The sequence below is a fragment of the Nicotiana sylvestris genome, chromosome 11 (assembly GCF_000393655.2).
Source record: "Nicotiana sylvestris chromosome 11, ASM39365v2, whole genome shotgun sequence".
In the NCBI taxonomy this organism is placed as follows: domain Eukaryota; kingdom Viridiplantae; phylum Streptophyta; class Magnoliopsida; order Solanales; family Solanaceae; genus Nicotiana; species Nicotiana sylvestris.
Window position 1 is genome coordinate 3,887,539 of NC_091067.1, and position 72,089 is coordinate 3,959,627.

General features: G+C 37.5%; 5 protein-coding genes across 6 annotated transcripts in view; 1 reads left to right on the top strand and 4 right to left on the bottom strand.

Moving 5' to 3' along the window:
* Positions 1-3,990, top strand: part of LOC104238355 (WAT1-related protein At4g30420) — a 4,381-nt gene extending 391 nt beyond the window's left edge. The window contains exons 2-7 of the mRNA XM_009792689.2: positions 498-566; positions 660-776; positions 897-1,143; positions 1,946-2,104; positions 2,837-2,985; positions 3,563-3,990. Of these exons, the coding sequence (XP_009790991.1) occupies positions 498-566; positions 660-776; positions 897-1,143; positions 1,946-2,104; positions 2,837-2,985; positions 3,563-3,773 (952 nt within the window). The 3' untranslated portion in view covers positions 3,774-3,990. The remainder of the gene's footprint in view (positions 1-497; positions 567-659; positions 777-896; positions 1,144-1,945; positions 2,105-2,836; positions 2,986-3,562) is intronic.
* Positions 3,991-13,555: 9,565 nt separating this feature from the next.
* On the bottom strand, positions 13,556-17,462 carry LOC104238356 (tetraspanin-8-like). The gene is made up of 2 exons (XM_009792690.2): positions 16,837-17,462; positions 13,556-14,157 (listed from the first exon to the last, which is right to left on the bottom strand). The coding sequence occupies exons 1-2, from the start codon at positions 17,332-17,334 to the stop codon at positions 13,855-13,857; spliced, it is 801 nt and encodes a 266-aa protein (XP_009790992.1). The 5' UTR covers positions 17,335-17,462; the 3' UTR covers positions 13,556-13,854.
* Positions 17,463-29,488: 12,026 nt separating this feature from the next.
* LOC104238358 (cytochrome c oxidase subunit 6b-3) lies at positions 29,489-35,908 on the bottom strand. Its single transcript, XM_009792692.2, has 4 exons — positions 35,668-35,908; positions 33,881-33,969; positions 32,407-32,488; positions 29,489-29,777 (listed from the first exon to the last, which is right to left on the bottom strand). The coding sequence occupies exons 1-4, from the start codon at positions 35,677-35,679 to the stop codon at positions 29,724-29,726; spliced, it is 237 nt and encodes a 78-aa protein (XP_009790994.1). The 5' UTR covers positions 35,680-35,908; the 3' UTR covers positions 29,489-29,723.
* Positions 35,909-37,537: 1,629 nt separating this feature from the next.
* Positions 37,538-42,990, bottom strand: LOC104238359 (protein FLX-like 4). 2 transcript variants are annotated; one of them, XM_009792693.2, is made up of 4 exons: positions 42,865-42,990; positions 39,069-39,676; positions 38,293-38,432; positions 37,538-38,187 (listed from the first exon to the last, which is right to left on the bottom strand). In XM_009792693.2, the coding sequence occupies exons 2-4, from the start codon at positions 39,602-39,604 to the stop codon at positions 37,940-37,942; spliced, it is 924 nt and encodes a 307-aa protein (XP_009790995.1). In that variant the 5' UTR covers positions 39,605-39,676; positions 42,865-42,990; the 3' UTR covers positions 37,538-37,939. The 2 variants fall into 2 exon arrangements, with proteins under 2 accessions (XP_009790995.1, XP_009790996.1); XM_009792694.2 differs by having other exon boundaries at positions 39,069-39,679; positions 42,865-42,972.
* Positions 42,991-48,366: 5,376 nt separating this feature from the next.
* Positions 48,367-49,392, bottom strand: LOC104238360 (uncharacterized). The gene has a single exon (XM_070160846.1). It carries the CDS (start codon positions 49,390-49,392, stop codon positions 48,367-48,369), a length of 1,026 nt encoding a protein of 341 aa, XP_070016947.1.
* Positions 49,393-72,089: the final 22,697 nt, after the last annotated feature.

A 72,089-nucleotide genomic window follows, 5' to 3' on the forward strand; every position in this document is an offset into this window, starting at 1 on the left:
TACAGAATTTGTTCATCGTTAATTCCTATTTTTTTAGTAGTGACCCCACCCTCCTCCCAACCAACCCGACCCCTAGTCAAATTTGGTGACATGTTTTTCAAAAAAAAAAAATATTTTCTTGAACCCTGAACCCTAAACCCCAAATAGTGAACTTGAGATCATACTTTATATAGCCTTGTACTATTTTTCTAAACCTTAAGGGCTAGTTTGGTATAAGGGATAAGGGATAATTAATCCCGGGATTAAATTTGAGATGAGTTTATTCCATGTTTGGTTGTGATAAAATCGATGTATAACTAATCTTAGGATTAGTTATCCCGGGATTGTAATGTTTTTTTTATCCTATGAAAGTGTGAGATAACTAATACCAGGATAACTAATCCCGAGATAATTAATTATGGGATAATTTATTTCCAACCAAACGACCCCTAAGGATAGAAATTATACTAAAAATTGTTAGTTATTTATATGGTTCTATTTTTTTATTTTTTTTATAGAAGAAAAACAGGAAGTAGTTGCTTGACATGGAAGAGTTTCTGGTTGATAAATTTAGCAGCTCTCACTGGGTAAGAAATTATAAATTTCTTTATTTTTTCCAACATAATTTTTTTTTACTAAATATACATATATAAATAACAAGATTCTTTATTTATTTTCAGTGTAACAATCAATCAGAATATCTATTTTTCTGGTTTATATTATGCTTCATCTTCTATTGCAAGTGCAACTGGCAATCTTGTTCCAGCATTCACTTTTCTCATGGCATGGGTCATGGGGTAAGTTTCAAAAACTCAATTTATTGTTCAATTTATTAAAAAAAAAGTCGTAAAATTATAGCGTATCGATGAATATTTTAATTAATATTTTTGTTAATTAATGTTTTTTTTTTTATTTAGAATGGAAAAAGTGCAAATCAAAAGCTTGAGAAGTATAGCTAAGGTGATTGGAACAATTTTATGTGTTGCTGGAGCTGTTGCAATGGCATTAATTAAAGGGCCAAAGTTACTAAATTCAGAATTTATTCCCACAAATGAATTGTTATTTCTTGGCAAAGAAAATAGTGAGAATTTGAATAATTGGATGCTAGGTGTTATCTTGCTCATTGCAAGTGCTTGTTGCTGGTCATTTTGGCTCATTTTGCAGGTATTTTAATATCTCTTCTAATTTCTGGTAAGGAGCGTTTTCCCACTTTAATGAGGTTTACGCAGCATAAATTCTGCTTAGTCGGGCTAATAAATTTCGAATATTGAATGCATAGAAAGTTCAAAGGAAGAAGGGAAGCCTTGGCGTAACAGGTAAAGTTGATGTCATGTGACCAGGAGGTCACGGGTTCGAGCCGTGGAAACAACCTCTTGCAAAAATGTAGGATAAAGCTGCCTACAATAGGCCCTTGTGGTCCGCCCTTCCCCGAACCCCGCGCATAGCGGGAGCTTAGTGCACCGAGCTGCCCTTTTATAAAGTTTAAAGGAAACATTCCTTATTTTTAACATAATGATAAATCAATTTAAAAGGAAGTTGAATGGTCACTTTAACCCTATCTGAAAATTGTTAAATAAAAAATTCTTTCAGTTTGAAAATATATTATTTTTCAAATTAGGATGTTTACTTATTTTGAAAAGGGAGTCAAAGTATACTTCCCCAAAACAAAACAAAAAAGAATGATTTTTTCAAGAATTCTTTAATATATTAAAACTAGAAATTTCACAATATATTCTTTAATATCTCTTTTACACTATAAAGTTACTTAAAACATAAAAAAAAAAAATAACCTCAGTTAACAGTTCATAATAAGTGAAATTAGTAACGTATAACATAAAGCTGGCAACCTGCTGCAATATATTAAATTACATTTATATTATAAAAAATTATTTATACTCACAGTGTATATAACTTAATCCCGAGTTTAATTTTCTAATTAAGATACTAATATTGATATTGTGAACAGGTAACATTGTCAGCAAATTGTCCTGATCATCTATCTTTAACAGCCTGGTTATGCCTCATGGCTGCAATCCAATCTGCAATTGTCACATTCTTCTTTGAACCTGATTTCAATAGCTGGAAAGTAACTTCATCACTGGAATTCATTTCTATCTTCTATACTGTAAGTATTCTTTCTTTCCTTTTTCTTTTGGATATTATAAATTTTATTTAAAGGGCATTCCGGTGTACGAAGTATCTCGCGTTCACGTAAGGTCCGAGAAATGGCTGCATTACAAGAGAGTGTGATGTAGGAAGTCTACTTAATGCAACAGTAATTATTGCACATTATGATAACTTATATGTTATGGATTCGAGACGTGGAATCAGTCATTTGACTCTTGAGTCAGGGTAGGTTGCCTACGTACATCACACCACTCTCGGTTGCCGGCCTTTCTCGAACCCTGCATGAATATAGAATATTTCGTGTACGAAGTATCTCGCGTTCACGTAAGGTTCGGAAAAAGGCTACACTACGAGAGGGTGCGATGTTGGAAGCCTACTTAGGGATCATTTGGTACATGGGATAAGAATACTAATTGTATCATTGTACCAAATGACCCCTTAATGTAAGCGTTAGTGGCTGATCTATCACTCGAAATTATGACCTATAGGTCCAATGGAAACAATTTTACTGTTGCTCCAGAGTCTCATTCATAGTACAAATTACTATTGAAAATAAATAACTAAAATTTTGTTAAATTGTTATTATCGAAAACAGCCCCTCTGCCCTTCCAGGGGCAGGGGTAAGGCTGCATACCCTCCCCAGACCCCATTCGTGAGAAACTATTGCATTTTTTTTTTTTTTTGTTAAATTGTTATTAATAAATTGGACATTTTGAATTTTTATAAACAGGGATTTTCATCAGCTGTTTCTTTCTTTGGGCAAGCTTGGTGTATTTCACGTAGAGGTCCATTATTTTCTGCTATGTTCAATCCTTTATGCACAGTTATAGTCACAATCTTTGCCTCAGCATTTATGCAAGAAGAAATGTACACTGGAAGGTAAACTACTAAAATCATCTTCACTTACTTTATTGGTTTTATCATTTAATTTCTTACTATTTCTTGAAAATCCCATATTGGGAAATTCAACTTTTAACATTTACTACCTCCGGTCCATATTATTCGCTTTAAAAAAAATTATATTTAATAGCCTTATCATAGAAGTAAAAAGGGAAAAAAAAAAAAAAAAGGCAGCCCGATGCGCAGGTAACCCACGTTCATGTAAGTTTCGGGAAAGGGCTGCACCCTAAGAGGTATGACGTGAATAGCCTACCTTAATGCAAGTATTAGTGATTGCTTGCACGACTCGAACCCGTGACCTATAGGCTGCTCCAAGCCTTACCCTAGAAGTACTTATGTAAATTACTATCATCTCCTTAAGTATTTGTCACTTAATTAACACTATACGAACTTAATAGTACGAGTAACTTCTTGATTTTTTAAAACGTCAAATATTTTAAAATAAATTCAATTTGTAGAATGATAAATAATATGGACCGGAGGTAGCACGATGCATTTTTTTTATTTTTTATTTTTTCAATTTTTGTGATTTTAAACTTTTAAAATTCAATTTCAGCTTGGTGGGATCACTTGCTGTGATTTTTGGACTATATGTGGTATTATGGGGAAAAGCCAAGGATAAAAAAGAGGAAAATATTATAGAGGAAGAGCCAGTGAAGCAACAAATTCAAGAAACAACAATTACAATTCAAGATTTTCCAGATTTCACAAGTTGTAAAGTTGATTTAGAGGAACCACTTTTAACTAACAAATCAACAACTAATTAACATTGCATATGAAAATAAATAGTTTAAAAAAGAATAAAAATTGTCATAAGTAGTCATAATTTCTCCTCAATTTATGAGAATTATTTATTGTGTTGTACGTAGTTAGTTTTTTCTTTTTTCTTCTCGATCTGTAAAATTTATTGAGGAATTTTGTTACTAATTTTTTTGTCTCTATCAATAAAAGTGATACATATTTTCCAGCTTTGGAAGTTTAGAACTATATTTTCTTCTAGATATTGTTGTTTCTTTGTACTTGATTTGACTTGTGAGTAGAGCTGTTAATATGGGCTGGCCCGGCCGGGTTAGCCCAGCCCAACTTACATGGCTTTAATGATTGACGGGCTGGGTTGGGCTAGCTCACTATTTTGATGGTCTTATAATGGTCAGTCTGCCTTAGTCCGATATGGGTCGCGGGCCCCCACAGGCTCGTCCACTATTTTTTAAAATATAATTTTATATTTTTCTTTAAGTTGTGACCTAAAAAAGATAATTATTTAAAAGTTAAAAAATATCTTATTAGAAAATTTTCGCAAAACTTAATAACTTTTTATACTGTTCCAATATATCACAATAAACACTAAAAAAGTAAAAGACAAGACTATATTTCATTTAGTAAAAATCAAAACTCAAAACAAACTATTCAAGGGAACGTCTGTGACGCTTATGGGATATCTAACACATCATTTTCATCAAACACAATTGAATCCGCTTGTGACAAGGTTGTCTTAATATATTCACTTTCATCTACATCTACAATTCATATGCAATATTAATTAGTTAAATATTAAGAATAATTAAATTTTAAAAACTAACAACATTCAAATTCACATAAAAAATATTACCATTTTAAATTTGGGAAAAGTCGTGCATCCAATTTCGAGTAGTAACAAGTGTTTGGACATTTTTATAATGGATGGAACTTCTGTACTTTGTAAGTACACGTCCACCAATGTTTAATGATTATTCCGATGCTACAGTGATAATAGGAATACTAAGTACATCACACGCCATCACTGAAAGATCGGGATATTTTCTAAAATGGTCCTTCTAATACATGACAACATCCATCTCTTGAAACTTCTCAAGATCAAGCTTTGGTTCCTCTAAATAAAGATCCATTTCTGACTTTCCATCGCTAGAGGCACTTTCTATATTTTATATACTTTAAATAAATATTTTTAGTAGACCCACGGGCCGGCCCAGCCCAACCTCAGTCAAGCCTCACAGGCCACGGGCTTACTCGGACCGGACTTAAAAACCTCGTTTTTAAATGGACTCCAAAAATGCCCATATTGGCAGCTCTTACTTGTGAGCCAAAAATTGCATAAATTATGTTATCATTTCACATGTCTATGTACTAAACATGCTTGATGACGTCTCAATTCAATAAAATTTATTCTAAACCTTATATTTATATTATGAAATTCACTATTCCTCGTTATAAAATTCAAAAATTATAAACAACCTGCACGTCAATACAAACAAATGAAGACCATAGTTTTTGGAGCTTTTGATCTAATACAAAGTTGTATTATTTTTTAACAAATAGCTAACAGTATGTGACATGAAAATGACACGACATACATGCATCTTTATCAACATATTCAGCATCAACATACTTTACGTCATAACACAGCTGTAATAAACAAATTATTTAACGAAACAAACACATAATACTACATAAATTTATTGGTTTATTTGTTTGTTTGTATTTTTAGATGTGAGAATACAAAACTCAGAAATTGCTAAGTGGGTTACCCCTAGGTATACGTATATTTAATGGTTCCACAATTTTTTTTGGTAAGTAAACAATTTTATTTATCAAATAAATATTCACAAAGCATAAAAACAAAACAAGCACCTCCTGGACAAATGACCCCATGGGCCATGGTTGCTCCAGTGGCGGACCCAAGTGGTGGCTAGCGGGTTCAACTGAACCTACTTCACAAAAAAATAATATTGTGTATATGTATAAATTATGATTAAAGCTGTGTAAATTTTGTATAATTATTTCTTTGAACCCACTTGACAATTACTATTTTACGACTAAAGTTATATACTTCTAAGATTGAACCCGCTTGCACAAAATCCTGGGTACGCCACTGAGTTGCTCTATCTCTATCCGTTAGAACTTTCAGTAGCTACAAATACACTTATTAACACTACTCCTGTGGACATATAAGTCAATCAGAATCCGTCAATTTTTTTTTACAAGTTCATGTTGCATGGCCACGAAACACCATAAAATAAAACCGAAAGTTGCCTAAAATTTTTTGGACCCATCAAAATTGACCTAATGAACAATAGCCATTATTTTTTCATGATCGTTCCTCGGTTTTAGGCGTTTTAAGGCTATAAAATAGGAATTCAGCCATTGTCATGAATTCGGACGACCGACACCGAATCGCCTAAAATTTTGTGGGACTATCAGGAACGACCTAATGAACAATAGTCATTGCTTCTCCATGATCGTTCCTCGTTTTTTGGCGTTTTAGGGCCATAAATCAGGAATTCGGCACGATTTTCGATTTTTCGTGTGCTAAATGTCCACGACACCTTCATGAATTCGAGCGACCGGCCCTTAATTGCCTAAAATTATGTGGGCCAGTCAGAAATGACCTAATAAACAGTAGTCATTACTTCTCCATGATCGTTCTCGTTTTTCAGCATTGTAGAGCCATAAAACAAGAATTCAGCACGATTTTCGATTTTTTCATGTGCTAATGTCCACGCCATCTTTATGAATCGGGCGCCCAGGCCCGAATTACCTAAAATTTTATGGGTCTATCAGAAATAACCTGATGAATAATAATTATTGCTTCTCCGTGACCGTTCCTCGTTTTTGACATTTTAGGACCATAAAACAGAAATTCAGCACGATTTTCGACTTTTCGTGTGCTAATGTTCACGCCAACTTCAAGAATTCAGGCGAACAACCCCGAATCGTTTAAAATTTTGTGGGTCCATCATAAATGGCCTAATGAACAATAGTTATTGCTTCTCCATATCCGTTCCTTGGTTATCGGCATTTTAGGATTATAAAACAAGAATTCAGCACGATTTTTTATTTTTCGTGTGCTAATGTCCACGCCATCTTCATGACTGCGGCCGACTGGCCCTGAATCCCCTAAAATTTGGAAGGCCCATTATAAATGACCTAATGAACAATAGTCATTGTTTCTCCATGATTGATCATCGTTTTTGGAATTTTAGGGCCATAAAACTTTAATTCATCCCGATTTTTAATTTTTCATGTGCTAATGTCCACGCCATCTTCATGAATTCGGGAGACAGGCTCCGAATTGTCAAAGATTTTGTGGGTCCATCACAAACGAACTAATGAGAAATAATCATTACTTCTCCAAGACGGTTCCTTATTTTTGTTGGCGTTTAAAGGACATAAAATATGAATTGGACGATTCCCAGATTTTCGTGTAATATAGTCCACAAGATCTTCATGAATTCGGTGAATGGCCTCGAATTACCTAAAATTTTAAGCTCCCATCAGAAACGAGCTAATGAACAATAATCATTGCTTCTCCATGATCGTTCCTCATTTGTAGCGTTTTAGGGCCATAAACAGGAATTCAACACAATTTTTTATTTTTCGTGTGCTAATGTCCACGCCATCTGCAAGAATTCGGGCGACCGACCCCAAATCTCCTAAAAATTTACGGGCCATAAAAAGGACCTATTGACTAGTCATTAGCTCACCACGATCGTTCATGTTTTTTTGGTGTTTAAGGGCTATAAAACTACAATTCCGCACGATTCCCAAATTTTCGTGTGCTATAGCACACATCATCTGCATGGGTCCCGGCGACCATACCCAAATTGCCTTAAATTTTTTCAGCTATCAAAAATGACATAAGAAATAATAGTCATCGCCTAAAATTTGCCGGCCTATCAAAGACGACCTAAGGAGCAATAACCATCGTCTCGCCATGACCGTTCCTTATTTTTTGGTATTATAAGGCCATAAAATTAGAATTTAGCGTGATTCTCAAATATTCGTGTGTTATAGCTAACGCCATCTGCATGGGTCCTAGCGCCCGGAATCGAATTCGCTAAAAGTTTGCCAGCATATCAAAAACGATCCAAGGAACAATAGTCATCGCCTCGCCAGGTTCGTTCTTCTATTTTGGCATTTTAGGGCCATAAAATTAGAATTCTATGCGATTCCCAAACTTTCGCGTGCTATGTCCACGCAATCTGCATCGGTCTGAGCGACTGGACCTGAATCGCCTAAAATTTTATCTGCCCATAAAAAATGACCTAAGAAACAATAGTTATCGCGTCGCCATAATTGTTCCTCATTTGTTTGCGTTTTAGGGCCAACAAATAGGAATTTAGGCCGATTCTCAAATTTTCGTGTGATATAATGGATCCGAACGACCGGACCCGAATTGCCTAAAATGTTTTCGGCCTTTCAAAAAAGACCTAAGGAATAATAGTCATCGCCTTGACAAGGTTGTTCCTCATTTTTGGAATTTTGTAGCCATAAAATTTGTTACAACCCATATCCACACGCGTTAGTTCATGCCATATATTAGTTAATATAAATCCAAGAAGGAATTACCTTTGAGATAATAAGAAGTTAATCTTATTGGTCTTAAGTGATACAAGGGTGTATAAGGGTGATTAACAAGTTTTAGAAGTTAAACGAATCAAGGATGTTGTAACTCATATTTTCAGGTAAACCTAGAGGTTCTTAATACACTCAAGAGGTCATGTATTAAGGTATTTGAATCATATAATATCTGTATCATAAATCTTGAAGTCAAACGAGTTATGTAACAAAAGTCGACAAACGTTGTCGCAACTTAGGTTCATAATTTTACTTAAACATTAGGTTAAATTTTTCTAAGCTTTTCTCCTAATTTACAAGGAATTATGGGGTGATATACCCACCAAATTAAATATCTATGAGTCTAGTTTCCAACGCATTAAACTGTTTGTCAATACGATCTTGGAGTATAGAGATATTCATATTTTCGCAAGCCTGCGCAGATTGGTAGATGACAAGTAAGTGCATCCCCTACTTGCCAAAATGATAGGACATTAAAAGCCCTAAGTCGGCCAAGAGAGGACTTTTAAGGGGTTTTGAACTCAGTTATTTCATCCATTTTTCAGACCCTCAAAACCAAAGTTAACCCCTGCAACTCCTCCCCAAAAATCTCACACAAACCCTAATCGATTTTCCCTCTCTTTCAAGTTCTATTTGAAGGTAAAACCTAGAGTTTGAAGAACCAAGGGAAGGGCTGAGTTATCCAACAAGTAAGGTAAGTTACTGCCATCTTTCATACATTTTTCTCTGCTGTGAATTCATGGTAATTCGTTCTATACATGTAAGAACTCACAGGACGGTGATCGGAAGCAGTGAGTTCGAGTTGTTCACTTGTAGCAGACTGTTTTGTGGACTGTTTTGTGTTGCTATTGGGCTGCGTGTTTTACTACTATTTTGTGGAGTTTTGGAGGTGGAAGGGTGTGGAGAAACACCATATATATGTAGGGTTGTGGGCTGATAGTTATTCGTAACATTTCTAGGTCGTTTGACGCGACTACGGTAGTCGTCGTATGTATGATGTAATTAGGTTGTGCGTGGACTATTTTGGGAGGCTCAATATATTTATTATTGATGTTGTTTGGGCTTTTGAATGGTGTGAAGTCATATATATAGGGGAGGTGCTGTCCGTTTCAACGTAAAATAGGTTGTGGTCGATACATAATAGTTATGACGCTTAAATGATAACGATAGTATCGTTTCTCTTATTGTAGACTAAGGAGTTGTGACAATTGCATAGCTTGTGATTGGGGCAGTATATACAAGGTATGTGAGGCTATCCCTTTTCTTCTTTTGCACGACTCCGATTGTACATAATGTAATGAACGAGCTTCCAAAGATACTCTACTCTTAGAAGCTAGCAGTACTTACATTGCTTTCCCTCTTATGGAACGATTGATGTTAATGTTGCTTCTCTTATTCTTATGTTATCAATGTTGTTGGTACTTCCTGATTCTTATAAGGTTCGTAATGAAGAGTTGGTCCTAATAACGTGTACAGAGGATACCGACCTTACGTCACTCCGAAAGGTTTAGAATGTGATTCCATGAGTCGAGCATGCATTATGTATATGTATCTATTTTACTCTACCGAGCCGCGCTATAGTTGGTCGGGTACGGCACATATTGTGCAACCACTGATCAGTTGGGTTTTACCGAGCTGCACGTGGCCGAGTACGATTCTATCGAGCCTTATGACGGCCGGGTACATTTTTACCGAGCCTATTATGGCTGGGTACGATATGATGATGATGATGCCCACAGAGGCATATGTTTTAAAAGTTTATGTATACATACATATGTATCATGCATTTCATGTCAGTAGCCCTCAGAGGTACTCAGATGTTCCAAGTTGTATATTCTTTATCCCTGCTTACATTACTGTTCGTATTTATGGTTCCCTGCCTTACATACTCAGTACTTTATTCGTACTGACGTCCTTTTATTTGTGGACGTTGCATGTCGTGCTGCAGGCCCTAATAGATAGGCAGGTGCAGCTCCCCCACTACAGTAGGTTGTCCAATTCAGCAGTGATTGGCGAGATCCCTTTTCCGGACTTGTCGTGGTCTTGGTATGCATTTTTGTTATAACATTATGGGTATGTCGGGGCCCTGTTCTGGCTATGTTGCAGCACTTATGTTCATTTAGAGGCTCATAGACAAGTGTCGACTCATGTATAGTTTGGTATGCCTTGTCGGCTGGTTTTTGTTGTATAGTCTTTCATGGTAGCGTGGTAGCTCGTACCTTATATGTAGTTTCTTGATTGTCTGGTCATCCCCTGCTATATATGTTCATGCCATCATATTTTATTGTTGGTTGTCCATGATCCATGTTTACCATTTATATTGATCTCGTCAACCCTGAAAGATAATAAAAAAAAAGTTAGATAAAATGTACGTTGGTGCTCGACAAGTATGGTCGGGTGCTAGTCATGGCCCTCCAGTTTGGGACGTGACAAAATTGTAATTCCACTCGATTCTCAGATTTTTGTATGTTATAGCCCACGCCATCTGTATGGTTTCGGGCGATCGGACCCGTATAAAAACTTTTATCAGGCCATCAAAAGTGGCCTAAGAAATAATAGCTATCGCCTCGCAATGAATGTTTTTTGTTTTTTCCAATTTTAGGGCTATAAAATTGAAATTCAGCCCGATTTACAGATTTTCGTATGCTAGCCCAAGCCATCTGCATGAGTCGAGGCGACCTGATCTGAATTCTAAAATTTTGCCCGCCTATCAAAAACGACCTAAGGAACAATAGTCATCGCCTCGTTGTGACCGTTCCTCATTTTTGGTCTTTAAGGGCCATAAAACTATAATTCCGCCTGATTTCTAAATTTTTTTGTGCTATAGCTCATGCCATCTGCATAGGTTATGGCGACCGGACCCGAATCACCTAAAATTTTGCGGCCCCATCAATAACAACCTAAGGAACAATGAAGTGGACTATGAATTCACGCGACCAGCTCCGCATCGTATAAAATTTTTCGGGATCATAAAATAACCTAATCAATAATAGTCATCATTTCACCATGACCGTTTCTTATTTTTTTTAGCATTTTTAGGGCCAATAAACATGAATTCAGCGCGATTCCCAAATTTTCGTGTGCTATGGTCCACCATCTGTAAGCATTCGGGCGACCGGCTTCGAATCGCCTAATATTTTGCGGGACTATAAAAAATGACCTAATGAATAATAGTCATTATTTCGCCATGGTCATTCCTCATTTTTTGGCAGTTTAGGGCCATAAAACAGGAACTCAGCACGATTTCCAGATTTTTTTGTGCTATGTCCACACCATCTGCATGAATACAGGCGACCGGTTCCGAATCACCTAAAATTTTGCGGGACCATAAAAACGACTTAATGATCAATAGCCATCGCTTCACCATGATTGCTTTTCAATTTTTTGCATTTTAGAGCCATAAAATAGAAATTCAGCATAAATGAACCCGAAACACCAAAAAGCAACGTTAATCATAGCGAAACAGTAAATATTGGTCACCGTCCATGGTTCTTGGCCATGTCTGTTGTTCCTAAGTATAGTTCACTAAATTTTTTATTTCAATTGTAAAGAGATTTTTTGGCAGGGAAACTATCAGTTATATCCATTTATAAGTCGCTTATTATAAAAATTGATCTATTCATTAAATATTAATAATATTAGCCAAATATTGCAAATATTTTAATTAGCTATTTGCCGCCAAAAAAAGGTTAAAAATTTTTTTTGAGTGTGTTTTATTAGAATAGATTGGGTATATCTTAAGGAGTTTGAATTTTAGTTTTAGGATGATTTAGTGGAGCTTTGAGGTGGTTTGAATTAAAATTCGAAGTAGAAGATAAAATATGGAGAAAAAATGATATGTTTATCACACTGTGTATCATTTGTGTATCACATATATATTATATTTGTATCAAATGTGTATCGCATGTATACCCATGTATACATGTGTGTGATATATGCGTAATACATGTTTGATACATGTGTCGCAGAAGAATTTTTTGAACTCGATTTTAACTATGAATTTTGATACCAAATCAGTCCAAATCACCTCAAATATTCCTTAAAATTGTATATTGACGCATTTATATGTTTTCAATGAATTTCAATCATACACATTGAAAAAGGTCCTCTTTTGCTCAGATTCTTGGAATCATGTATATATATATTTTTGTATTTTATCACCTTGTTTGCTACCTCATCTATGAAATTTTCTTTCCGTCTTACATCTAATGTTGTTGATCACGCTTAAAAATATGAAAGAAGATCTTTGCGTATGATTCTTAGATAGAAAAAACCTTATTTATTTGTGTTTTCAACTTTTATATATGATTAACTAATTTTGATAAATTTATAATTAATGACTAGAGGTTAGTAAGTTAGAAACTTATTTGAGACATTGACGTAAGATTCCCTTTTTGGTATCATCGAAATTTATTTTATTTCAATTGTTAGAGAGATTTCTTGACCCAGTACTTGATTACCGTAATAGAATCTGTTATTCTTAGAAAGAAAATGTATTCTTTAGAATAACAAAGTGAAATAAGATTGAGCAGGCTTACAGTGGGAATACCTATGTATTAGACTATTAGTCATGTTATTACATTTACTTTAGATATTATGTTCTTTATTAATGTTTTAGCTCCTGTTTGGCCATAGAGATTGGTTTCATTTTTTCAAAAATAATAAAAACGTTGTTTGTTTATGAAATGTGATCATGTTTTGGGAAATTTTTTATAAAAATTCCCGAATTCCCAAAACCTGGTTTATGGTATCTTTTGGATGAAAATTTTTCTTCCACTCACAAAAATTCAACTTTTCTTCAGATATAATACATGTCCAATCACAATTTTAACTTTAAAATATTATTTTTCACATAACTTTAAAAACTCTTTTTTCAAGTTTCAATCAAATATATGTCCAAACGCTAGCTTAGTCACTTCAAAAATTTATATACTAGTAGAATATAAATATGTAGAGAATAAGCCTGTCCATCTACCTTCCTAAATTAAATATTAGGGCGGGAAATTTAAAAATAGTCACAGTTTCAAAAATAATCGAAATTTAGACACTTTGAACGAAATAATCGAAATAAATTTGAACGAAAACACTGTTTAAAATCCGAAAAAATACTATTATACTGGAAACTATATTGAAATTCTCTCTCTCTCTATATATATATATAAAGCGCAAGGCAAATCACAATAAAGCCAGCAAATTGAACATGAAATATCTCAACCATTCAAATATCCAAGAGAAATCAAGAATTCACATACTCATAATCAAGAAGAAAGCAAACTCTACATCCAAAACCAACAGTCAGAATATCACTTCTAAACATAAGAATTCTATGGGAATAATAGGAATTCACATATATCCAAATCCAGAGTAATTTTCTAGAAAAAGAAATACTCTGTACAAGAAAGATCATTCATTCATACTAAACAATCTATAGTTCTACATAATACGCTGACAGAAATCAATAGAACTTAGCAGAAGTACATTCCTCAGGACGGATCAAGGGTAACGCTTCCAAGCATTGTCCTCTCTGTTGTTCCTGAAGGCACAACATCCGATAGAGTAGACGACGATGAGGAAGACGAGGAAAATGATGTTGAGTACAGCCACCCTCTTCCAGTCACTCTTGAGGTTGTCTAGTAGCCCGGCTTTGCAGGATTGGCAGCCATAGCACAAGATTTTCGGATCGTTGCTCCATGCAGTACAGTCTGGATTGTCAAGGGATGAGCTTGGTGTCCTAGTCCAGTTTGTTGGGCTCACGTACTCGAAGTTGCAGTCATTTGATGGCTTGCAGCAACCAGACTACAAGAAATTTAATCGTGTCAGAGACATATCATAAGACTACAACAACGACAACGATTACTATAACTCAATCTCATGCAAGTTAGAGTCAGCTATATGAATCCTCTTTGTCCATGTCGATCCAATTAAGCCAACTCAGTTCGAAATATAATAAGTAGACTATCTGAAATAAATTCAAAGGGAAGAAAAGGCAACTAACATGTGCAAGTTGAACACTAGATACAATTACAGAATTATTTTGATAGAATAAGAGCAACTACTACTAGTAGAAACTAGCAAAAGAAATTAGTGCTATAAGAGCCCATCCACAAGAAAAGGCAAAAGGATTGACGATAATTTTTACAACCAACAGCCTAACAGTGGCGGAGATAGAAATTCTAACAAACAGATTTAAAAATGACACACCTCAGATTTGAACATGTACTTCTCTAATGTCAAGAGCATTCAAAAATTCATATACATGTACCACAAAAGCACTCCTTTTTTCTCTATTTGCATTAGTAGAACATTCAAAATGTTGCAGCATCCGGGTCAGATCCTCCAAAAATACACCAATTTGGGACGATCTGACATGCACCCAGAAGCAATTTTGAAGAGTTCGAGCAACATAACGTCAGGGTATTCAAAGATTTATATACATGTACAGCAAAAGTACTCCTTTTTTATCTATTTGCATAGTAGAACTTTCCAAAATGTGGCAGCCTAAATAAGATGAATGCTTTAAGGTGTTTTCCTTTAAACAAAAGGCCTCAACCTTTAAGACAACATCTTCAAATTTTTTCTTTTGGGAAACAAAAAGGAACAACTCTTTAACTCAACAACCACATCTAGAAATGAATATTTAAAGGTATGTACACCTTTTTAATAAAGGCCCAACTTTTTTGACACTACAAGTAGAGTCAAAACAAAGCACTGTCTGGAAAAAAAGGGCTTATCAACATTTTCACCAAACCAACTTTAGATGATTTTAAAGGTGTAACCTTTTAGACAAAAAGTGCAATTATAGCCATTACCAATAGAGTCAAAATCCTAACACCTTTCAACTTTACATAAAGTTAAACAAAAAATTTCATAACTAACTAGAGATAAATTTATCATGTAATTCTATGTTTTCCTATAGATCATTAATCAACATAGCAAGAAGTATGAACAAAAGTAGTAGTTTGCATGACCTAACACAAACCCTCAATTTCTTAAGCAAAACCCAAACTCAGTCAAGTATAGGTCAACTACCAAAAAGTAAGTCCTTCAATAGTCAATCAAAAAAACAAAACAATTGTGAAATTTTGGAAAAAGCTTGAACAAATCCTTTTGCATAGTGGCAGGTAGGATTTTCACTAAGGAAACTCAACATCTAAGCAACCAACCCAATATATTCTCATAGGTGGGGCCTGGGAAGGGTAGTGTGTACGCAGACCTTACCCCTACCCGATGAAGGTAGAGAGGTTGTTTTCAATAGAACTAAACATCTACTGTATATACATAAAAAAATAAAAATAAAAACTTTTTTTGATAGTATTATATATACAGTGCAATTTTCCAGTGAAGGGGTTCGAATGGACTGACCAAAACCCCCAAATTCACAAACAAAACCAAAAACCTATGTTGCTCAAACTCTTTAAAAATATTACCGCACCCGTATCAGATTCTCCAAAAATGCATTAATTTTGGACGATTGACATGCACCCATAAATATTTTTGAAGAGTTCGAACATCATTGCCAAAAATGGCATCTTACATCCAGATCTAGAATAAAAGGGCAGGCTTATCAAACTTTTCAGCATAAGGATTTAGATGATTGTAAAGGTATAGCGCTTTAGACAAAAAGCCTCACTATAACCACTACCACCAAACCAATAGAGTAAAAGTCCTAAAGCTTTAAACTTTATAGAAAGTAAAAGCAAAAAAAGTTCATAACTAACTAGAGAATAGATACAATAGCTCATTAAGCAGCAGAACAAAAGTAGTTTGCATGACCTAAAAACCCCTCAATTCTTAACAAACCCCAAACTAGGTCAACTACCAAAAAGCAAGTCCTTCCATAGTCAAATAAACCACAAAAAGTTGTGAAAAAACATGAAAATATCCATTTGTATGAACTGACCAGAACCCTCAAACTGATAATAACCAAAAATCATTTTTCACACAAGCAAAACCAAAAGTTTATGTTGCTCGAACTCTCTAAAAATGCTGCACCCGTATCGGATCCTCGAAAAATACACTAATTTGGATGATCTAACACGCACCTAGAAGCATTTTTGAGTAATTCGAGCAACATAGCCTCTTCCATCATGATATACAGTGCTATTTTCTAGCGAAGGGGGTTCGAATGGACTCACAACCCCCCCCCCCCACCAAATTCACAAACATAACAAGATTTCAGACAAGCAAAACCAAGAACCTATGTTGCTCGAACTATCTAAAAATGTCATCACACCCGTGTCCGATCCTCCAAAAATATACTAATTTTGGACGATCTGACACGTGCCCAGAAATATTTTTAAGGAGTTTGAGTATCATATCCTCTTCCATCTAGATCTAGACCAAAAACTACACCAGATTACACATACACAAATATACACACATACAAAAAACTGACAATTTGGACTAAAACAATCAAGTATATACAACAAAAACCAGATTAAATATAAAAATTAAAAAAAATTAAAGTAAATATACCTGAAGAGCAGAAAGATGTTTCTTGAAAAAATCATCAGCTTTAGTATTCGATCCCTCAATCAAACTTTGACAAATCTTACTATCCTGTAAACAACTATGAATCCTACTCCAATGATTATCAACTCTTTTCTGCAACCAATTAGAATAATCCCCAAATCTATACTCCTTATATCCTTTACCCGAAATTACTTCACCAGCACCTTTATTAGTAACAACAAACGCAAAAATCGTAAAGCAAAAGAGAAGCAAAATCAACAAAAACATAACGAGTAAGTAAACCCAAAGTAACCACGAAACCCTAAAACAAGAACCGATTATACCGGCGAGTGAAACTAAGAGTATAAAAACTCCTAATGCTATTATGGGTTTTTCGAGAAATCTTTCGCACTCTGTGTTTGCTTGACGTGAAAGCCATACTCCTCCTGCTATAATTGGGATTGATATTAGAAATGTTACTATGTTTAGAATTCCGACTAAATTGTTGCTACAACGCACCATTTTTTGAACAAAATTAAGATAAGACCCAGATGAGAAAAGCAGAAAAATCAATGGAAATGGGTGTAAATGTGGTGAAGTTATGGAGCGGTTGAAGCAGTGCGTGTGTGTGTGTATATATATATATATATATATATATATATATATAGAACGCGTTGGTTACAGAGAGGAAGGGAGTTGGAAGTTTACGAAGACGTGTGGAGCGTGGAGTAAACGTACTGGTAATGTGGGGAATTAGTATTTGTAAAGACGTAACGGTCAACTTTTTTTTATGTTACCGGTTGGTTTTGAGCGGGGGTGTCTGAATGGGCGGCTTGGGTCGATTTTGTGCGGTGAAAATAGCACGGTATAATCAGTTTTCGGATTGATTATTCAAAAATAGCTAACGTTTATCAAGTCAATGAAAAATAACCATTATTTTGTTGTAACAGAGACCGATCCAGCATATTATGCTGGACCGGTATACTTTGTTGGCTCCAGTATAATATACTGAAAAGTGGAGCACCGGTGCTCCAAACTTCAGTATATTATGCTGGACCGGTATACTTGTTGGAACTTCAGTATATTATGCTGGAGTTCTAGTGTACTTATGCTGGAACTCCATCATATTATACTGGAGTTCCAACATACTTATCCTGGAACTCCAGTATAATATGTTGGAGTTCAAGTATACTTATGCTGGAACTCCAACATAATATACTGGCGTATTTTTTGGGTTTTGAACAGTGTTTTCGCTCAGATTTATCTTTACATGAAAAGTGGCTAAATTTCTATTACTTTTGAAACTGAGCTATTTTGAAACGATCAGTTGTAAATCTGGTTATTTTTGAATTTCAACCTTTTGTGCGGGTCAAAAATGGGTTGAGTCGATAAATGAATGTGTCATTGCCTGCCAAAAGTTACTTGGGTTGGGTCAAGATGTGCTAAATTTGGGTCATAGCCCAACCCGTCTAACTCTTATTAAGCTTTAATTAATATATGTTGTTTTCATATGAATTGTATAATTACTAAATAAGACTTTTTATTTTGTTATGGTCATATATAACATATCAAACAAACAAAAAAATTATTTTTTAAGATATTTTGGCAAAGATACTCATGAATTAATTTGAGATAAAAATCAACCTAAATGGGTTGAGATGTTTGGGTTAAGATGGGGTTGAGTACAATAAATGGGCGAATCAATAATCAACCCAACCTTGGATGGGTTGGGCAGGTCATTTGGGCTTGGCCAAATTTGACAGCCCTAGTTTTGATAGTGATGTTTTGTGACACGTGGATGGATCGCATGATGACATGATATCATTTGGAATAAGTTTTGCCCCGGGAGCAAGAGCAGGATAGCAGCAGAATTTGATCTTCACAGGAAGTACATATGATTCGGTAACTCCTCCTCGGAAAAATAGCGATGTGTCTCGATGAAACACCCCAAAGATAGTTCCGGGGACCAGGGGCGGATTTAGGGGGCGCAAGGGTGTTCATCCGAACACCCTTCGCCGAAAAATTACACTCTATATATAAGGCAAAATCTATTTTTTATCTCTATATATTAAGTTTTGAACACCCTTAACACAATCTAAAAGTGTATTTTAGTGGTCAAGGGAGTTCAAAATCTACATAAGGTCATGGGTTAAATTCCCACTAGCTACAAAAAAAATTTTTGGAACCTCCTTCGTGGAGATCCTGCCTCCGCCACTGCCGGGACATACTAATTAATGAAGTTATGACCCGGAACTTGACTTGGTTCTCAACCGCCCCTATAACGCAAGGGATTCACCATGCCCATTACTCTGATTTGCCGCCCACAACTGGCGAGTATCTCGGCAGTAACTAACTTCTTGGAGCAAAGTGCAAAAAGGGGAATGATCATGTGAACCGTTAGATTTAGGCTATAAATACCCCCCGTTCAGTTTACTTGTATGTTCATTCACAATTTACTAAATTCACTCTTTACATCTTGTTTGGATGGTTATACCTATTGTATTGTATCGTATCATTATTTTAAACCGTATATAACAACGAGAAGTGTCATTTTTTGGAACGATAGATTTGGTGTTGTGGCGTCGCTACCTTTCTTTTTTATCTCATCTTGCCCTTTTTTATTATTAAATAATTATATTTTTATCTTTTACCCTACTCTTTTATATAATAATTTTACTCCATATTCTATTTTTTCTTAGTAATATTGCAAGTTTTATTTTTTATATTGTTGGTATGTGACATAATAAAATGACGACAAAAGATACAATCTATTCAAACGTTGTATTCATAAGACAATACAATACAATACATTATGAAACGGCATGTAACAACAATCTAAACAAGTTGTTACTTAGAACTATTGTACTATTGCTAGGCAATATTTCTCGCTTTTTTTTTTTTTTTTTTTTTTGCAAGCATTGTGGTTCACAACAACAATCAATAAGGTCTTTCTTATCTTTTATTTGCTTAATTTTATTGATTTATTCACAGCACTATTAACTTGATTCTACAATTCATTCGATGGGAATTTCGATTTGAACCGATTACTAGTGACCTCGTTATAAATAAAATCTAATTGTTTATTCCTGAAACTATTTTTGAATTAAATATCAACCATTCTAAATGGTCCTACAAACTAATATTCTATTACTAAAGCAAGTTCCAAATGTGAAAAGATTTTATTTTACATTAGTGCCTTTTCTCTAGTGGGGAAAGACTCTTGAAAGTTCCAAATAATTTTTAGTTATTACGTAAATTACTTGAACATGTCACATAGAAGAAATATTTTCTAATTTTATATGAATATAACAAAAATCCATAGACTACACGTAGACATAGTCAATTCGAATATTTATCAAGTTTCTATTTCTATTGAAGTTGACCTGATTTGGTATAGTCCGTGTAACGTGTAAAATGTGACATTTTGTGTGTGTATTTGGATAGGATATGAATAAAGAATCTGATGAACTTGCTTGGAATGTTCTTAAAAAACCAGTCTTTCATTTATGGAATATATCTTCCTTTTCTCATTTGATTTTGACTCATTATCCTATCTTTGATTTGATTAAGAAAAAATTAATATTGATCTGTTTTCTTAATTTTTTTAAAAATTATGGTAAATTGGAATTCTACCTATATAATTATAAAAATTTTAGAATATATAGGACTATTAATATTTATTATTATTCTATGTTATCGTTTTCTAGTTGCACCTAATTTCATAGTCCAGTCGCTGAAAAAGCTGTCTCGATTGGTATTATTCAAATGCGTATATAAGCCTGATTGAAGCATAAAAGAGAAATAATAAAAATGAAAGGCTTTTGTCCGTTGACGGCCAAAAAGATTATGCATCATTAGTACAGACACAGTTGAACTTTTTTATAATTGTCTCGTTTGTTCTAATATTTTTTTGTTGATATAGTGAGTAGAGAACATATATTATAACATAACATGAAAAGTTAATTCTAAAAAACTTGGCTATTATAATAAAGTATTGTTATAGCGGATGATTATTATAGAGAAATTTGACTATAATTACATTACCTAAGGCATATCACATGGACAACACAGCCTAGATAAACCTAATTCCTTGTTTATTTTTCCTCATAGACTTTGACCTGGACTTGGCTTGGATTAATGGACAAAAGTACACTTGTATATGATTCTTTAATTATTCATTTATTATCTTAGATTTGACCAAGACAGCAAGGAGAAGAAAGATGTATGGTAGTGTATAATGTATATAATACTTAATTAGACCTAAGTTAAGACCTATTTAATTAAACAAAAAAGTGAATATAAGAAGGAATGTATCAAGGAATACCTTATTTAAAAGATTAGGGCAATAAATTAATCCCTAGATTACATATCGATTCTTTTTAACTTTGATTAATTAAAAATCGAACATTGCAAAAGAATAAATTTTTGTGTTAATTAATCTAGTAATATCTTTGAAGTTTGAACTCCTATATATCAATTTCTTTCAACAAAGGAAACTAGAAAGAAAAATTATATTGTTGTCTTCCAAGTTTTTCACTCTTTGACATATTTATTGCAGCCTAGTAAACTCATGCAGTTTGATGTAAACTTCTCCTTTAGGATTACTGAAGAGAGACTTGTTTGTCTCAATTAGGGCTGTCAAATTTGCCAAGCCCAAATTATTCGCCCAATCCGTTCGAGGTTGGGCTGATTATTGACTCACCCATTTAAAGTGGGGCAAATTTTTAGCCTAAATTGATCCATTAGTAACTTTGTCAAAATATCTTAGAAATAATTTTATATTGTTTGATTTGTTATATATGACCATAACAAAATAAAAAAAATCTTTTTTAGTAATTATACAATTCATGAAAAAACAACACATATTAAGTAAAGCCTAATAAGAGTTGGGTGGGTTGAACTTTGTCACACCTCCTTTTTCCTACACCCCGTAAGGTATAAGGAAGTTTTTCCAATTAAAGGACAATCGAAACGAGATTTATTATTAAAAGATTTAGAGTCGACACTTGGGAGATTTATGGTGTCCCAAGTCACCGGTTCAAATCCCGAATCGAGGAAAGGGATTGACTCTGTATTACAGTCCGCGAACCAGAAATTCAGGTAAGGAATTCTGTTAACAGGGGAGAAGGTGTTAGGCATTCCCGGGTTCCGTGGTTCTAGCATAGTCGCTTAACTATTATAACAAGCATAATTATCTGATTTAAAACATTTTTGAACCTATGTGCAATTTTAACTTTAAAACCGCTTTTAATATTTCAGAAAAATTCAAGGTTATTTAAAACACATTGTAAGCCACGCTACATAAAATGCACCCGCGGTTCACGACACGTTCTACTTAATGTCACACCTCCTTTTTACCACACCCCGTAAAGGGTATAAATACAAAAGAGTTTTTCCAATTAAAGGACAATCGAAACGGGATCGTTTATTTATTAAAAATCAAAGTCACCACTTGGGATAATTTAGGGTGGCCCAAATCACCGGTTTAAAATCCCGAATCGAGGAAGTTGACTCTGTTCTACAGCCTCCGAACACAGAAATCCGGGTAAGGAATTCTGTTAACCCGGGAGAAGGTGTTAGGCATTCCCGAGTTCCGTGGTTCCAGCACGGTCGCTTTGATCATACTTGGCTTATTAAAATTGTTTAATTACTGACTTTAGATCCTATGTGCTTTTATCTATTACTGCTTTTAAATCACTTGATTATTCGTAGTTAAAGAATTGAGTTATGCGTACGTATACTCTTTCCCTTTGGCGCGTCAAAAATCATGTCACGCGAACGTGTCCATAATTAATAACATTTTGTATTATTAAGAAAGTTTAGCCGAAGTTACGCAAACGTATACTCCGATTTATTTTTAAAGAAATCATAACTGTATCACGCGAACGTGTCCACAATCACGATAGTATTTTAAACGGCCCTAAAGGTTTCTCTACGAACATTTGTTATTTTACATCTACATTATGAAATTAACACAAGAGTCATTTGTTACTAAGTGTCTAATTATGGCTTGCCTCAAATTTCCTTTTCAAGACCCTAATTATTTAACACTAAAGTACTTGACAAATCCCTTCCAATCAACAAGGCTTCATTGAACCATTTTGTTAGCGGAAGGGCCTGAATTAAACAGGCCCAAACTTCTGAGAAACAAATCTGCCTCAACGTAGGGGAACTCTTTTGGATTTAAGAGACTCCAATAATATTCAGGCCCAACGACCCAAATATTTTGGCAACGCTGGCTACAGGCAAGGACTTCAGGATCGAATCCCTGAAGCCAAAATCTAACAATGACCTTGCTCATACCCTTTTCGACCATTGAGGAGGGAAGAAAACGAGTTGGGGGCATGGATAAGAACCTTATACAGCAATCAAAAATAATACCTTTTAAACTGAGGCGTAAACTGTACAGAAACATCAATTGGCTACAGTTAAAACCAAGCAAACTATACATACATAGCTTAACACATGAATTATAACAAGAACACAAAGGTATAAACAGCAGAAGCTAATAGAATCTAATATCTAAACAAGATTTCTATTCGAATTCCAATTTGAACATCCAAATCTGCATACAAATTCAGTCTGGCTCCAACTTGTGGCACTTCATTTGTTAGCAAAGGGGATAAGGAAATACCTGAGAGCACAAATAAGAGAGAGGTAATAAGATCAGCAAATAGCAGTAGCAAGAGCAAAGGTCAGCAGCAAAACCCAATCAACAGAACCAACCAACTGCTCTAAAATTAAATTTCAAACCCAGAATTTGAAGTAAACATCCAGAAACTCATTCAACCCAAACAATGGACCAGGCAGAACTTCAGCCAAGCTGATTTTAGAACTTGTTGCACCACCAGGAAAATTGCAGAAATTAACAGAAGACACAATGAAACAGTAAACTTTCTGGCATTTTTGTATTTTTCTGAGCTTTTTTCTTTTTTTTAGCCCTTGGGTCTGCCTTGAAAGGCAAGAAAAGCTGCCTTATAGGCAAGCTATTAGGGCAGGCTTCGTTTTGCACTTTGCCCTCTTTTTCATTTTTATTATAGCTCAGATACCCTTTAAAAAAACAAAAAATCAGAACAAACCCCTTCCCTAGCTTCCTAGAAGCTTCCTAGTCTGTTATAGCAAGATTCCCTTAGGCAAATTCCCTAGACTACCCTTTAAAGACTCTGAAACTATCCCAGAACCACCCGGGTCAATTGGTCAAGCTAATTGGGTCAAGTTGACCCAACTCGATAGGTCTACTAAAAATCTTGTTCAATTCTCCATTAGGCTTTTTAATCTTGTGAATTCAATCAATACTAAGAAAAACCCCGAAACTCAAACGTTCAAATTAAGACCCTGAAGACTCGGAACAAAGTTAAGCCCAAAAGACAATGCAAATTCAAACTATCCGAACTCGAACACAAGACCCAACTTACAATCACACACATCCTAAATCTAACATGCAGGTACGGAAGATAAAGAAGAAAAAGAAACAGAATAAAAATCAGAAAATAAGAGAAACAGTAGAAGAAGGTGAGGATGGGGAAACAAAATACCAAAGGGGAAAGAAGAATACCTAGGGATCTTGGACAAATAAGAAATAGCATTTACTCTTCGAAATCTCCAATTTTCGGCCCAATCTGAGATTAATCGCATGTTCTTTGTCAAAAACACGCGATTAAAGTCGAACTGAGCCTTAAAATCTGCAATGAAACCTTGATTTGAGACCTGGGGATTTTATGGTTCATCTTCTGATCTAATATTCGAGAATATCGGGCTAAATTCGAGGGAAATAGAGTGGGGATTCGGAACGAGGGAGTCAGGGTGGTTCGGTGGTGTGATTTTGGTGGCGTTTGGAGGTGGCGCCGCCACCGGAGGCCGGGGATTTGGGGGCGGCTTAGCTAGGGTTTCGGGGTGTTTTTGGTGGGGGTGGTGAGCAGAAGGGGTTCTGAGGAGGGGGAAAGGTTTCGGACACTTAAATACCCCTGGGGCTTCAGTTCTGAGCCGTTCGATCAAGGGGAGATCAACGGCTCAGATCAATACTTATTGAAACGACGTCGTTTAGTTTTGGGGGGAAGCCGGACCGGGTTAGGGTGGTTTGGGCCGGTATTGGGTAGTTTTCGTTTGGGCTGGGGAAATTTGGATTGGTTTTGGCCCAGATTTAGATTTCCTTTCTTTTCTTTCTTTTCCTTTTCAATTTCCAAAATTCTTTTCTTTTCAAAATTAAAATAAACCCTAAATTAAATAATAATAATTTTTTAAGATAAATTAACCTACCCAATTAGATTAATCACTCATCATGGTATTTACAATAATTAATTAAATCCTAAATTTAAAGAAAAATTATACAATTCAAAATTAAAAAGTAAAAATGCAAAATGAATTATTTTTTGTGATTTTCATTTTTTATAAAACAAACTAATTTTCTAATTAATCTAAAAATATAAAATTAAATCCTAAATGCAGATGCAACATATTTTTTGTATTTTTCATGAATTAAATAAAATAAACGTGCACAGACAAATGCAAATAATTAACAGAAAATGCCACGAAATCCAACAAAATTGCAAACACTGAAAGAAATTATTTTGTTTTGAATTTGTTGGAATAATTCATATAGGGCAAAAATCACGTGCTCACACTTAACCTTATTGAAAATTAGAATCGGGTCACATGAAATGCACACCCGGATTTTAAACATGTTTATTTCATTATTATTATTCAAAATTATGGTAGGGTCACATGAAATGCACACCCGAGCCCATTTAATCTAATGTGACGTAGTTCAGCAATCCAATTTCTATACTGTGACAAAATCATGTTCAGCTATAACCAATTCGAGTAAACACGAGCAGATAACCGAGCGAGCAAATTCAAAACTACGGAGAACAATTACAGAAACAACGGGATCACATCACCAAACAAATAATTAACATTAAGCTCGAATAAAACAAAGAGAGAATGAAAGAATTGGACCTCGATATAGCCGGAAAATCAGTTGTTTCAATGTTAACACTCAAATTGTGTCGAACCGCAGACGGAATCCGAATTAGCACCGGAAACTCAACAAACACGGATTCAAACCCACACTTTAATCATTGTTTACGCTGACAAAGATTAAGTCCAATAGCCCACGAAACCCTGTTTGATTTCTTCAATTCCATGAAACCACTTTATGAATTAATTAATAGATTCAAAAACACTCAGATTTCTTTTAGATAAAAAAAATGAATTGTTTCCCATTCCAAGGAGTTAGAAGCAGCAAAACGTTTGCACTTGAGAGAACACATTGTCCTTGATGGATCTAGAAATGAATTCAAAATAGCTCTATGTTGATAAACAAAGTTGGAGATTTACAATATCACTCGTCATACCAAACAGAGCCACGATCGGCGGACTGAAATGCCAAAACTACGAACCGGAACCTCAAATTGGCGCCGGAAAACTCTACATCGAAACTCAAAGCAACTGCTATCCAGTAGAAGAAAGGGATGCTTCAGAAACTTTTGCAAGGCAGTAAACTGGGATTCACGAACGGGATTCACGGCTGGACTCGTTGGTGGTTGTTGATGGTGTGTTCTGGTTTTCGGCTGGAGCTCGTTTTTCAGGCGAGCTGCTGGAGGAGGAAGACGAAGAGAACATCAGCTGGTGTTCAAGGTTTTTGGCGAGTTTTGTTAACGGGAAGAAACAGAAGCTGAAAGGTCCTTTCTCTGTTAAAAATGGCTCAAGCTCACGTAGGGTTCTTTTTGTGTTCTCTGGTTTTTGTTAGATCTTCATGAAGAAGAAACTCATGAGGGTCTGGTCTTTCAGCTGAGGAAAAAGATGGGTTGCTCGATGGATGGGAACTGTGTTTTCCATCGGACTGGCGGCGTGGCTGGCGGGGGTGAAGGAGATGATATCAGGGGTCGTTTGTGTATCTAGGTTCAGTCCAAAAATCCAAGAGAAACAACTGACTTCTCACCCTGTTCGGTTCTGATGTCTTCTTTCTTTGTTCTTCATGAAGAAGAAGAAGTTCAGGGGGTCGTTTGGGTGTGGGGTGGTTCGAAGAAGACGATGACGGGGGTGGGGCTCTTGTGAAAGGTTGCGCAACTTTTCCCAGTCCGTTTTCAGCATTATTTTTTCTCAGATTTTCGTTAGGTCCTTCTTATATTGTAGAGTCTAGGTCTAGATAGTTGTAGGGTTTTTAGGTTAAGGGGTATGGGCCTAGGAATTCTGGGCTTGGAAATTATGGGCTAGGTCCAAAATTAGGCCTAAAAATGGGTTGCTAGAGCCCAAGCTTTATTCTTTCCCTGCGAACGAAATTAAAAAATACGGTCTCATTGTTTAATTAATTCTACTATTCAAATAATTACTAAAATAAAACTAACCATTAAAACAAACCTATTTTGGTATTTTCAAATATCATATTAAAATAAAAATACGATACTATTTTTGTATTATTATTTTTTTTTAAAGATTTTTAAGATTAAAAATGACTACAAAACATTAATGAACCTATTTTTGTGATTTTTATTTCCTTGTAATAAAATAAAGTAAAAGAGTCAATATTACTTAAAATATCTATATTATGCCTAAATTAAATATTTACGTGCTAAAATATGAAAAATCTTGGGGAGGGTCAAAAGTCACATGTTTATAAACTTTAACCGAAATTTTAGCTCATTTGGACTCAGCACATCTCAGCCTAAGTAACTACTCCCTCCGGTCCATAATAATTAATTTTTTGATTGTTTTCACATAGGTTAAGAAATCCACATTTTAACATTATTTAGCAATGAAATTGGCCATATTAACCTTTACTGTCTCTTCACATAAACACTCCTAACACATACTCCAAAGGCAGTGTAGAAAAAAATAATTAATTCATTCTTGAAATCTGAAAAAATCACTTATTTTGGACCACAAAAAATCACTTATTGTGAACCGAAAGGAGTATTGGACAAGTCATTTGACACGCCCATTTATTGACGGAAATTTTACACCCTATAGAAAAGCTTAGTACCTTATTTATTTTAAATAAATACCATTTTAAAATATTACATCCTATAGATACCTTTTATCCTTTATAGCAAAATATCTAATTATAGTTACATCCTACATTTAAGGCACCACATATGCTAAATAATATTTTTCTCTCTCCTTTTTAGGATTTTCTCTCACATAATCAACGTAAATCTTACTAACCACGTTCTCTCTCTATCTTTTTGCATGCACTTTACTCTCTTCTCCCACAAACCCACGATTCATACTTCTTCTCTCACCCAAATTCGCTAGGTCTCCGCCATTATCACTCCCCAGTTCTTTTGTCTCTAAAATCACTGGTTTATTCCTGATACAGGTTATTGGGGTAAGTATTTAGTTTCTTAGATTTTGATACAAATATTTAGTTTCTCTGATTTTGATACAGATTTTTATTTGTTTCTGAAACAATAACCATTGTTATTGTTTACTCACCAGGAAGTTTTCGTTTTGTCTCTCCAATGTCGGATTCAACGCCACACAAGATGATAACCAGAGGTATACCCACCAAAATTCTCAATTTTGATGGGCCCTCTTTCTCGTTGCAAATAACTCAGGCGGAGTCAGATTTTGCAGGTGTATCAGCAACTAAATCTTCAGAGAGAAGAACTAAATTACACAATGACAAATCGAAAGAAGTCCAAGTTGAGAAATCTTCAAAAGAAACAAGTCTTCCCATTCCGGAAGAGAGGAAAATCCATATCTCTGAAGCTTCATCTGTCAAGGGGAAGGATTTTAATCAGCTGTAGTCAGTTGTATTCAACTGTATTATTCAGCTGTATTCAGTTGTATTTTCTTGCTTTCAGTTGTATTCAGTTGTTCTCAACTGTATTATTCATATGTATTTCTCTGTATTCAACTGTAGTCAGTTGTATTCAACTGTTTTATTCATATGTATTCAGTTGTAATCAGTTGTATTCAATTGTTTTAATCAGCTGTAGTCAGTTGTATTCGACTGTATTATTCAGCTGTATTTAGTTGTATTTTTCTTGCTTTCAGCTGTATTCAGTTGTTCTCAACTGTATTATTCATATGTATTTCTCTGTATTCAGCTGTTGTCAGTTGTATTCAACTGTTTTATTCAGCTGTTTTCAGTTGTATTTTTTCTGTTTTCAGCCCTCATCGTTCCTCTGGCTTTCGCTGCTTTTTTTATTGAATCGTGTATGGCAGAATACAGATTAATGTGTACTAGTTTTTGTTCGTTGAGTTAAATTAAGAGAATATTATGTGATTTGATTTCCTTCCGTTTTTAACTAGTTTAACCTTCCAGTTTTTGCGCAGATACGTTACTGTATTCACGTTAATGCCGCGTGAATACAATTAAATACATATCAACCTTAGCTGGAATTCCCTTTTTAACGCCTATTTTTTCTATTGTATTAATGAATACAATAGCTTAAATACATAAAATACATTGTATAAAAACATAAAAAATATCTATTACACATAATATAGCAAAAGATATTTATAAATGGCTAATTAGACCTAAAAGATGGTACTTTATGAAAAATTCTCTTTATTGACTCTAACATATTTTGACCCGCCCAAAATCGGCCCAACCCTCCCATTTGACACCCCTAGTCACAATTCCGTTATATCAGCAACTATCTTCTTGTCAATAGAAGAAATAAGACTGATTCAAAAACATGAGAAGAAAACCAAAGCAGAAAGAAGCACATAAAAAACCATGTCTTTAACCTTTGAATAAACAACTATAAAATCCAAGGAATAAAAACAGCGAAACTGCATAAAGCTGCAGGGCTTTTCAAGTGATAACAAGTAGGAAGAAGTTCCTTATTGATGATCCCTTGACAATTCAAAAGGAAACAAGGTTTTACCCTTCCAAACAAATAACATTAAAATGGAAACCAATGTTTCATAACCAAAAGGATGCTGCAATCCGATGTTTCAAATTAAAGAGGGCCTGGGAAAGTCCCGTTCTCCCTCTGCTCGTTCCACCTCTCAACCTGCAGAAACAGGCGAATTAAGAAAAAGCTATTACTAGTGATGGCAAAAGATAAAGGAATTCATCAATTCGACGTAGGAAAGATGGAATATTATACACAACCAGCCTTTGATGTTAGCTTAGTTTAACGTCAAAGTTCAAACTGCATGATCAACTGCAAGTATCAAGGACTAATAAAAGCATACGCTATGAGATGTCTAGTATCTACTGTTCCTTGAGCCGAGGGTTATCAGAAGCAGCCTCTCTACACATTACCCTTCCCAGACCCCATTTATGGGATTAAACTGGGTTTGTTGTTGTTGTTGCTATTGCTATGAGATGTCTAATTGTGACAAACTAAGAGAAATTAAATCATCACATCTTAAAGCCTTTGACTTTGCTAGAAACAGAGCAATACAAACAAGGGATCCAGATTGGTGATACCAACTAGTTGGGATTAGTCAATGTTCTTTTTTATTTAGTTAGATGCTTGTACGTCCACGACTCCACATAGGAAAAATGTCAGACTTAGAGAATCCCTTCATCAAAAAAATTAAAAAAAAAGAGGGAATCTCTAGCTTTAGCCTATCCATAATTTGCATAGTACCAATTATTTAGGTGGCGTTTGGTTCAAAATTTGGAAGAGTTTTATGCAAAAGAAGAAAAGCTTTTACAAATTGCATAGGTAGGGTTTGGTTACTAATGATTCTTTTTCTTTTTTATTTTTGATAATTGTGGTGTCTAGCCAGCTTGCGTGCACCTCAACTAATTCCACGGGATACCTGCTACCTTCCACCAACAACAAGTACCAGGTAACTCTGTCTACCAAGGCTTGGACAGATAGGAACACTAAAGTTTTTGTCTCCGATGGGATTTGAACCTGAGACCTCATGGTTCTCAACCCACTTCTTATAACCAAACCCAACTTTTTTTGGGTTTAAGGGGCTGTTGATTGATTTAGAGCGCCTTTGAACCAACTCCCCAAACCCCTTCAATTAGTCATGACATGTCCCTGTTATAACCATGTCAGATATATTGTCACCCTAAATACATAAAAACTTGTGGAAATCATATATATCCGTGTTGGATAGATGATCTTATCGTCATGTCAGAGTCAAGAGACCATGAACTTGTTTGCTAAAAATGATATATGGTTGAGATAAAGTAATTATCCATCCTAGAAGAAGTGTTAGAAGAATAAAAAATCAAGTTTGGAGATCACTGAACTTTTAGTTCCCCTAGCCCAAGTTTATTGCTCTACTCCTTCCTCTGGTGCACTGAAATATCTCAAGTTTACCTAATAGATGCTTTTCGGTGCCCAATTCTTCAACTCTTTTCTGGTACCTTACTACCAAGGAAAATATAGGACCGATTCATGTACTAGCAAATATTCGGGAAAAAAAATTACCAGAATTATTTTTTAAGCAAAAATTCAAAAATAAAGAGATTGGAGCTACAAACTGATCTCCACTTCAAAACTCTTACATTAACACATTTAAATAAAAGAAAGAAAATTCATTTTTAAAAATTTCTTTAAAGAAAAAATTCGACTCTTCTTTTTATATGAATGCACAATCAATCAAAATACACATGGCACCCAGGAGTATGGCCTAACTACTGATGAAGTTGGAAAGAAGATTATGGGAGACTAGTGGTCGAATCTCAATAGACGCAGAAAACAAATAACTATGCGATTTCTTCTTGTCTGCTTAACCCTTGGTGCACAACTTACCTGATACCTATACTAGTGGAAAGATGCAGATACTCGATAGAATAGACACGGCGCACACGAGCTGGTCCAGATACCACTCTTTAAAAATGACACTTGAAATGGGATATTATGACATGTTTATCTTGGAGTTTCTATTATTTTATAGTCATGCAATGACTAAGGAAACAATCACAGCTCCAGATGGTTGATTATCATGTGGCTAACGATTGTTGACTCCAAATTAGCAGGCAAAGGTATATGAATCCAACTGTGTGTTTTATGAAGCAAAAGGAAAGGGAAGTGCGAGCTTAAAATGACTGAGAATTCTTATGGACCAATCACCATTCAGATATGTCTTTAGGGACAAGATTTAGCTCCGACTCACATACATATGTGTTGAGTGAACAAAATATTTAACCGTTGGCCCATCCATATACCAACTCGAAAGCAATAATGCTTCATTCGGCGTAGTTATTATGGAGGACATGCCGGTGTCTATAAGCCCTATGGTGAAAACATATCCTGATGTGCTCTATTTGAAGAGTTAAGGAGAAGTGCTTCGGTGGGGCAGAGCATCCCGACACAAGGATCATACTAGGCAAATTCACAAAATACAGTGTCGATACTTTGACCCTGTCTATGCGGGATTATAATGGCTATGTTGTTGTATCAGTGTCTATATTTTGAGAACTGCAAAGTACATGGTCAATATTGAAATCCCCTATCGTATCAAACTATGGCTTAAACTTCTGTAAGGTATTCAAAGGCAAGTAAAGCTCCAATAAACAAGCTTGATCAATTGAAAACAAAAATAATTCAAGGAAAGGAAGGGGAGAAGAATTAATGAGAAAAGGCAAAGTGGTGAACTATGACACTGCAAAGTACAAGATACCTTACAACTTGAAACACACCAAAATACAAGTTAATAAGCATAACTCACCCATTCACCGGGGCAAAGTGCACGGTAGTATTTCGCAAATTTACCACATTCAGCAGCCTCGTCACCCTTTGCAGCAACACACCTGAAATTTGTGGACAAGAGTTGGTAAAACAACCACGAAATTGGCCAAGCCTCAAAACAACAGCTTCAGATAATCGATACATTGCAAGAATGATTCAAGGTTGACCAGGTCACAAGGTTAGAAAGCGGTCCATCCGGAATAAACAGTATTATCTTTTGGAGGAATATTGACTTTAATCAATTGTGAGATGATAAGGATGGGATCCCAACCTGCCTAATGTCTCTATTCCCTATGCCATCAGCAATTGAGAGGAAAATTAACACACTATGTCAGTTTTGGGAAGGTAAATCAGAAAAGACAAATGCTGGCAAGTGGTTATGAGGAATAAAGAAGCTAGAGGTGTAGGAGTGAGAAACCTGAAACTCCATAATAAAAGACGTCTACTGTAAAGGGAGTAGATTTGCTATATGCAGCAGGTGATTATTTTGTGAGAAAAAACAAGCATCTCCAAACCATCTATTACTCCATTGTAAATATGATGGACAGATTTGGACCTCTTTTTTAAACATTTGCAGAGTGTAATCGGTTATGACTTACAGTGTAAGAGGTCTTTTGGAAGGTAGACAAAGTCAGAAAGTGGGCAAAAGAATGAAGAAGAACTGGAAAACCATCCCTTCTCTGCATCATGTGACCATTTGTTTGGAAAGAAATAGGAAATGTTTTGAAGGCAACAGCAGTCATATTTCCATTGTAGAGAATAGATGTTCGCAGAATTTATAATTTTGGCGTAAAGAAAGTGTAGTTGAAACCCAATTTAAGTATTTGGAAGTCTTGAATAGGCTGAGCTGATTATGTAACAGCTATCCCAGAATCTCTTTGCTTGTACTTTAAAGTACCTCCTTGGTACTTTTTTTCCGACTAAAATGTAACCTTTTTTTAAACTAAAAAAAAAAACAGTATCAAGTTTAACGATCTTCTAAAAGCTGATTACATTAGACCAGCAATTTTTTTTCTTTTTTCATAAGATTAAACGCACAAATTAATAGACTTTGGTCTCAGACCAATTCCACGCTGTGCTGGACACTAAATCCATCATATCGTCTCTTTAAACAACTTTTTTTGGTTGGTGGATGAGGGGATGATAAGTGTGTCTACACAACTTTTTATTTTTTCATTTTTGAATCAGTAAAGAGTGACTACACAATTTGTTACATCATAAAATTTAACTATATTGTTTCACCGGAGAAAAGGCATGCATTAAGCAGAACTTCAAACCGTCTGTAGCAGCTTTTCACTATTGAGCGTTCAGCCTTCATTGTACTCTTTCAGATAAGAAATAAGATAAATTCCCTAGTCTATTAAAGGGATTCTAAATCCATTAAATGTCATGTTTATATAAGCAATGCAACAAGTCTCTGAAGTATAAAATTGTGTAAAAGCATGGGAGCTTACCTATGAAACTCGACGTAGCGTGTGAAACAGTGCCTTGTTTGATTGGTTGTTGGGAACCTGAAATCAGCTGGAGCAGTCTTAAGTTCAATCTGAAAGGCACACAAAGGAGAAGGAAGAAACAGAATGTCAGTAACAAGTACCACAGCTCTACAAGTAATCCAAGTGAAGTAATAGATTCACGAAGTAACAGAAAAAAACCTTAAAAAGAGAAGTCATAACTGCCGGCCATCTTCCATTTTTTTTATCAATTTGTTTTTACCTTTTATCAATATATTACTGAATACGTCAAGAATGATAAAGTTTTCCATATTATGAAATGGAAGTTTTCTAAACACCAGAATATGCAGAAACAGATGTATACACTTTAGAACTTCAATCAAAAGCAGATCTAGGACGCTGCACTCGGTCAATTTCTGAAGCGGAAATATAGCTCACAACGAAAACCAACATATTTAGACCAAACTGAAAACACAATCGAGAAACTTCATGTAACAGGTAAACATAGTCACATTATATGGAAAGGAATCAGATAAAACAAAAACCAGCCCAAAACAAAAAAAAAAACCGCGATGCTGAGAACGTCACAACCAATCATCATTTCGTTAGACTTCTTTTCCCCCAAATAAAGCTACCCCTTGGAGAACCGAATCCCCAAATATTAAGAGCATTAATACTTTTTTACCCACTCCAAAGTTCTAAATGATGACTAAATGAGCCTATAAATACTCAAGTATAAGTGATTCCTTGTCCTCAAAAGTGAAAACCAACAGCAATTTGTGGTAACAACACATTACCAACTCTTTAAACGCAGTGACACTTAGCAACAGAGAGAAGCTTAAGCAGTCATTTCCACTGACAGACCTCGCATAATATCTATAGTGAAAACTTTGAACATGTTATTGGCCTTAACTGAATTGTTAACCTGAACACAAATTCAACTATCTTATCACCATCTCACTAAAAAACAAAATACTTGAAGCTTATTGGCAACAAACTGACAATTTCTATAACTCATTTAAGCTGGAGATTGAAACCTCAAAACTCAATCTAAATTGCTGCTAAAGCTAAGTACTGTTTCACAAAAGTGCTAAAAATTCTTCATTCAATCACCATTTTTTTATAACAACGGTGTCCTGTCAACTTGCGTGCGCCTCGAAGATTTCACATGGAACCTGCTACCTCCGACGACCAGCACAGGTACCGGGTAACTCTGCCCACCAGGCACCAATGCTTAGGCAAACCATTCGATCACCATGCAACATTCCAGTCGAATCCAATACCCTAATCCTTTAATTACGCGACCTAGTCATCCAAATTCAACTTACTTCCCCTTCTTTTAGTTCACATTTATTTTGTCACATGAAAAAGGCTTGGGCCAAAAACTATTACAGACTTCACACCTTTCCATACACCAATTTGCATATTCATCCACAACCTATAAGTCCAATAACCTCTACAAGCAAATTCTTACACACAAAAACAAATATTCCCAAACACAAACACACACACATGAGTGCACGCGCGCACACATATATCTGAGCAGATATACAACAACTAAAAATAACCAGCAACATAGGTTCTTCAAAGAACTGTACAGATCGCCAATAAAATACAGAAATTTTCTAAAAATATTGAACTTTTAATTTAATTTACCATATATCAATTGAATTCTTTTGAATCTATGAACAAGAATTGAACTATTAAATACGAATAGAAGAAATTAAAATATAAACGATTAAAACAAAATAAAACTAGGTTTTTTTTTTCTTGGAATAATTTTGGGTTACCTCGTCGGCCATGGCTGATGCAATCAAGCGAAAAAGAGCAAAGCTTCAACGACGACTGAAAATGGAAAAAAAAAATTGCTATATTATTAATAAGGGTTTTGATTATAAGTTAATATAATCTAGGATCCGATTCCTATGGTTTACCAATTCTGATATGTTAGTATTTATTTTATTTTATTTTCCTCCTCATTTTACCCTTTTCTTTCGTTTTTCCTTTTTTATTTTTTTCTTTTCTTTGACCGAAAAGGTATTTTTCAATTTAGTAGCTTATGTAGCAACATTAGGTGACTCAACCATTCCGAGTTGCCCAGTTGGTTTGGAGGGTGGTCATCGATATATATGACCTGGGACCGAATCCCCCTCAATGCCTTCTAGGTTGAGCATGTTGCACAGGGCTTGCCTAGTGTAGTTTATATCTCTTGTGTGGTTTGTAAGCTATTACATAGGGGATGTTTACCCAGTACACACAGAGTGCTCAGCATAAAGTACTCACCTGAAGGGTAGAGGCTATGGCAGAGGTTGTAGCAGCTGCGGATTTTTCCCCCAAAAAAAAAAGAAGCATTAGGTAATTCTTCAATCTGTCTAAATTTTGGTTGGCAGAGTTATTACATACATGTTTACAATAGAATAATTGAGGTTCCATAAGTTTACCTGATACTGTAATCATATTAAAAGAATAAAATTACATGTTGTTGCTTGTAGTATTTTAAGTATGTACTAGTATTAGAGCTCGCGCAACGTGCTATATTAAAGAATAGTAAGCATTCGAGAATATTAGATCATATGATAAATATTAAATTCTCTTACTCCTAATTTTTATTTTTATTTTTACAAATTTATTCTATTGGTCGGAGTTCTTTCACAATGATTTACTATAAAATATTGTGTATTTTTCTCCATATTATGATTTTGGATTCGTCCAACATACTTCATAAATTCTTTTATTATTCTTTCATAAAATCTACCAACATAAAATGTTACTATAGTTTTCACAAATAACCACGATTTTTGATAATTTTATTTTAGTATTATGTGCAATAAGCAATAAATCTTTTCTTCTCTTTTGCTTTTTTTTTTCCAAACATAAAAGTGCTTCCATTTTAATTATTAAAATTACCCACATGAAAATGTAATTACATTTAGATATAAAAAATTTCATGTGAATCTTATTTTGTCACCTCGATTTTAGAATGTACAAACTCCTCGTGAATTTGGGAAACATACATTGTGTTTATTCGATGGTCAAGATTGAACAACGTTTTGGCGGACCACTAGAGGATAGATTTGTATTCATATAAGTTAATCATCAACTTTACCTTTTATGAAGTTATATAAAGATTTTTGTTTCAGCTAATTAAAAAATCTATTTATACATATTTACAGCAATAATTAGTGCAAACACCGACTTAAATCTTGAATTCACCTTTGCATACGACTAAGTTTGCGGTATGAGAGTGTACCGGCGGTTATTGGATAACGCAATTTCTTTCCATCTGTTTAAGCATTTGTTGGCAAAGTTACGCAATACTAGTGCTGATCAAGAGTAGGCAAGTATTTATTTAAATGTTAAGGGGCACACAACCAGTGGGGGAAGCAAAAATAAAAACCGTAAACACGCGAAAAAAATAAGGAAATTCAACATCTACTATATATATTTTTTTAAAAAAAATTAACCTTATATACACAACGTAATTTTCGGCGAAAGGGATTCGACTGAACTTACTTCCGTCCACCTAGCTCCGCCCTGCGCACAACTAACCCAGAAACCTCTGTCAAATATATAACATGGATTGTGGCAATGTAGTTAGACTCTCATGTCGATCTGAATAAATCATCCTTTCCACGGAGGTAAATCTTTGCGATACCACCATTATGAAGAAAAAAAGTTACTTGAAAATTAGTTTTAAAGGCCATTGCCTATCAAAATCCAACTACATATTGCATTTCTATCTGTTTGTCTAGAAGAGCTAAATCAAGAAAAACCCTTTGCTGTTGAGCCATAAAACAAAGAATTGTCATTCCCTACAACTCCCCTAAAGCCCCCAAGCATGTGCAGGTGAAAATAGTTGACATAGTGAATGAAATGTACAATTCTATTGGAAACTATAATCTTTTGAAACTACTTAAACATTGGTTCAAGCCTGCAAAACCTTACATTGGAGCTACTAAAACACGTAGTAATTTCGGATTAAAATTCTATGGATGCAAAACTAGGTGACATCTCAGAAGATTCAACTCGGCCAAGCATAACAAGCTACACATAGCAGAAAATTCAGCTCCTCGCTTGTGGAGCATCATAACCTCCTCCCCATGTAGCGTTGCCACCAGTACCAGGAGGAGGTGGAGTTACCGCACTTACAGCTATGCTACTTCCATATGGATACTTTCCCTCTCCCATTGTGCCAACCTCCACGGGGATATGAGATATATGATAACCGTCAACATGGGGCATAACATGCATAAGAGGAGCGGGATACATGGGATCTGAATTCATGTAGGGCCGAGCATAAGGATCAAAACCTACAGAACATGAAAATACTCGGTTTGTATTATGAACAATACAAATATAATAAGGAGCCCAAAACTAGCATATATTGTTGTGCCAAAAACTAGCATACTGATTACCTTGAGCCCTTTTCTCGGCATTCAACACCTCAGCACGCAATCTCTCCACTTCTTTAGCCATGCCGATCAAGTCTTTCTCCATAAGTTTCATCTGCTCAACTTTCTCTATGTTTGAACCTTTTTCATACTCAAAGGTCTTACTGCATGTTCCGAGAAGATAAAATATTAGGAAAATACTCTGTATTTCGTGTCTCGAACAATCATGAATGCAGAATGCAGGGATTTTTACAAGCAACATAGTCCTTGCAGAATGCAGGGATTTTTACAAGCAACATAGTCCTCCCTAGGCCCCCAAGAGAAACATGGCATGGAAAAGTTTTACCTTAATTTAAAACTGCATCAAATATGCCAAAATATGAACAGACGTAAGCATAAAATCCGATTGAGCTTTAGCAGAATACATACTAAACAAAATTAAGGTTCAGTTATTATTGTTGCGCTCACATTAGATCCGGTGCTATCCACAAGTCCTTTTATTCTAGTTAGGAACTTGTACACTCCGTAGGACTAAATGCGAGATTTAGAGAACCTCTAGTTTTATAGAACCCCTAATTAGTCTTAAAACCGACCCCAACTAGTTTGGAAATGTGGCATAATTGATTGATATTTAGCCAGACACCTTGCCAACAAATTAACCAAGTTTTTTCAAGGGTAACGGGTAGGAGAATTCTTTCATGCTTCCACCTAAACAAGTCAAGACAATTAAATAGTAACGACCTGTGGTTATTTCTTTTTTCCTGGAGGAAGGGTTGGTAAAAAGACATGCTTCGACTTACCGCAGCTTCTGGTGTTCTTTCCTTAAGGTATCAAGTTCAGCATGCATCTCAGGTAGCTTCTTGATATCTGCACGAGCTCTTTCCAGTTCTTGCATAGCTTGATGTATTTTTCCACTCAGCTCCATATTGGCTGTTACCAAGCTTCGTGCCTGCAAATGTGCCTCTTGCACATCCTTCCTCGTACTCTCACTAGCTCTAAGTTCAACCTCCATCTTGGCAATCTTGTCAAGCAACAACCGAATCTGGATGTCACTTTCTGCTTGACTACTTCTTATATGTTCTTTGAGTTTCTCTACTTCTCGCTGAGCAGCAGCAAGATCCTGCTTTAAGGCAACGTACGTAGCTGCCAACCGATGATTGTCTCCAGCAAGTTGTTCCAACTCTGCTGCCCGAGCAGCCAATCTGTTGTCCCGAAGCTCAGGAGGAGGAAGTTGATCAATGCGGCGGCGGCCAGCGGTCAATTCTTCATGAAGCACCATTCCTGGAGCTTGTATTGACCGTCCATATGATGCTGGTACTTGTCTTCTGGAGGCCATCTATTCACTTGGCCCCAGAACTAAGAAGGGTCAACACTTGTTTTACGGTTTCACTAATTAGGAAATGTTTACCTGCTTTAGAAAGAAAATAAACTATGAGATTTTTATTTTAAGTAAATGCAGCTTAACAATTTTAGGCTAGGAGCTTAAGTTTCGTAAACTACCAGGGCTATGAATCATAAAGGAAGAAGTAAAAGCATTATTTAACATATAGCAAACAGTTCTGGTAAATGAAACGGTCCCAATAAAATGGCTGAAAACAGAAGGTCTCGACTTTTGCAACTGCAGTTGATCCAAGAAAAATGTTTTGCTCAATATATTTTTTATTTCAGAACCAGCATCCTCCTTTCTGACCTTTCACTACTGGGATCGCTTCACTAAAATTAAATAAATAATGATAGTGGCATCAGGAAACCTTGGAAAACTCAAACCGACTTACATAGCTACACTTGACAAGATGCACGGAGACAAAAATCGAGAGATTGCACCAAGTTTACCTCGCTATACTAATGGATTTGTAAATAAAAAAGGGCATCCCGGTGCACTAAGCTCCCGCTATGCGCGGGGTCCGAGGAAGAGTCGGACCACAAGGGTCTATTGTATGCAGTTTTACCCTGCATTTCTGTAAGAGACTGTTTCCACAGCTTGAACCCGTGACCTCCTGGTCCCATGACAACAACTTTACCAGCTACGCCAAGGCTCCCCTTCAATACCCTAACCAATATTCATGCCAATATAAATTTGGCACCAGGTACTGCTAGTGGTGCTCATGCCTTTCCTCTAAATAATCAAAGTCTAAAAGCCATTTGCAGCTAATGGCTCTAACTATTAGTAAGACACTATTAAGTTTATTTCTCTAAGAAAGTTCCTCGCAGAGCCTGAGAGATGAAAACATTTATTCACCTCATATTTCCTTCACAAAAATATTTATTCTTCTGATAAGAAAAGGAAACAGGAAGACCCCGTCTTTTAGTATTTCCATTTGGAGCAACAATTGCATCACGGATCATAAAGACATATCAAAAAACGTATACTGATGCAGAAGATCTAAACCAAGTTTTAGTCATATCAGTAGCAAAATATATAGATAGCTAACATAATTTTCCAGTACTTATTCACTTGATAAGGAAAGAAAGCAGGGACCTCTGGGTTTCGTTATTTTATTCAGATCATAGAGAAATTACAATCTTCAGTTGAACTTCTTCCAAGATAAATTGTAGAATCAATTCAATGTAGAAGATATTGGCTACATTTTAAACGGATGAGGGAAATGGGCAAGTAGGCAAGGAAATTTTTTCATACTTGTACATATAGAGAACCATTCATCACCTTTTAAACATTTTAGCGCCGCCACTTTAAAAATCAACCAAATTCATGCCAAAAACGCAAAGCAACATCTAAATATTTTTAAATTCCAACGATATGTTACTTCAGCACGTCCCGGTGCTGCACATTTCTTAAAAAACTTTTTTTAAGAAATGTACTAATGTTATGGTCCCCTTCCATTACTCTTCAAACGCGTTCCTGTATAGCTAATTTCAACTTCAAATAGCTATGACAATCCAGTTGCTTTCCTAATCGAGCCACACGATGCCTATGCCTGAAGAAAGAAAAGAAAAGCAAGTTTTCTTCCCAAGTATTTGCCTTTATCGTTCCACATCCACTTGGAAAGAAACACTCCCATCATAATTTCCACAATAATATCTCTAGCAATTCAAGAAAACGCTTGCACACTCTGCACAACAATATAGAAAACGGTGCTCTCAAAGGCGAAAAGCTCTAGAAAGCCCTCCACGTCTACTAGGGCTTTAAGCGCAAAGTGCAATTGAAGTGTGGGCTTTAGCATTAAAAAGGCGCAAAGAAGAAAAAAAAAATATATATATGTAATCTAAGAAAAAAGTAACAAATTCATTCCTAATGTTCTCCTTAACAACTAATACACTTATTTGTCAATTATATTTGTTGTTCAGTACAACTAGATTCAAGACAGAATGCATCGACAATGAGTGTGCACGCCTTAGTCCCTTGCCTACATTGAAGCACAGCTTAAGTGAGGCGAAGTGCCCTTTCCGAGCTCTTCTAAACTTCAAGCTTGAGCGCGCCTTAAATAACTCTTTGACAACACTGACCGAAAGATTCTCATATATCAATTTTCTGGTGAACATTATGGTCTTTCCTTCTAATTAATCCTTTCATACAGTTGTTAATCCTTGTACAATTCAATCCTTCCAAGCTATACAGCTTTACAAACTAATAGTTCAACTAAGAATAAACACACACTGCATTTTCTTCCCCACGAAGAGAGCGACAAAGAAAAAGAAAAATATCTGCAACCTATCAGGATAATACAAACACTCACTAATTTCCTATCTCAAGAACAACCAACTAAATGTGCATCAGAAATTATTAAACTTAACACCATTGCCTCCACAATGACTTTCCAGAACCATGAGGTTTCAAGTTCAAATCCAGTGGAGTCAAAGAACATTAGGTGACTTCTTCTATCAGCCTAAGTCTTGGTGGGCAGAGTTACCCACTTACCTTGTACCTATATTGGTGGGAGGTAGCATATATCCGGTGGAATATTAGAGGTGCACACAGACACCACTATAAACAATATTATGACTTCCCAAAAAATACACCCCCCACTACACCCCACCCCTCGTTCAGAACCATGAGGTTTCGCGTTCAAAAGCGGAGTCAAAAGACACTGGGCGACTTCTTCCCATCTGCCTAAGCCTTGGTGGACAAAGTTACCCGTAACTGTGCTGATGGGAGATAGCAAGTGACTCATGAAATAGTCGAGGTGCTCGCAAGCTGGCCTTGACACCATCATCATTAAGAAATGACTTTCCAGAAGGAAACGTTTTTTGCACCACCTACCCCCCCCCCCCCAAATAACCAACCAACCCACAAACACATGATACAAACCTTTTCAGGGTAAGTCTCAAAAGAGTCAACGCAAAACAGAGAGAACATAACAAAAGATAAACAAAACCTAAGAGGCCATATATATAAACAAATAAGCAAAACAAGGCCACAAGGGTTATACATTTATACTTACAATGACATAAAAAAGATCAAAACATTTTAACATACGAAAATCACTTCCTTAAGCTAATAAAATATCCAATTCAACAAGAAAAGACTAGGAAAAAAAATTACCCTTTTCTAATCAAGAATGCCCCGGAAAGATTTAAGGATTTTTAATCAAAATTAAAGCATACCCAGAAGAAGAAAAAGCGAGAAAAAGATCATACCTTGGTATTTATAATAACCCGTTAGGAAAAAATTTATATATGAAAGAAGAACTCAGATAACTTTATAGCGTATGAGGCATTCGAGGGTTGTGTTTTTCATGAGTTGAGATATATGGAGGAGGAAATAGAAATATCACAAAAAGTACATAACTTTTGTTGTCTTTTTCAGTTGCATTTTCTTAATTTTGCAAATCTGGTCCCTCTAATTGTACCTAGTTGATAAATGTGGACTTTCTGGTCTAAGTTTCCAAAAATAAATGTTACTCAGTCTGTTCTAATTTATGTGAACCTATTTTCTTTTTAGTCTGTTTCAAAAAGAATGACTCTTCACTAAATTTGGAAACAATTTAGCTAAAACTTTCAATTCTACCCTTAATGAGAAGTTTTTATAACCATACAAATATTCTGAGCCCCATTTTGACTTGTTTAGGGCCACAAATTCAAAACGTCTTAATTTTTTCTTAAACTATGTGCTCAGTCAAACAGTTTTACATAAATTAAAACAGAGGGAGTATAAAATACACTTTGTAGCACCCCTAAAAATCTCATGTTTGGAAAGTTATATACTTATTTCGTTCACTTTTACTGTCCAGTGTTCTAAAAATAGATTTTCACTTTTACTTATCATTTTTAGCATATCAAAATAAGATAATTTCTTTTTTTCTGTTATACCCACATTATTAATTATTCATTTTAAATTATTTTCTCAAATCGATTAAAAATATGCATTATTTAATATGGGTATGATGGTAAATTACGCACTTCATTTATTATTTTTTAGGGAGTGTGTAAAATCCATAATGAATAAGCAAAAGTGAACGGAGGGAGTAGATGAATCAAGTTAGGGATAAGTATTTTGGAGCAAGTTAGAAATGATAACACAGAAAAGATGTCCAAAGTAATTTAAAGTCTAACTTCAAAAAAAAAAAATATATCCCTTGAAACTAATGTTCCGTCGTATGGTTGTCCAACTAGACGGGATGGGACTAAATAAACGGGTCGGAACAGGACGAAACGACATTTAGCCAGGACGGGCCTAAACGGGACAAAATGGTAGGCCCATCCCACCCTGCTAAGAAACAAGATGGAACGGGACGGTTCGCGGGCCTTAAGTAGGCCTTTTTTAAAAAAAAATTAATTATTTAAGCATTAAGTTTGGCAACGATTAGTTTTTTAACAATGACTAAGTTTTTAAAGTTTGTAACAACTAGTTTTTTGAGTTATTTAATAAACTTAATAAATTATAAAGAAACTAAGTAAAGAATTATATATTAAAACAAAAGACTTGTAATGAAATATTTTTATAATTATAATAGAATTATAATTTATTTAATATAATTTCAAGCCATTAACTAAGTAAGTAAGAGTGTAAGACAATTCATAAAAAAAAGTCAAGGCTTAGTGCCTTTTATTTTATCAATAGAACTTTCAAATTTCACATACAAATATAATTCTTTTGAATTGAGGACCTAATCTACACAGCCACCTTCTAGGAAGAGTTCTATTTGAAGTAGGTTATCCTCCGCTAATGAATGTCTATGATCTCCGATTTGAAATCTTGTCGCGCTAAAAGCACTCTCCGATGCTATTGATGATACTTGAATAGCAAGGATACTCCTGGCTATTATTGAAAGTGTTGAGAAAGTCTTGTCACGCTCCCTCCACCATGCCAAAAGTTGTTCGTTGGATTTGGGGGGGGGGGGCAAATATGGTCGTTTATAGCCATTGGGAATGACTAAATTTGCAAACAATTAGTAAAAAATTTAATAAAAATATAAGGCTTAAACAAAAGTTATTAGGTTCGTCTGAATCAGTACGTTATACTATTGCTCCACCCCTGTTCTTTCATATGGTCATTTATCACCTAAGTATGGTTAAGTAATGTATATTCTCACGTTACCTTTGACTCACTATGATTCTTTTTCCATGTCCCCCTGTCCTCCTAATTAGATGTGAATATACCACTATTCCTGATATCATAAACCACTATGTGAGGCAAAAATGTTTCGATATCATTGAAAAAGCAGTCATCGACCACACGCCCTAGCATAGCCTTTCCCGCAGGAACATCCACAATAGATCCAGTGCGCTTGACAAGATCTCCTTCTTTAATAGCAGTAAATAGCTAAAACTAAGTTATTTGAATTTGACGTAAACATTGGGAGCGATGTTGGGACCAAACACACATGCAAGTATACGTGGTCGTCAAGTAATAAAGTGACTCAAAAATCAGATGTCGAACCCACAAAGACTTAGATTGATCGTTAACTAAGCAAACTAAAATCAATTAATTGTCCAAGATAATCAAGAGTGATGTTCTTCTATTAGTCTACTATTGCGGAAATTAAACAAATATCAACTAAATCAACAAGAATGCAAATGGGTATTATGAGACTTTAATTCAGAGGAGATGAAGATTTCAGGGTTGTGGTTAGTTTATCAATCCTATTAAGTTCAATAATCACACTCGTTATTCCAGATTATCTATGGTTGCTAATTAATCAGATCTTTTATATGAATAGCATGTTTCAATAATACTACTCGTCTGCCCACAATATATCAACCATATATTCCTATGGTATTGAATCTATCATGAACGAATATAATACGGTATTTAATTAAGCAAGATTATTAGGTATATTTCTGTCATAACAGTAAAATCTTCCCCCGAGCTACGGGTTTAGAAACAAACTCTCTTTAATTCTACTCTAATCTAAACATGGTTTTCCCAAGCATAGCATAGATAGTTAATAGAACTCAACTGCTGACCAGACAATTAAGCAATTATGCACAGAATTAGATAAACAACCACAAGATGATAATCTGAATTAACGAAGATGTAATTAATAAACGTTAATAATTATGTCAACCACAACCCTAGAAACTAGAGTGCTTAGTCACTCATGTTCGTAGCAACAATTTTCCAAGTATTGTGCATAAACAAATTACAAAGCAAAGATGAAGGAATGAAGAACTCAATGATTTCCTCCTACAACAAATGCTCCAACCGTCTTCTCCCTTTCAAAATAGTCTCTCTAGGTCTAAGATGTCTCAAAAGTCCTCAAAATAGCGTCACCGCACCCTGCGCCGTGCTAGTGGAGATTATCAGCAGCCTTGCATTTTCTTGTTAGGCCCGCTTTTATATGGCTGCGCCGCATCCTGCGGCTCTCCATGTGGTGCGGTAGTGAGAATTTGCGAAAATGCAAAACATGAAAGTTGTATCGCTTTCAAATAGCTTTCCAAGGATATATTGTGGAGTCCAAACGGAGTTCTGAGCGAAAAGTTATGTGGATTTTACTAGACAATGTGTTGTATGCCCGCTCCATTCTCCGTTTCGTTCTTAACTATCATCCGTTGATCCCCGAACACAATATCGGCTTAATTCCTTGAGTTTTTACTCAGATTTCAAAGCTCCAAATCACTTGAATTCATTTGATAACATCCACATAGCTCGAAATCACTCATACAAAGCATAAAATACATATTTAGTGCAAAACACTAGTGATTAAAGCTCCAACTCAATTAAAGTGCAGTAAATTAGAGTGTAATAAGCGACTAAAATATACAATTATAGCTTATCATCAACACCCCACACTTAAATCATTGTTTGTCCTCGAGTAATCAAATTACACTTTATATAGACACGGCCTTTTTAAACAATTCTCCTAACTCATCACACCAAGAATATTTAAAATAGACTAAGCACAAGAGTGTAACATCTTCACCTCAAGATTTGAATCACAAGTACCACGCATTATTCACAACTCACCCACTTACTCTAACATTGAGGTCACTAAAATTACCTTTCCTTCATAAATCAAGTGCTCTCACACAACAAAAGATAATAGTTCCACGCACAATATAATTTAAGAATAATTAGGAACTCAAGGTAGAAAGAATTCACTCACTTTCAGAAATAACATTCATATGCCACAAAAGATGCATCATAAGCTTGCTCGTAGTGTACTACTCTACTAATCGATCTCATTCAGTCTAGTATCAAGTAGGACTTCATTTGGTTGTAATGTAGGCTGCGGGATGGGTAGGACACATTTAGATATAAGAGTGACTACACCTCCCTAAGCACTTTAATACATACACTTTAACATTTAAAACCTCACACTTATGTCAAACCATAACTCCACCTTCACATTAATGTATATTCACTCCATACGTCTTTAAACACAATTACATCAAGAGTCACCACTATCAAAGAATATTCTTCACAACAATACAACTGTTTTTTTTCTTTTTCTCTTTTCAAGTGGCTCTTGCTTTTTTCAAAACACTGCACCTTTCTCCTTATTTTATTAGTTCCACTCAAAAGCCAAACCAACCACCGCACACTTTAACTTTTACAAAGTTCATAGCAATTCAAGTACTCATGAGAGGTGAAAAGGTTCAAATAGATGGTTAATTCCAACAAATAGGTAAGACTTGTAATGTGGTTGCCAAAGAAACAGGATTAGAGGCTCAAAGGGGTTAACTATGATACATAACAATTAGGCGTATAAACTGTATATATCTGGCTCAACAAAGAAACGCCTATATCACTTCCAAGATTGAACAAAACTACTATTTCGCCTTGCAAACACACTGGGCAAGTTCTAGACATCAAATGTAATGCACAGAATAACACAAAACCTTACACACACATGGCACATAACTCACTCAGGATTGGACTCATCAAGACACTCTAGTCAAAGAAGTTAAGCAAAGTTAAGATCATACAATTTAAGGTACTTATACAAGAGTCAAAAACTGAGCATAAGCGTCACAACTAAAGTACTCACTGTTCTCAAGGCATAACAATTCAAGAGATATTTCTTCAATTCAATTCACATCACCATGGCTTCTCTTCTAAAAAAAATAAAACTACCTACACCCGGTTCAAACAAAACCCTTGGAAAAGAACTGCGGTACAAAGAAAAACCAAGGGGGAATTACTACTACCTACAAAGAAAATCTTTTTTCTTTTTTCTTTAGACTTAAATTCCTCAAGAAAACTGTCTAGGAGATCCATCGTCGGGACAAGTCCAAATTTATTTATTTATTTTTTATTGTTATTATTATTTTTTTTAACAAAAACTCTACACTAAGAACGAGTACTACAACTAAGCTAAAATAGCACAGAAACTCACCCAAACAATCTCCTCACCCCATACTTAAAATTGTACCATGTACTCACTACACAGTATAAATAACAAGAGGGTAAAAGAAACTCCCTGGTAAGCCAAAGGCCGAAGCAATAGCGACTCACGAGGTACTCAGACTTCCCCCAGGCATCGTCCTTTGTGTGGCACCCCACACTTAGTTCTCACTATCTAACTCACTTTTGCACTCTTTCAATGGATGCGCTTCTTATTCTTGTAATCCTACAAAACAAAAATAAATACTACAACAATAATAAGAAGAAAAATAAAACTAAAAGAAAACAGTAAAGATGGGTTACCTCCAAACAAGCGTCTGATTTAACGTCGCGGCACGGCACTGCTACTATGTTCAGGCTGGGCGCTTTCTCTTCTTCTTTCTCCCATTAAGCCTAGCCTTTTTACACACTCTCAGAAGGTCTCTTCTTTCATCTCTGGCTCTTTTCTCAATCACCCTTACACACTCAGCTTGCAACACCACCTCCTCCAATTCAGTTGTCCCATCTGAATCGCTACAATTCGTATAAGGACTTTGCTTTATCCCCTTCAGTTCTACCGCAGTAATCATGCACAAATCCTCATAATGCTTAGGGAGATTAAGTGCCTTGTACACATTAAAAGTGATTTTCTTATCGCCAACTCTCATCTTCAACTTCCCTTTCCTAACATCAATAAGTGTTCCACCAGTAGCTAAGAATGGTCGCCCCATAATAATATGTACTTTCTCATCTGCCTCGTAATCAAGAACAATAAAATCAGCAAGAAGAATAAACTTTCCCACTTGAACTAACACATCCTCAATAATTCTTTCTGGAATAACTAGTGATCTATCAGCCAACTGCAAAGTGATTGTAGTAGGTTTAAGCACCCCCAATCCGAGTTGCTTGAACAAAGAGGATGGCATCAAATTTATACTAGCCCCTAAATCACACAGGGCTCTACCAACTTCTTGTTTTCCGAGAGATAGAGGAATTGTGAAACACCCAGGATCCTTCAACTTAGGAGGAAGTTTACTCTGAACTCTAGCACTGCACTCTTCAGTAAGTGCAATTGTTTCAAACTCTGTATGTCTTCGCTTGTTTGCCACAATGTCCCTAAGATACCTTGCATATTTAGGCACTTCCTGCAAAATTTTCACCAACGGCAAATTCACACGTACTTGGCTCAAAATATCTAAGAATTTCTTGTACATAGCATCATCTTTTTGCTTTTGAAGTCTTTGTGGACATGGAGGTGGTGGCCTTGTCACAATTTCTGGCTTTTCTTTCTTATTCTCCTCAAGGGGCTTAGGAACTAATTCTCCTTCAGGTCTAGCTGTATACTTCTTTTTCTCTGGAACTTCTTCTAATTCTCTTCCATTTCTCAAGGTAACTTGCATTGACTTGAGGATTTTTCTCTGTATCACTTGGAAGGGCCCCAACAGGTCTAGTATTCTGATTGTTAGCCATTTGCCCAAACTGCCACTCAAGATTTTTGAACTCTATGCGCAATTGTTGATTGTCCATCAAGAGTTGTTTCATCATATCCGTCAAACTCTCTTCTGCTTGCTGTGGGGGTTTAGGTGGTTGATTGTAATTAGCTTGAGGCCTGATATTCTAATTTCCACCCCAAGAGAAGTTAGGATGATTCCTCCAGTTCGGATTGTATGTGTTACCATATTGAGCATTTAGATTCATCGGCCCTCTAGATTGTTGCCCCATATAGTAGATGGATTCAGGATTCACAGGGCATATGTCACTTGTGTGACCTTCACCATATAACTCGTAGCAAGTAGACATCTGTTGCACTTGCTGCATCTGTTGTGCTTGGTGTGAGCACGTGATTTTTGTTTTACGCGACAATCACTCCAAAAGAAAAAAAAAATAATAGCGATCGGCCTTACTGTACAATTTTTGGATTTTTCACGTGGCATTTTATTAATTATCTATGATTTTTGTCCTTTTTTTTTATTATTATTAAAACAAAATACAAAAAATGTGTGTGTCATGTGCAGTTTGAACCGTAATCCGGTTATTAAATAGAAAAATCATAAATATGCATCTTTGTCCGTGATTGTTGTTTTGTTTAATTTTACTTGCTTTAAATATTTTAATATATGTGTGCAAATAATTGTATTAAGTGTTTAATTAATGAATTTTAATTTGATTTACTTAGGTTTTGTTTTAAAATAAAAAATATAATAAAAAGAGAGTGTAGAATTGGGTTAAACTCAGTTTGGGCCTATTTTCGTTTTAATTCGAGGCCCAAAATCAAACCCAAAACCCCATGTGTACCCGGTCCACACCAGCTGACGTCCAGAGCGTCCAAACGACGTCGTAGTGATCGAGTCTGATCTAGGCCATTGATCTCAGATTGATCAACGGCCAAGATCACATTCCCCATACCCACTGATGAACCCGACCCATTCCACCCGGACCGACCCAAACCCATTTAGGATGAAACGACACCGTTCCCTACCAGCCAAAAGATCCTGACCCTTCATCTCACCCCATCCAACGGCCAGGAATCGACCCATCACTAACTATATAAGCCTATAACCATACCCCACGCCCCATCCAAACACCCCCCTACCTTTCTTTGTCTTCACAGACCACCCCCTTTGAACCCTAGCCGCCCCCTTTTCCCCTCACCGTTAATCCCGGCGGCATGAAACCCGGTGGCCCTCACCTTAACACCATAGACGCTCCTCACCATCCTGAACCCAAATCCACCAGCCACTTAGCTCGAATCCCCTCCCACCTTCTCGAATCTTCATTTGAAGATTCGAGTCGGAACCTGACTTACACCAATTGACCCCAGTTTCACACCAGACAGTCCCTGGACCCCCCTCGTGACCAAACCATGCTTGGTTTGGTCCGAATTTAACCATGGAAGCCCAAGTCCCAAATCTACCGTCTACGAACCCTAGAAACCCCAAGCCTGGTCCGTGTCTGTTTAAGCCAAGAGATTAGGGTCTAATGGACCTTAATCGAAGTGTTTCTCATTTGAGAAACACTTCGATTAAAGTCCGTTCAACCTTAAGAAGGGTTTGTTCAAATACAAGCTGATTTTTCTGATTTTTCTTTCAAAGATTTTAAGGTAAGTTTGTTTTCTCTTCTTTATTTCAGTTCGTGTGTTTGTTAAAGGTCTGTTCGTATGGCCAAACATCTTGTTTAATTTGTGTTTTGAATTTTACCAACTGTTCTGCACACCTTGCCTGGACCTCTGTATTTGGTCAAATGTTTCCTCATTCACCGATAATGTGTGTGTATGTAAACTGCATAATCGACTGAATTGAAATTGTTTGAGTAATCAATCTCCAAGTTAACCTCTGTGTTGACAGTGCAATCTGAACCCTTGGTGCAATACTGTTTGATTCTAATCCTTGGCTTTGATTGTATATGTTGTAATTAGTATAGTCGATTCGATACATGCCGTCGAATAGTTTTAGCTGTTTGAATGGTAACAGTTTGATTTGTCTTGCTGAACATTGTTTGAATCAAATTGAGAATCAACTATAGCTACTTATAATTGATGTATTTGAATCAGAAATATAAAAGGATTGGTTTTGTTTAGTTGCAGTCAGAATTGGAGGGCATGTGCACAACATGTGCACTTATGCACAACATGTGCATAAAGGCCTCTGTTAAGTTTAAAATAGTTTGACAGCATATGCTGTCAGATTATATTCTGCTGCCCATATTCCACTTTAGTTCAGAAATAATAAACCTTACTTAAAAGGTAAGTCTGCCAGGGAATATCATGGGGGTGTTTTTTATTTAAATAGTAAGTGGAAACTGAAAAGAAGACAGCACATGGGAGGGGTTTTATGATTGATGAACAGGCTGTTAAGGGGCTGAGTTTTAGGCTTATAAGAGGGGGGAAGAAAACATAGAGAAGGGGGAGACACAGATACACATAGGGAACTCAGATTGAACATTGATAATAAGAGTTCTGAAAAACAGAAAACTGGAAAAGAATTCTTCTTGATAACTCAAGTAGATTTCAAAACTGAAAATGGGCACTGGATTTTGAAAAGAAAAGAGATAGTGAGAGAAAAATAGAGGTGCTTATACAGACACACATACGAGGGAGAAAAACATACAGAAATCAGAAACTGTTTTCTTCCTGCTGTTTGTTCGATTCTCAATTTGTTCAACCTATTCAGTCAGTTCTGTTTTCTTTCAAGTATCAGCTAAGTTTATTGGTTGGTTTGCATTGGTTGATTCTCTTGGAATTGGATTGTCTGGATTTCTGTTTCTATACTACTGGTCATTGCTGTCATTCTGCCATTTTTTCCATCGGCTCTAGTTGCCTCTTGCACTGGGATTTTGTTCTATTTGTTACCTGCTGTCACTGCTGCTGTTTGGTATTGCTTCTATTGCTCTACTGACCCCTTGCTTCTTCTGTTGTATCCAACATCCAGGTACATACTAGAACTTTGCATCTGATGTAACAATGAAAGCATGAAATAAAAGATATGCGGGAGTTTAATCATTCGCTTGCTGCAGTTACAGTTTTTACGAATGTTATTAGATTTGTGTAACTTGTTTAGTTTGTAATTCAATAAAGAAACACATTAGGTAGCCTTGTACTTAATTGCAGCTTAGTTCGTCTTAAATTGTGATTTCAGTTGTTTAGTGGGTTGTCTGATAAGGAATGTATGAGTGTTTTGGCACACAGATAATTAGATAACCTTTCGACTAATATTCTGCATGTATAGAACAGAATGCCTTAATCTTGCCAGATATGATGTAGTTTTATTGGATCTTTTTAGGCAGTTCACATGATCCTGTTCAAACTCTATTAGTAATAGTTTCCGATAAGTTAATTCCACTGACCTGGTTTAAATAAGCGAGTTTCAAACTCGGATCTGAAGAACATTTATCATAAGCTTTTAGCAGTTCTATTGATCTTGTATATTAATTTTTCTTTGTACAAACTCGGTCGCAATTTTCCATTCGCATTAGCCGTAAACTAATAATTAATAAGTTACGTTTTTAGCATGTAATTAATTAAGAGATTTTCTTTTATTTTAGAGACGAACTTAATAGGAAAATATAGTCACTGTAGGTTTATCCTTTTAAATAAAAATGAGACGAGCCTCGACAAACAAAAATGCACAAGCTGCGGGGCCCTCTAAATGTATATATTAAAATACTTAGAATTCGGGACAGGCCGTTTAGCGAATTTTACGGCCTTCCCAAAATAACAATACGCTAGTTGCTTTAGGCGCACCTTTAATAATTTAACCTTCTTAAACACGGGTGCACATTGATGTGACCCAAATCCAAATCTCAACGGAGTCAAAATGTGTCGACGACCACGGGTGCATTGATTGTGACGTGGTTCGAGATGCATTTTCACGACGTTGCAATTCTATAAAAATAAATGATAATAATAAAAGCGGTTTAAACTTAATAAAAGCACATAAGTCACAACATGTATTTAAATCAGATATTTAGCCATTATAACAATTTAAGCGACCGTGCTAGAACCACGGGATTCGAGGGTGCCTAACACCTTCCCTCGGGTCAACAGAATTCCTTACTTAGAATTTCTGGTTCGCAGACTTCATTTGGAAAAGTCGAAAATTTCCTCGATTCGGGATTCAAGACAAACCGGTGACTTGGGACACCAAAAGCCAAACCTTTACAAGTGGCGACTCTGAATTAAATAAATAATCCCATTTCGAATATTGTCACTTAAATTGGAAAAACTCCCCTCGCGCATTTTTACCCTTCGGGGCGGGGCGCGCAAAAGGAGGTGTGACAGCTCTGCGACTCTGCTGGGGATTAACCCAGAACCACTGGTTCAGGGTTCAAAAATTCGAGCTTAGAATAATTGTTATATTTAGATTTATTATCTGATCTTTATTACATGTTTTTGCATACGTGCTAAATGTTGTCTTTTACCGCTTTGATATTATCTGAACTGTATATAAACTGTGCCGAAACCCTTCTCTTCTTACCTCCGGGGAGAAGCTCGCTGGTCGAGACTCCCTATTCTGTTAGTGTCAATACCTGAAATAAGAAAGAGGTCAGACAAGTTACAAAGCCGGACGATCTCGCGGGTCCCCGGTACGTAGCCCCCTCCTCGACTCGAGTTGTCCGCTCGGGTACACAGTCTAGAACAAATACCCAGGTTATAAACCTAGTATAACGAAACTTCATGCCGGATCCCTAGTAGGAACGCTTATTTGCATCATGTTGCATTTGACTTAGGGGACTCAACACAGGGGTTGGGTCTGTCTAGGACAGGCAACCTGAAATGAAAAGACCATCCTGCTGCATCCTATTTGTTTTGCGCATTTATTTGCTTCAGTTCCGCATGCTGACCGGTTTCTAAAAAAGGGGAAAAATAGCAGCGTAGGGAGATAATTACTTATTTTGGAAAAAATCAATGTCCAAGTAGTGTCAAAACCTCGCCGGAATTTTTCTAAAAAAAAAAAATTTGTCTTCTAGTTTGATTTTAAAAAAAAACATATAAAATTTTTTCTCACTTTCAAAATAAAAAAAAGGTATTTATTTTAAAAAAAAATGGAAAATTCATAATTCAAAAAAAAATGTTGCTTCTTTCGTAGTACCTCTTTTATAATTCAGACTAATAGTCCAAATATTTCCTTAAAAAAAAAAAATCTTTAGTCTTTTTCTCTTTTCAAAAGAAAATAACGGAAAAAAAAAACATATTCTTGCTTTCTGGGTTTAATTGATTTCCTCTATTCACGATATACTGAACTACGCTGGTTTGATTCTCACCGGATGTGAGATACGTAGGTAACCCCCATCGGGTTCAACCCCACCTTTTACTAAAAAAAGGAACAAATAGTAATAATAATAATAATAATAATAAATGTGTGTCAAATTCTGTCACGAATAAATCAGGTGATGTTGTTTTGTCATAAATAGCTGAATGTTTCCGAAAGGGACGCCGGAAGGCTGACTTTGCATAAATAACCACCTTCGGGTCATTTTTAGGATTTTCATCCAATTGACCCACACGACCTCAAAATCTTCATCCCCGAAGTGCTGAAAGGCCGTGTTCGAAAAACTTGATCTTCCTTGTAAAATATTTTGAGTCAAGTTATTTCTGTTAAAGAACACCTTAATAAATGTGCAGGATGAGCACAATGCAAAATGAACATTTTTCAATAATGACCAAAATCCCTGTCAAGTTCCTGCTATGGTGGAATGATCTGGGTGCTGAGGGACAAGACGAGGTCAAGAAATATCTGAAAGGTCTCGTGGGTTTGTTGGAAATCCAGCCTCAGGGAGATATCATAAGAGCTTTGGTTACCTACTGGGACTCGGCGCACAATGTTTTCCATTTCTCTGATTTTGAGCTCACCCCGACTTTGGAAGAAATGGCTGGGTACATCGGAAATGCTGAACTTCCGTTAAGGCAAAAATACTTGGTCGCCCCAAGAGCTGTCACGGTACATCGGTTCCTAGATTCACTGAAGATACCTAGAACGGTCCACAACCCGGATCTGGCTGCCGGTTTTTGTACTCCATGCTTCATATATGATAGATACGGTCATGAAGAGGGATTCAATAATCCAATCAACAAACTGTGCAGCAAAGGTATTCGTCAGAAGTGGGACAAACACAGAAGGGTAGCCTTCATGATGATGTTCCTAGGCCTTCTGGTATTTCCAAGGAAAGACGGAAACATTGATTTGAAGATATCCGGGGTCGTCAGCACCTTTCTCACGCAAAGTGACAGTACTCTCGCGCCTATAGTGGTATCTGACATCTTTCGAGCTCTTACAGCTTGTAAAGCTGGGGGAAATTTCTTCGAAGGTTGTAACTTGCTCCTACAAATGTGGATGACCGAGCACCTTTGCCATCATTCCGAGATTTTGAGCCATGGTTCCCCAGAAAAGACTTGCATAGAAGAATTTTACACGAGAACCAAAGAGATCAATTTGCCCAAAGGAGTCATGGCATGGACCTCGTTCTTTCAAGCTCTTACTGCCAGCCAAATACAGTGGACACTGGGATGGTTGCCTGTTGACAAGGTCATATATATGCCAGCAGCTAGAACTCATTTCTTACTGATGGGACTTAAGAGCATTCAACCTTACGCGCCCTGCCGAGTTTTGAGACAGCTCGGAAGATGCCAGACAGTACCGCATGAGGAAGATCTTAGCGCTCAAACTGTTGAGATAAGTCCTAACGGACAGTTTCCAGAAGCAAAAATTCACCAAATCTGGAGTGAGTGTCAATATTTGAAATCAGATACTTGCGTGCGGGATCAAGCCAAAGGTGAGACGGCACCAGGTTACCTTGCATGGTATAGAAGGGAACTTGAGCATGAAAGGCCGGCTAAGAGACCCCACATCCTGAATTTCGCCGAATCATCGCGAAAGCAGTGGGATTGGTTAGCAAAAGAAAGAGGCTATTGCGCCGAAATCAGCAGGTTGAAGCAACAAGTGGAAAGCTTGAAATATGAGCACAACGTGCAAGTTGCTACCGATCTGGGAGAGCGGAACAGGTTAATTCAGGAAAACGAAATGCTCAGAGCCCAGATCAAACATATAAGGATGGATGCGGATAAACAGCCAAGGCGTCGATCAGATGAGCAGTTGATAAAAAGGCTAAAAAGCAAAGTCAGGGAATGGCAAGAGGATTTAGAGAAATCTAAAAACATCATAGCAGAGCTTAGGGCACAGTGGGATACAAGAGCAGATAAGCATCGCCGATACTTGAATCAATTGGAAGGCGACCACGAGAAAACTGTTGCTAAAATGAAGAGAGAGATGGCTACACTTGAGATCAAAGCAGCTAATCAGGCCAAGGATTTCCAAATTGAGAGCGGATACTGGTACGACTTGTTGGCCCAGATGAAGTTAGAAGTACGGCAACTGAAGCATCAGCATATACAGGATGCTCAGGTATTCAAGATATGTAGCGATCAGATAAAACGCCTACTCATAGAGAAGAAGCAAACCAGAGATTGGATCAAGGCCATTGCCCATGCCATCACCAGACGATGTCTACAATGTGAGAACATGACCAGCGTTACCGTCCTCTCGGCAGTGATGAGTTATGTCAAGCAGACCATGCATGAGCTGGAGCAACTTGAGAGGGATCTCACACCTAGGACCGCAGCGAGGCCAAACGATGCCCCGCGGACACCAATTTTCAAAACCATAATGTACTCATAAGTCAAGTCTGTATCTTAGCATCTTCTGCCTGTTTTTCCCATCAGGGTGATTTTTAGTCTATTTTGAGTCTAGGTTTATTTTCAAAGTTTGCTCTTTCTTTTGCAAAATGTAGTTTGTAATAGATCGTTTCAACAATAAAAAGGTTGCTTCTTTTACGCTCATTTGTGTTTTTGAACTACGTAATGATCTAATTCACGTGGCATCGTGATACGTAGGCAATCCTCATCGGATCCGGTCGCATTTTTACCGCAAAAATAAAACATAAAAGAGAAACAAAAAGAGAAGAAAAAATGATAAGAAAAAGGGAAGCCTAAAAAGAATGTCGGAATGACGCATGCTTTCGTCGCAAACATGTAGAATTCACTTAACTGCATAGGTGCATCATGATCAATGTGAGGTTGCCTATCTGTTATTTATTTCGAATTAACCACTCGTGTGTCGTTGAGTTCTCCAGGTTTTTGGAAAGACGGTTGGTTTGGTGAAAGTCTGGCCTCGCACTCATACTTCACGAGGTCAAAGAGAAGTGTTCAACTACCTGTTGTTAAGACCGGAAGCAGTACTCACACTTACTTCACCAGGTCAAAAGGAAGTGTGGAAATGTCTTCAGAAATTCCGTTGCAAACAATCCCTGTTTCCGAGGAGAGCTCAATCTCAGCCGTCCTCACACCTGAATCCGCAACTGCGGAAGAAAATAGAATCCTACGACTCCGTATGTTGGAAATGCTGAACGACTGGAATAACGGAAAAGAACCGCCAAGTGTCGTCCCCGGATTCCCTGAGTTATTCTCCAGGTCAAGCGGGACTTCTAATGTCCCCATAAATTATCCCGCTACCTCATTCGGGTACCCAGCCACTTCAGCCTTCTCTACTGGATCGCCTTCTGAGCCTCACCCCCGAATGTCAACCACCGATGCAAGCATGAACATCTTTACTGCACTGCCCTCCCCGATTACGGCACAACCTGCTACGTACAAGCCAAGCTTTGACTCATCCTCTTATACATTCCAAGCACCCTCGTTCTCAATGGAACCAACTAGGCTCGCTACCAACACTAATCCTCCACCGCCTCAGTGCGAGCTTGCACCTGGGCAGGATCAGAATCCCAGAATTGCAGAACAAAATAAGATGGCCAAAAGAATGAGAAGCCTTGAACAAAGTTTGAAGAATATGCAAGGTTTGAGCGGACAGAAGAGCATCTCTTACGCCGACCTATGCATGTTCCCTCACGTGCACCTGCCAGTGGGTTTCAAGACCCCAAAGTTTGAGAAATACGATGGGCACGGTGACCCCATTGCACATCTTAAGAAATATTGCAACCAATTGCGGGGAGCCGGCGGAAAAGAAGAACTGCTAATGGCATATTTTGGGGAAAGTCTAGTAGGGATAGCCTCGGAATGGTATATGGACCAGGAAATGTCCCGATGGCATATATGGGATGATCTCGCCAGAGATTTTGTGAAACAATTCCAGTATAACATCGACATTGCACCAGACCGAAATTCTCTGTCGAATTTGAAGAAGAAACCTTCAGAAAGCTTCAGAGAATATGCTATTAAGTGGCGTGAGCAGGCGTCGAGGGTGAAGCCTCCCATGGATGAGGTAGAAATGGTCACTACTTTTCTCCAGGCTCAAGAGTCTGACTATTTCCAAAACATGATGTCAGCCATGGGAAAGCCGTTTGCAGAAGCAATTAAGATTGGAGAGATGGTGGAGAATGGTCTGAAAACAGGTAGGATTCTGAGTCAAGCAGCCATAAGGGCGACCTCCCAAGCCATCCAAAGCGGGTCCGGAGGAATGGCAAGAGGGAAGAAAAAGGAAGAAACGACCATGACAGCCTCGGAAGCAAGGGAATATCGTCATCCCAGGCCCCGTTTTCCGGAAAGAACCCCACAACACTACTACCCCCACTCAAATCTGACATATGCTCATCAACCCTATATGGTCATGAATGCCCAGCCTTATGCCCATCCGCTGCAACAAGCCAACCGAGGCCAAGCTCCACCTCCCAGAAATCAGCTTCCTCACCGCAACCACTATAACCCACAACCTCCGCAGAATAACTTCCGCCCTCAGGAGCCACCTAGAAGGCGGACTTTCACGCCCATCGGTGAACCATACTCTACTTTGTTCCCAAAGCTAGTCCAGTTGGGTTTCTTGCAACCAATCCCTCAAAAAAGGCAAAACCCGACGTCACCTTCTTACAAAGCTGGAGTCAGATGCGCCTATCATTCAGGGGCCGAGGGACACGATACAAATGATTGTTTGTCGTTGAAAAGAGTGGTCGAGAATTTGATAGAACAAGGGAAAATAGTGCTAAGGGACGAGGAGATCCCAAATGTGACTAACAATCCATTGCCTACTCACAATAATGGGCCGCTGATCGGAATGATTTGCGAAGACAAAGAATTCGACCCTGCTTTGAAAGCTATAATTGCCATTGTCGACACGGGGAAAAGGCTTGAGACAGACCAGAAACCAGAAAAGGGGGAGGAGGCCAATGTTATAAAGAGCGAGCCTGAAAAGAAGGTGGAGAAGAAAGTGGTACCGGTAAAGGATGGAGTTCTTTACATACCACGAGGTCGAGCTGAGAAGACGCAGAACTTCGGGATCAAAAAGGCAAAACCTATGTACGTGCCAAAAGGGGCCTATGTGGTCCGGGGGACGATTCAACCACCTCGGCTGAATGAGCCAGTGGTTATCGAACGCGTGCCACAAAAGTCGATGACCAACCCGTCCACAGTGCCGTGGAATTATCAAAAGACTTTGGTAATGTACAAAGGTAAAGAGGTCATGGGAGAACTTCCAGAAAATACTTTCATTGGAAGGTATTCAAATACCCAAGAGCTGAACAACGCCACACAAAGGCGCTTCCCACCAAAGAAGCCTGTAAGCGTTGAAGAAGCGGAAGTGTTCTTCCAACAAATGAAAATGCCGGATTACGAAGTGATAGATCAACTGCGCAACTGCCCCGAGCAAGTGTCCATGCTATCATTGTTGATGAGGTCGGCCGAGCATCAAAAGATCTTACTGAAGACCCTGAATGAAGCATACGTGCCAGTTGAAACCTCGGTTGAACAACTGGAGCGGATGACAGAAAGATTCTTCGCCGTCAACCAAATCTCTTTCAGCAAAAACGATTTACCCCCAGAAGGAGCGGCACACAACAAGGCCTTGCATCTAACAGTTAAATACGAGGACTACTATGTCAAGCGGGTAATGTTGGATGGGGGCTCAGGTGTTGACATTTGCCCGCTCTCCACGCTACAAAGAATGGAAATTAGAACCGGAAGAATCCGACCCAACAATGTCTGCGTAAGGGCTTTCGACGGCATCAAGAGAGATACCATGGTGGAAATAGACCTGTTGTTGGTCATAGGGCCAGTCGAATTTGAAGTAACATTCCAGGTGCTCGACATGGATACATCCTACAATTTTCTCCTCGGCAGACCTTGGATCTATGCGGCAGGAGTTGTGCCTTCCACTCTTCACCAGATGGTGAAGTTTGAGTACGAAGACCGAGAGATCGTGGTCCATGGAGAAGATGAGCATGCTATTTATCGGGACCCATCCATCCCATATCTTGAACCAAGGGAAGGGAGCGAACATACGGTCTATCAAGCTTTCGAGATTGTACTAGCAGAGCAGTATGAAGAGGGAATACCTTGCCCCCAGCCTTTCTTGTCTAACGCCTCGGTCATGGTGGCCAAAGAGATGATCCGGCACGGATTTAGGCCAGGGAAAGGGCTTGGACGAACCCTGCAGGGAATAACAGAACCTATCACCTTGCCGACCACCAAGAAACCTTTTGGACTAGGTTTCAAACCCACTCCAGGAGATGAAGAGTGGGCAAAGAAAAGGAAAAATGAGAGTTGGAAGTTACCTCGACCATTGCCGGATTTATATGAAACCTTCATCAGGCCAAGATACACTGAAGAAGAAGACGATGAGGTCTTCACGGTTGAGGAAATCGAGGAGATATGTGGGGCAATGAGAGAAATGCTCTACGAGACTCACATGGTTCAACCAGGTGAAGACACAAGCACTGCTGAGATGCTATACGTGGGGCCGAACGCCAAACTTCGAAACTGGGAGGCCACGCCATTCCCGACTAGACGGAAGTCCGGGTAGACCTGTCCTGCCACCTTTCCTGTGTCACAAGTTATCTCCAGGACATAACTTGAATGTTTTCTTCCTTTCAATTGTTGTTTTGAATTCCTAAGTTGTAAACATTGCTGTCTTCCAACTTCCCAAAGAAAATAAAAAAAATCATCATTGCTTTCCCATTCTTTCTTTTGTTCTGATTTTTGTTATTTTTCCTTTTATCTTTCCTTTCAGTTATAATAATGCGGCTTTAAATGTGACATGCTTGCGGACTTCACGCCCAGATCACAACGAGCTATTTAACTGTGAATTAATGAACCCGGAACCAGAATATGATGAAGAAGAAGCTTTTAGGGAAATAAACCAAGAGTTGGAACATTTTGAGAATAAACCTAAGCCGAATCTGAATGACACCGAACCGGTTAATTTAGGAACTCCTGAAGAAATCCGGGAGACCAAAATAAGCATTCACACGGACAAGAAAACGCGAGATGCGATAATTTAACTTCTTTTTGAATTTAAAGACGTGTTTGCTTGGTCATACGATGACATGTCGGGACTAGGTGTTGACCTAGTGGTTCATAAATTGCCGATTCATCCTGATTGTCCTCCAGTTCAACAAAAGCAACAAAAGTACAAAACTGAGGTCAGTGATAAGATTAAAGAGGAGATCACTAAACAATTGAAAATGGGAGTGATTCGGGTAGTCCAGTATACAACATGGTTGGCAAATATGGTTCCAGTACCGAAAAAGGACGGGAAGACTCGGGTATGTGTAGATTACCGAGATTTGAATAGAGCAAGTCCCAAAGATAATTTCCCACTGCCCAACATCCACATCCTCGTTGATAATTGCGCCAAACATGAGATACAGTCTTTCGTAGATTGTTACGCTGGGTATCATCAGGTATTGATGGATGAAGAGGACGCCGAGAAAACTGCCTTCACCACGCCTTGGGGCACCTACTGTTATCGGGTCATGCCATTTGGTTTGAAGAATGCTGGGGCTACTTACATGAGGGCCATGACTGCCATTTTTCATGACATGATGCATCAGGAAATAGAGGTGTACGTGGACGACGTGATAGTCAAGTCCAGGACGCAGGATAATCACATCCAAGACTTGAGGAAATTCTTCGAGAGATTAAGGAAGTATGACTTGAAGCTGAACCCAGCCAAATGTGCTTTCGGAGTTCCGTCGGGCAAACTTTTGGGCTTCATCGTAAGCAGGAGAGGTATCGAACTAGATCCAACTAAGATAAAATCCATCAGAGATCTACCTCCCCCAAGAACGAAGAAAGACGTGATGAGTTTGTTAGGCAGGTTGAACTACATCAGTCAATTTATTGCCCAGCTGACAAGCACGTGTGAGCCCATATTCAAGCTGTTAAGGAAAGATGCGGCGATCAAATGGACAGCTGAGTGTCAAGAAGCCTTTGATAAGGTCAAAGAATACCTTTCAAATCCCCCAGTTTTGGTCCCCCCCAAAGCCAGGGAGACCGCTGTTCTTGTATCTGACAGTCTTGGAAAACTCCTTCGGTTGCATCCTCGGACAACATGACATAACCGGAAAGAAGGAACAAGCAATCTACTACTTGAGCAAGAAATTCACTGGCTATGAGGCCAAATACACTCTGCTGGAAAAAATCTGTTGTGCTCTGACATGGGTTGCTCAAAAGCTGAGACATTATCTTCAAGCTCACACTACCTTCCTCATAAGCAGGTTGGATCCTCTGAAGTATATATTTCAGAAACCAATGCCTACTGGAAGACTGGCTAAGTGGCAAATCTTGCTTACCGAATTCGACATAGTCTATGTTACTCGCACGGCAATGAAAGCCCAGGCGCTAGCAGATCACTTGGCCGAAAATCTGGTCGATGAGGAATACCAGCCATTGAGTACCTACTTTCCCGATGAATAAGTAAACACCGTAGAAGTGGTCTCGGAGGACGCTCATGTTTGGAAGATGTTCTTTGATGGAGCCGTGAATGCCAAAGGTGTAGGGATAGGGGCAATTTTGATTTCGCCTTTTGGTCAGCATTATCCCGCCACAACTAGACTGTGTTTCTTTTGCACAAACAATACAGCTGAGTATGAAGCCTGCATTATGGGCATGCATATGGCGATCGATCAGGATGTCGAAGACTTACTGATTATGGGAGATTCTGACCTGATTATCCGGCAAGCCCAAGGTGAATGGGAAACTCGGGATGTCAAACTTATCCCTTACCGACAGCACGTGGAAGATCTCGGCAAGCGTTTTAAATCAATAGAATTCAGGTATATCCCGAGGAGTCACAATGAACTGGCAGATGCACTTGCTACTCTGGCTTCAATGCTACCCTACCCGGGCAACGCCCACGTCGATCCTTTGGAAATCCAAATCAGGGAAAGACACGGTTACTGCAATGTAATCGAGGCGGGATCAAATACGCAGCCTTGGTACCATGACATCAAGAGGTTCTTGAAGACGCAAGAATACCCCGAGCATGCTACTAGAGATCAAAAGAGAACCATTAGGCGACATGCAAGTGGTTTCTTTCTGAGCGGTGAATTGTTGTACAAGAGGACCCCGGACCTCAACCTCCTAAGATGTGTCGACGTCGAGGAGGCGAGAAAGATCATGCACGAAGTACACGCAGGTGTGTGCGGACCTCACATGAACGGGTATGTCTTAGCGAAGAAAATCCTTCGAGCAGGTTATTACTGGATGACCATGGAAAAGGACTGCTTTAGCTTCGTTCGGAAGTGTCATCAGTGTCAGGTGCACGGTGATTTGATTCCTGCACCTCCCACGGAACTGCATCCCATGTCTGCACCTTGGCCATTTGTCGCTTGGGGCATGGACGTCATTGGACCAATGGAGCCAAAGGCTTCGAATGGACACAGATTTATACTGGTTGCCATCGATTACTTCACAAAATGGGTAGAGGCTGTCACTCTCAAGTCGGTCACTAAAAAAGATGTAGTGGATTTTGTACACTCAAATCTTATCTGTCGTTTCGGTATTCCTGCGACTATCATTACAGATAACGCATCAAACTTGAACAGTCACTTGATGGGAGATGTATGCGAGCAATTCAAGATAACGCATAGGAATTCTACTCCTTATCGGCCGAAGGCCAATGGTGCTGTGGAAGCGGCGAACAAAAACATCAAGAAGATTTTGAGGAAAACGATCCAAAGTTCCCGACAGTGGCATGAGCAGTTACCATTTGCGTTGTTGGGGTACCGTACTACGGTACGCACGTCAGTAGGAGCAACTCCTTATCTTTTGGTTTATGGGACCGAGGCTGTGATACCAGCAGAAGTAGAAATCCTTCGCTTCGAACCATTGTTGAAGCAGAAATTGAAGACAGCGAGTGGGTCAGGACTCGGTTAGAGCAATTGATTTTGATCGATGAGAAGCGAATGGCCGCGGTTTGTCACGGACAGTTGTACCAGTAAAGAATGGCCCGCGCTTACAACAAGAAAGTCCGACCCAGGAATTTCGAGGTAGGTCAGCTGGTACTGAGGCGTATTCTGCCACATCACCAGGAAGCGAAAGGGAAATTTACTCCAAATTGGAAAGGCCCATACATCATCAGAAAAATATTGCCGAGAGGAGCATTGTATCTAGGTGATATCGAAGGAAATGACCCCGAAACAACAGTAAATGCAGATGCAGTCAAGAGATACTACGTCTGAGTGACGCCTCGGCGATCCTGACACATTTGAAATGCTGAAGGTTTTATTCCCACTACCGACTCTCTCTACAAGCCCTTTGAGCCGGACACATCCCTTCGGCGACTTTACAAAAAAAAAACATTGATTGAGACCCCTGAACTACGTTTGACTTGATTCCGAAAGGATACGTAGGCAGCCTCTCCCTAAGGTTCAGTCGCACCAACAATAAAATCCCATTCACCCTGAAATTGAAACCGGGGCACGTCAAGCGGTTTAGATCATCTACTTTTCTTTGCCAAACACAAGCCTTCCAGAACCACAATTACCAAAGGTAACGGGGAACCAAAAAACGTCACAAATGGAGACCGTTACACCGTAAATTGAGAGAGATAAAATGAGAGAGTCTCGTCGGTGAAAACCTTCGGGCACCGCGAGGCGACGGGAGTAGAGAGACCGAAATGAGAGAGCTTGTTTAGTAAAAACTCACAAAGAGTGCTATCAAGCGATGACAGAAAGAGAAATGAGAGAGGTCAGCCAGCGAAAACCCGTAAAGGGCACTGTTGGCCGAAAGAATGACTCTACCCAAGGAGGTCTCGGCAAAGTTCCACCGGTTTGGAATCACAGATCCGTTTTGGTTCAGGGAAACACAAGCTCATGGAAGGTCAGGCGTCCAATCCAAAGAGCATGTCATGTCATTTAAAGCCAGCATTATCTTCCTCAGATAAGTCTTTCTCGTCCCGAAGGGGCACTCCTTTTCTGAAATTTGTTTTATCTTTTCTTTGTTTTTCTTCGAATCTCTTTCATGTTTAACCCCAAGTTCTAGATATACCGGAAAGGACATGTGGCAGGTTTGGTTGCACGGAATTCCGTTTCATGAAGGAAAACACCTTGTTTCGTTGGTACGCCTGTCCAAACCTGATGAATCATGATGTTTGACGGCGTTCGAAGTAAAGAGGAAAGAGAGAAATTTCCCCAGCAAGTCCGCCTCGGACAAATCCCCACAGGGCTTCCCTTTGTACGAATCCGCACAAAGAATCCACTTTGTAAATATTCCCCAAAAGGTCTGCTCCAACGAAATCCACACAGATTTTCCCTTGTACAGATCCCCACAGGTTCTTCCCTTTGTTTAAAAATAAAAAATAAAAAAAATGAGACACAAATCCCCATCACATCCCTAGCGAGTCCCTTTGTAAAAATTTCCCAACAAGCTTACCCCAACAAATCCTAGAAAGCCCGCTTTGAAACAAATCCCCAGCATGCCCCGTTGTACAAAAATCCACACAAAGAATCCACTTTGTAAATATTCCCCCACAGAGTTTCCTTTTGTACGAATCCCCATAGAATACCTCCAATAAAATCCCCGTTGAGAATCTCCAAGCAAAACGGGACACAAAAAAAAAATAAAAAAAATAGCCTTACGAGGCAAATCATCACAGAATCTGGAAATACAAGCCTGAGCAGTCTAAAGGGTTTCGCCATTTGAATCCAATCAATGGCAGGACTTCGCAACAGAAATAAGGACGTAACAAAGCAACTGGGAACGATCAAGGTCATCGAACCGACAGTCATTTCCGAACTAACAATTGTTCTTTGTCTGAAAAGTTGAAACAGGTATAATCCAAGACAACCGTGCAAGAAGAAGGTGTCGCCCAAAGAAGAAGGTACATGGGTACAGAAATATTTTGGCAATAAGGAACTCACTCGAAAGGTAAGTTTCCACGAGACTCCCTTTTATCTTCTACTAAAACAAGAAAATCCAAAAAAAAAAAGAGGTTAGCTAGCATTCTCGAACTTTACCCCCAACCAGTCAGCATTAGGGTTTTAAACCCTAAACTGAACTTTTCCATTTAGTCAGCATTAGGGTTTTAAACCCAAAACTGAACTTTTCCTTCAGTCAGCATTAGGATTTTAAATCCTAAACTGAACTTTTCCCTTCAGTTAGCATTAGGGTTTTAAACCCTAAACTGAACTTTTCCATTTAGTCAGCATTAGGGTTTTAAACCCTAAACTGAACTTTTTCATTTAGTCAGCATTAGGGTTTTAAACCCTAAACTGAACTTTTCCTTTCAGTCAGCATTAGGGTTTTAAAACCCTAAACTGAACTCTTCCCTTTCAGTCAGCATTAGGGTTTTAAACCCTAAACTGAACTTTTTTCTTTAGTCAGCATTAGGGTTTTAAACCCTAAACTGAACTCTTTCCTTTAACCAGCATTAGGGTTTTAAACCCTAAACTGAGCTTTTCCATGCAGTCAGCATTAGGGTTTTAAACCCTAAACTGAACTTTTCCATTCAGCCAGCATTAGGGTTTTAAACCCTAAACTGAACTTTTCCATGCAGTCAGCATTAGGGTTTTAAACCCTAAACTGAATTTTTCCTTTAGTCAGCATTAGGGTTTTAAACCCTAAACTGAACTTTTCCAGCCAGTCAGCATTAGGGTTTTAAACCCTAAACTGAACTTTTCCAGCTAGTCAGCATTAGGGTTTTAAACCCTAAACTGAGCTTTTCCATGCAGTCAGCATTAGGTTTTAAACCCTAAACTGAACTTCTTCCCTTTAAGTCAGCATTAGGGTTTTAAACCCTAAACTGAACTCTTGCCTTCAATCAGCATTAGGGTTTTAAAACCCTAAACTGAACTTTTCCCGTTTAGTCAGCATTAGGGTTTTAAACCCTAAACTGAACTCTTTCCTTCAGCTGAACTTTTCCTTTAGTCAGCATTATGGTTTTAAACCCTAAACTGAACTTTTTCTGTTAATCAGCATTAGGGTTTTAAACCCTAAACTGAACTTTTCCTTCAATCAACATTAGGGTTTTAAACCCTAAACTGAACTTTTCATTCAATCAACATTAGGGTTTTAAACCCTAAACTGAACTTTTCCATTCAGTCAGCATTAGGGTTTTAAACCCTAAACTGAACTTTTCCAGCCAGTCAGCATTAGGGTTTTAAACCCTAAACTGAACTTTTTCCTTTAGTCAGCATTAGGGTTTTAAACCCTAAACTGAACTTTTTCTGTTAATCAGCATTAGGGTTTTAAACCCTAAACTGAACTTTTCCTTCAATCAGCATTAGGGTTTTAAACCCTAAACTGAACTTTTCATTTAGTCAGCATTAGGGTTTTAAACCCTAAACTGAACTTTTCCATTTAGTCAGCATTAGGGTTTTAAACCCTAAACTGAACTTTTCCAGCCAGTCAGCATTAGGGTTTTTAAACCCTAAACTGAACTTTTTCCTTTAGTCAGCATTAGGGTTTTAAACCCTAAACTGGACTTTTCCTGTTAATCAACATTAGGGTTTTAAACCCTAAACTGAACTTTTCCATTTAGTCAGTATTAGGGTTTTAAACCCTAAACTGAACTTTTCCTTTCAGTCAGCATTAGGGTTTTAAAATCCTAAACTGAACTTTTCCTTTAGTCAGCATTAGAGCCCCAATCCTAAACTGAACTTTTCCCAGTTGGTCAGCATTAGAGTTTCAACTCTAAACTGAACTTCTCCCTAGCTAGTCGGTATTAGGGCTCCAACCCTGAACTGAGCATTCATATCCTCTTTCACCAATTTTATGAACTTCCTGGCGAATAATTCACGAAATTTTCCTAGTGAAACTGGAGCAGAAAATTTCGTTCGTTTGTTTTTCCCCGCAGGTCTAACCTCGAGCCACACAGATCGAAACGACCCACGGGATGAGTCTCAACTCAGAATCAAAGAAGAAAAAGACAAAAAGAAGATGTCCCGAGATACCGGAGAAAATGGAAGGCGGATCGCTCCAAGATTTTATTAAGGTCCCGAACTATGCCAGTCGCGTCTCACTCAGTATCCTAGAGATTAAACAAGCACCTACAACTCGCAAGCATCAAGATTCGGATCGGAGTCTCCAAGCAAAATCAGCTAAGACCCAAGATCAAGTCGCAAAAGAATCATAGATAGGGATTTTGTAACTAGCAGTTGACATGCATATAAGTATTTAGTTCAGTTTCAATCTTTCTTTGGTTGTAATAAGGCGGTCAGTAAAGCAACGGTGACAACATCGACAGCAATAACAGCAAGCATTGCAATCCCATGGTAGTCCCAGCTATCAAGAATTTCCCGAACTACATTGACCTGATTCCTGTTTAGCCCAGGATATGTAGGAAATCTTCGAAGCAAAGATTCGGTCAGATCTTTCAAAACATGCTTCACACGGAGTAGTCCATAGGCAAAAATCGCTCATATCCGCTCACTTTATCTTTGCACGAAAACTCTTCGTGCTTCCGAACAAAGAGGGGCAGCTGTGAGCACGTGATTTTTGTTTTACGCGACAATCACTCCAAAAGAAACAAAAAATAATAGCGATCGGCCTTGCTGTACAATTTTTGGATTTTTCACGTGGCATTTTATTAATTATCTATGATTTTTGTCCATTTTTTTTATTATTAAAACAAAATACAAAAAATGTGTGTGTCATGTGCAGTTTGAACCGTAATCCGGTTATTAAATAGAAAAATCATAAATATGCATCTTTGTCCGTGATTGTTGTTTTGTTTAATTTTACTTGCTTTAAATATTTTAATATATGTGTGCAAATAATTGTATTAAGTGTTTAATTAATGAATTTTAATTTGATTTACTTAGGTTTTGTTTTAAAATAAAAAATATAATAAAAAGAGAGTGCAGAATTGGGTTGAAATCAGTTTGGGCCTATTTTCGTTTTAATTCGAGGCCCAAAATCAAACCCAAAACCCCATGTGTACCCGGTCCACACCAGCTGACGTCCAGAGCGTCCAAACGACGTCGTAGTGATCGAGTCTGATCTAGGCCGTTGATCTCAGATTGATCAACGGCCAAGATCACATTCCCCATACCCACTGATGAACCCGACCCATTCCACCTGGACCGACCCAAACCCCTTTAGGATGAAACGACACCGTTCCCTACCAGCCAAAAGATCCTGACCCTTCATCTCACCCCATCCAACGGCCAGAAATCGACCCCTCACTAACTATATAAGCCTATAACCATACCTCACGCCCCATCCAAACACCCCCTACCTTTCTTCGTCTTCACAGACCACCCCCTTTGAACCCTAGCCGCCCTCTTTTCCCCTCACCGTTAATCCCGGCGGCATGAACGCCGGTGGCCCTCACCTTAACACCATAGACACTCCTCACCATCCTGAACCCAAATCCACCAGCCACTTAGCTCGAATCCCCTCCCACCTTCTCGAATCTTCATTTGAAGATTCGAGTCAGAACCTGACTTACACCAATTGACCCCAGTTTCACACCAGACAGTCCCCGGACCCCCTCGTAACCAAACTATGCTTGGTTTGGTCCGAATTTAACCATGGAAGCCCAAGTCCCAAATCTACCGTCTACGAACCCTAGAAACCCCAAGCATGGTCCGTGTCTATTTAAGCCAAGAGATTAGGGTCTAATGGACCTTAATCGAAGTGTTTCTCATTTGAGAAACACTTCGATTAAAGTCCGTTCAACCTTAAGAAGGGTTTGTTCAAACACAAGCTGATTTTTCTTTCAAAGATTTTAAGGTAAGTTTGTTTTCTCTTCTTTATTTCAGTTCGTGTGTTTGTTAAAGGTCTGTTCGTATGGCCAAACGTCTTGTTTAATTTGTGTTTTGAATTTTACCAACTGTTTTGTACACCTTTCCTGGACCTCTGTATTTGGTCAAATGTTTCCTCATTCACCGATAATGTGTGTGTATGTAAACTGCATAATCGACTGAATTGAAATTGTTTGAGTAATCAATCTCCAAGTTAACCTCTGTGTTGACAGTGCAATCTGAACCCTTGGTGCAATACTGTTTGATTCTAATCCTTGGCTTTGATTGTATATGTTGTAATTAGTATAGTCGATTCGATACATATCGTCGAATAGCTTTAGCTGTTTGAATGGTAACAGTTTGATTTGTCTTGCTGAACATTGTTTGAATCAAATTGAGAATCAACTATAGCTACTTATAATTGATGTATTTGAATCAGAAATATAAAAGGATTGGTTTTGTTTAGTTGCAGTCAGAATTGGAGGGCATGTGCACTTCATGTGCACTTGTGCACAACATGTGCATAAAGGCCTCTGTTAAGTTTAAAATAGTTTGACAGCATATGCTGTCAGATTATATTCTGCTGCCCATATTCCGCTTTAGTTCAGAAATAATAAACCTTACTTAAAAGGTAAGTCTGCCAGGGAATATCATGGTGGTGTTTTTTTATTTAAATAGTAAGTGGAAACTAAAAAGAAGACAGCACATGGGAGGGGTTTTCTGATTGATGAACAGGCTGTTAAGGGGCTGAGTTTTAGGCTTATAAGAGGGGGGAAGAAAACATAGAGAAGGGGGAGACACAGATACACATAGGGAACTCAGACTGAACATTGATAATAAGAGTTCTGAAAAACAGAAAACTGGAAAAGAATTCTTCTTGATAACTCAAGTAGATTTCAAAACTGAAAATGGGCACTGGATTTTGAAAAGAAAAGAGATAGTGAGAGAAAAATAGAGGTGCTTATACAGACACACATACGAGGGAGAAAAACATACAGAAATCAGAAACTGTTTTCTTCCTGCTGTTTGTTCGATTCTCAGTTTGTTCAACCTATTCAGTCAGTTCTGTTTTCTTTCAAGTATCAGCTAAGTTTATTGGTTGGTTTGCATTGGTTGATTCTCTTGGAATTGGATTGTCTGGATTTCTGTTTCTATACTACTGGTCATTGCTGTCATTCTGCCATTTTTTCCATCGGCTCTAGTTGCCTCTTGCACTGGGATTTTGTTCTATTTGTTACCTGCTGTCACTGCTGCTGTTTGATATTGCTTCTACTGCTCTACTGACCCCTTGCTTCTTCTGTTGTATCCAACATCCAGGTACATACTAGAACTTTGCATCTGATGTAACAATGAAAGCATGAAATAAAAGATATGCGGGAGTTTAATCATTCGCTTGCTGCAGTTACAGTTTTTACGAATGTTATTAGATTTGTGTAATTTGTTTAGTTTGTAATTCAATAAAGAAACACATTAGGCAGCCTTGTACTTAATTGCAGCTTAGTTCGTCTTAAATTGTGATTTCAGTTGTTTAGTGGGTTGTCTGATAAGGAATGTATGAGTGTTTTGGCACACAGATAATTAGATAACCTTTCGACTAATATTCTGCATGTATAGAACAGAATGCCTTAATCTT

What these genes read in the sequence shown, in the direction of transcription:
- LOC104238356 (XM_009792690.2), bottom strand. Translation starts at nt 17,334, where the DNA reads ATGGTGCGTTGTAGCAACAATTTAGTCGGAATTCTAAACATAGTAACA. An exon ending in AACATCTTTCTGCTCTTCAG is followed by an intron (nt 14,158 to 16,836) that starts GTATATTTACTT and finishes AATTTCTTGTAG; the next exon opens with TCTGGTTGCTGCAAGCCATC.
- LOC104238358 (XM_009792692.2), bottom strand. An exon ending in CGCTACGTCGAGTTTCATAG is followed by an intron (nt 32,489 to 33,880) that starts GTAAGCTCCCAT and finishes CACAAATTTCAG; the next exon opens with GTGTGTTGCTGCAAAGGGTG. An exon ending in CACTTTGCCCCGGTGAATGG is followed by an intron (nt 29,778 to 32,406) that starts GTGAGTTATGCT and finishes CTGTTTCTGCAG; the next exon opens with GTTGAGAGGTGGAACGAGCA.
- LOC104238359 (XM_009792693.2), bottom strand. Translation starts at nt 39,604, where the DNA reads ATGGCCTCCAGAAGACAAGTACCAGCATCATATGGACGGTCAATACAA. An exon ending in AAAGAACACCAGAAGCTGCG is followed by an intron (nt 38,433 to 39,068) that starts GTAAGTCGAAGC and finishes CGGAACATGCAG; the next exon opens with TAAGACCTTTGAGTATGAAA. An exon ending in TGCCGAGAAAAGGGCTCAAG is followed by an intron (nt 38,188 to 38,292) that starts GTAATCAGTATG and finishes CATGTTCTGTAG; the next exon opens with GTTTTGATCCTTATGCTCGG.
- LOC104238360 (XM_070160846.1), bottom strand. Translation starts at nt 49,392, where the DNA reads ATGCAAGTTACCTTGAGAAATGGAAGAGAATTAGAAGAAGTTCCAGAG.